A 72089-nucleotide genomic window follows, 5' to 3' on the forward strand; every position below is an offset into this window, starting at 1 on the left:
TTATAAATAGATGTGTAAACACACTATATGTCAACATGGATGTAATCATAGGAAGAAAGTATTAAAAATGGTCTCTCCTGTGGATCCATTCTAGATGGATCATTTCATTATATCCTTTAGAAAGTGATTTAAAATTTTTTTGTTTATGTAATTCTAACAAGTATTTTTGAAAAAGCTATAAAAAATACAAAACTCTCAGTCACTGATTATGCAACCATTGGACACTTATTTGCTTCTGTATGTAGATTTGAAGGTATTTCAAATTGGGCACTCAATCCAGCACCATGTCTTTCATGGAAAAGCTTGTTGTAGGTCTAGATACGCATGAATTCTCCTTCCTTTCTTTTTTCAGTTTCAAGAGGTCATTGAAATAATTAAAAAATTATTCATTAATAAATAATGTATTTATATGACTCAAATTCAAGAGGCATTAAAAGGAAATATAATAAAGTTCACATGCTATTCATGTTTCCCATGTACTCAGTGTTAAACCTGTTATTCTTCTAGAGCCTTTCAGAGTTATTTTACTTGTATCAAATGAACATACAGGCATGCATATACATATATTTCTGAAAACCTACTGGACTGCAAATTTTTGGCTAGCTTGAGCTGATAATCCACTGTTTTAAAAGGAAAAAATTATATATTCCCAGGCAATCAGAAACCTCAATTTATTTCTCCAATTGTTATATATTATTGAGCAAGGATGTCTGTTGCATAAAACACCAAGAACAGAAATATTTAAAACTTAATGAAGTCATTACTGACTGTGTTTACATGCAGTACACAATGGTAACAAAGTTTGCCACTCAAGATAGGAGGACCAGCAGCACTGACATAACCTGAAGGCTTGTGAGACATGTTGCCCCGCAGACCCAAACCCAAATCCAGTAAATCAGAACCTACATTTCGCTGAGATCTCCTCTCTCCCTTGATTTTATCATTTCAAACTTTTCTTCTTATGTGTGGACACTTCTAAATCTCCTAGGCTTAGCTGTTTTCTCCTTCTCTACTTCTAGGAGATGTTTTTGCTTCAGAGGAGGGAAGATGAGTGATGTAGAACTTGCCTAGATAGCATCAGCCTAGACTCATTCTATGTAGAGAACACCTGAGAAGTAATCGCCCGTCTCTCTGATCTTCCTGGAACCATGCATAATGCTTGGGAATGCTTGTGTTTGCATCATTATGGTAGTTTTTCAATTTAGATAGGGAATATTGAATAGAACAATTTAGAACAGTTGTTACACTGACTCTTCTGAGACCGAAAGATTAGATAGCAAGGAAAATCAGTGCTCCACTCCCTCAGCATTAAAAAAAAAAAAATCAAATAGTACAGCCGTACAGGGACTATGATACACTGTTATTTATTTCTTTAGACGTCATTATGTGTCAGTACATGAAGAAACTTCATTGATCTTTTATGGAAGCCAGGTTACTCCACTGTGTGGATAAACTATAATTTAATAAAACAACCCCTCTTTTTTCCTGGCCATTTGGGTTGATTTCTATATTTTAGTATTAGAAGCAGTATTGCATGAACAGTTTCATACATGTGTCAATATCTTGTCATATGCCTGAAAATGTGCTATTAAAGAGTGTGGCTAGGCCAAATGACATCACCTGCTGTTGCTAACTTGTTCTCCATAGATATTTTATGTCCCCTCCATTTGAGAGAACAAAGTGTTTCCCCATGCTTTGTTGAATAATAATGTCATCAAACTCTGGATCGTTTTTTGTATCCTAAGCTCCCTTAGAAGAGCAGAATGGGATACAAGAAAGCATGAATGTGAGGAAGATGAGGAAAAAGATCTGGTTGTTGGAAACCAAAGGAGTTCTAGAGACTTGGGGTTCCAAGAGATGGTAGAAGAACGCTAAACAGGACAGGAAAAGGATGCTGAATATAAACCTCAGATTTAAGTCCTCTACCCCTCTATCAGAAGGACAGGTAGAACACACTACATTGTATGTGATGAAGACAACTGCTCCTTCCCTGGGGGACAAGGTACAGAACATATTTCAGAGGAATTGCTGGTATTTTCTTTTTTTTCTTGTATTTATTTGGCTGTGCTGGGTCTTCCCTGATCAAGGATCGAACCCAGGCCCCCAGCATTGGGAACACAGAGTCTTAACCACTGGACCACCAGGGAAGTCCCTTTCCTTTAAATGTGCGCTTCCTCACAGTCTGGACCTTTCTCCACATAACAGCCCTTTAAATACCGGGAGACTTATTACTATCAGAGTTCCCAGGACTCGTGTAGGGTTTGTGTAGGACCCAATACCTCTCATTTTCTTAGAGGAAGATAATGAAATCTTGCCGATTCATCATTCACAAGCTAGAATATTTGCTGAGATTTTGAATGCTATAAACACGAGCTTATCTTGGCTTTCCAGCCTCTGTTTATAAGGAAGTCCTTAAAGCATTTTGCAAATAGTACTCAGGCCTAGGAAACAGTTGAAACTGTGTCATTCAAGGTAGGCCATAGCCTTGTCCTGAGGATAAACCTGCCGTGTGTTAAGTACATCACACGATTTGTAAGCATTTAAAGAGACGGGAGTGCTTTCTGATATTAAAAATTGACTACTCGTTAGACCAGCATTTCATTACAGACTCGCTCTGAGAAGGACGATGAGAGTTGAGGTTGATGCAGAGCCGATGGACTGAGTTCTTAGCCCCGTGTAGTGCAGAGCTGGGGAAGCTGTCTTGAGATCTCGGGCAGGTTCCTTAGACTACGCCTTGGTCATGGAGCGACTGACTGAACTGGGAAGTGGCTGTCCAGATCTCTCTCCTTTACTCTGAAACACCTGAGCCAGTCCCCAGTTCTTCCCCTCCTATCTCTGTTCCCTCAGGTGGCAGAGGCTGTACTGTGGGGCCTTGGCAGCAGTGCCCGTCTTCCACAGCCAGCGTATGGGGGGATTTTTTTTCTTGTTGCCCTATTGTCAATACCAGTTCCATACCATTAGTCAATCATAACAATTGAGGGACCCCACCGGCCTTTTGAAATGCTGGAAATGGTGGGCTTCCACCATCAGGGTCGCATCAAAACTACATGGATCTGGCATGGTCCACTTTGCTCCAGGGCTAATGCCATTTATGGAGCTGGCAAAATGCAGCCACTTACAGAATCCTGTTTAAATAACAGGATAACAAGCATGAAAGGAAATCCATTTAAAAGAGAAAACAGAATCACATGTGATGTAATGTGAACCCTTTCTGCAGTTAGTATATAGTTTCCCCCATTTGCTTGTGAAATATGAGGGCAAGAATTTTTTTTTTTTTAACTTTTGTGTCTCCATCCCCTGGTGGCTCCGACGGTAAAGAATTTGCCTGCAGTGCAGGAGACCTGGGTTCAATCCCTGGGTGGTGAAGATGCCCTGGAGAAGGAAATAGCAACCACTCCAGTATTCTTACCTGGGAAATCCCCCAGATAGAGGAGCCTGGTGGGCCATAGTCCATGGGGTTGAAAAGAATCAGACATGACTGAGCACGCATGAATGCTTTTACTTTATCTTATCATAATAAATACTGTTGATAGTCTAAAATTTTTGAATCAGTTTTTCTTTATGGATTTAAATATTGAGGTAACTTTAAAAGTTTGGTCCCTGAGGAGACAAGAGTTCGATTTAAAACAAAATATGAAGACTTTGAATCGGTAATATTTTTTAATGATGTGTTTTTCCCAACACTCGAGTGTTAGAAATATTTTTGAAAATGTTTTTGTATTAAAGGTCTATTTCTTTAAAAAAGAATATACTGATGGGAAAGATATGACTTTATGTAGAAAGAACTTAAAAATAAATATGCAAAACTTTCCACTGAGGGTGTACAAAATAACAGACTGAGAATTGGTCATTTTCAGTAATATTACACTGATAATTCTTACAATCTCCATGTACACTTTAAATTTTTTATTAACATGAATTCATTATAGAACAAATGGCTGCACTTAAAATAAACATTAAAAGCTATTTATTTATTTATTGTTACTTCTCCTTCCATGGGAAATACGCTTCTGAATGCGATGAATAAAACCAGAGGTGATTACACTCATTTTGATGGAGTCTGTGGCATATTCAGTGTTGCGATACTCCCTCTTATGGGGCAAGAAAGAGAAGAAAAAGGGAAGAAAACCAGCTCTGCAGGTCTGCTGTGTCCCTGGGTCTCGTACTTTGCCTGTTATGTGGTTCCCAACATTCCTCCAAGCCATTCCTTTTTCTTTCATTTATTTTTTATTGGAAGATAATTGCTTCATTATGTTGTGTTAGTTTCTGCTGTACAACGAAGTGAATCAGCTGTAAGCACACACATATCCCCTCCTTCCTGAACCTTTGTCCCACCTCATTCCTCTAGGTCATCAGAGCCCCGAGCTGAGCCTCCTTGGCTCTGCAGCAGCGTCTCGCTGGCCGTGTCACACATGGGAGTGCCTGTGTGTCAGCGCCGCTCTCTCAGTTCACCCCACCCTCTCTTTCCCCGGGTCCATTCTCTATGCCAGCATCTCTATTCGTGCCCTGCAAATAGGTTCATCAGGAAGAGAAAAATAAATATTGTATATTAAACGCGTATACATGGAATCTAGAAAAGTGGTACTGATGAACCCTTGAGCCATTCTTTTGGGAAGGTTTCTCACGTCCCCTCTGAGGGGAAGCTGGAATTCAGACTCTTGTCTGTTTGATGCCAAAGTCCTTGTTTTTCCTAATGTCCCTCCATGTCTTCATGGGATGTTTTTTTCTAAAGCCATTTGAAGTGGAAAAGGGAGCAATGGAGTTCTAAATGAAAGTAACAATTTCAACATAGTATAAATAACCTTGCTTTTTAAGATGGCGTGTGATTATAGTTTGCATATCTGTGTTTTAGCTGTGAGTTAAAGAAAACAAGTTGCATAAATATAATAATTGCCTTGTAACATAAAATGGTGGCAGGCTCATAAAGATCAACGGTAAGTACCTGGATTAGGTTCTATTTGAATTCTAACGTTGCCTTGAATCCAAAAAATGAGTGGTATTTTGATTTACATGCGTGGGCTTTTTTATCATCTTTTGAGTCTTTTCTCACATCTGTTGAAAGCTGTGGAAATTTCCTGTAAACAATGTTCATAGAGGTGCAGTCATTTTTACATAAATTTTTTCTGACAGAGTCACGATTCCCTAAGTTCATCACTGACCCCCCACTTTTCACCTTTTTCCTGGGTCAATATGGAAAACTTTGTTATTACAGATGCCATTCTCTGAAATATTGGCTGAACTTTGTTCTTGGAATTTCACAAGGGTTGGCAACATAAACAAATCTTTCATTAATAATTTAACTATGTAGCAGGGTACATGTTTAGGGATATGTATAATTGGAAGAATAGAAAGCTCTGGAAATGCTGTTTGAATCTGGGCTATAGCAATAGCTCACACATACATATTCCTGAAGAATGTTTCCGTGTGTTACAAATCTTTACTTAATCATCACAGCCTCCCCTGCAGGGAAGTTCTGAGGTTAGTAATCCGTCTGTGGCTTTACAGCTGGAGAATAGAGGAAGCTAGCACTTGACCCCAAGGATTTTCATCCCAGAGTCCACGCTCATTATGATACCACAGATCTCTCTAGGCTGGTCCAAAACACATGTTTTGATTCACTGTTAATGTGTTTGCTAATTCATCTGCTCTGGATGATTGGAATTTGGCTGTTAGCTGTAATTCCATGAAAATGTTATAAGTAAAGAAAATTGAAAATCAGTTATTTAAAATTTCAAAATATTTAGGTGTTTGGTGCACCTCTGACTAACCAACCAGGTTTATTAGGTTCCTATGAGGGGTATTTTTGTGTGTGTGTGTATCAGTTGCTTCAATGATGTCCAACTCTATGCGACCAGGTGGACCATAGCCTTCCAGGCTCCTCTGTCCATGGGATTCTTCAGGCAAGAATACTAGAGTGGGTTGCTGTGCCCTCCTCCAGGAGATCTTCCTGACCCAGGGCTAGAACCCAGGTTTCTTATGTCTCTTGCATTGGCAGGTAGGTTCTTTACCACTGGCACCATCTAAAAGCCCCCCGCCCCCTGCAACCCCCTCCCCTGCATCGTAGGTGGCATTATATGAAAAGGGTATTAGAATTTCCAGATCAACCAACTTGTGCACTGGGTAATGTTCTCTTTAACAGTCTCCATGTGGTTTTCTGTTCTTTAAAATAAACACTAGGTTTGCATTATTAAATTTTAAAATGACAGGTAAATTTAACAGGACATTAACAAGTGTTTGAAGTTAAGTTCAGAATTATATCCCTTAGTAAAAGAAATGATTCTTTTGCAACTATTTCGAGAGCCTTGTCTAGAACCTGAAAGCAAAGTCTTCTCTTCAGCACTGGGAAGTATATAAAGCAGTTTTCTGACCACACAGTTCTGTGAGCTCATCACAGAAAATTGGTTTGCAAGGACTTTAGAAGGGCAGGCTATTTGTAAACTCCTTTTGACTTAGCTGGCAATGCATAAAAAGTCCTCTTCCCATGCAGAGAGATACTCGAGAAAAGAAAAAAGATGTGGTGAACTGGGTATATTTAGTTGAAATAAAAATGACTTCTTTATTTCTGCATAAGCAAAATATACACGTATAGGGAAAATAACAATTTATGAAATAGAATCAGGCCACAGTGCATTTCTTTATTTCCCACTGGAAGTTATTATAAAGCACTGTGTTTTCACCTCTCTTATAACACCTGCCATTCTTCCTTGTGCTTTAGGCAGCGGATCATCCACCCCTGCTATAGTCTTCACTTCCTGAGTGTGTGTATCATGTCTTTATTAATCTTGGGACATGCCTCCTGGGCTGTACCCACTTTCCTGCACCAATTTCTGCTCCACTTGGGACTTTTGTACTCACAGACATGCCGTGAATTTTTATGAGATTACACTGAATGGTCCAATATCAATCCAGGACATTTCAACCTGGAACATAACCTGGAACACTGTACCCTTTCCCAGTGAGGAAGTGGAGCCTTTAGATTACTGCTCACTCTTTCTCTCTGAGTCAGTACCCCCATGTGATGTTAATTTCTTCTCAAAACTATTTCCTCCTCATAATTTAGTGTCTGTGCTTCATGATCTCTATCATTGTGGTTTCTCTCATCTCATTCCTGTTAACACCCCCATTTTGGTTGCCGTTATAACACCTCTTCTCTTGATCTTCAAATTTTGCTGAAATAGGCATTAGTCTAAATATGATTAAGAAAAAAAAAGATCTTAATGACCCAGATAACCACGCTGGTGTGGTCACTCACCTAGAACCAGACATCTTGGAGTGCAAAGTCAAGTGGGCCTTGGGAAGCATCGATTCCAAGCTGAGAGATTTCAAATCCTAAAAGATATGCTGTGAAAGTGCTGCATTCATTATGTCAGCAAATCTGGAAAACTCAGCAGTGGCCACAGGACTGGAAAAGATCGGTTTTCATTCCAACTCCAAAGAAAGGCAATGCCAAAGAACGTTCAAACTACCACACAATTGCACTCATCTCACAGGCAAGTAAAGTAATGCTCAAAATTCTTCAAGCTAGGCTTCAATAGTATGTGAACCGAGAACTTCCAGATGTTCAAGTTGGATTTAGAAAAGACAGAGGAACCAGTGATCAAATTGCCAACATCTGTTGAATCATAGAAAAAGCCAGAGAATTCCAGAAAAAATATCTATTTCTGCTTCACTGACTATGCTAAAGCCTTTGATTGTGTGGATCACAACAAACTGTGGAAAATTCTTCAAGAGATGGGAACACCAGACCACCTTACCTGCTTCCTGAGAAACCTGTACACAGGTCAAGAAGCAACAGTTAGAACCAAACATGGAACAACAGACTGGTTCCAAATTGGAAAAGGAGTACCTCAAGGCTATATATTGTCACCCTGCTTATTTATCTTATATGCAGAGGATCTCATGTGGAATGCCAGGCTGGATGAAGCACAAGCTGGAATCAGTATTGCCAGGAGAAATATCAGTAACCTCAGATATGTAGATGACACCATCCTTATGGCAGAAAGCGAAGAGGAACTAAAGAGCCTCTTGATAAAAGTGAAAGAGAAGAGTGAAAAAGTTGGCTTAAAACTCAACATTCAGAAAACTAAGATCAAGGCATCCAGTCCCATCACTTGATGGCAAATAGATAGGTAAACAATGGAAACAGTGAGATACTTTATTTTCTTGAGCTCCGAAATCACTGCAGATGGTGACTGCAGCTATGAAATTAAAAGATACCTGCTCCTTGGAAGAAAAGCTATGACAAACCTGGACAGCATATTAAAAAGCAGAGACATTACTTTGCTGACAAAGGTCTGTCTAGTCAAAACTATGTTTTTCCAGTAGTTATGTATGGATGTGAGAATTGGACCATAAAGAAGGCTGAGCACCGAAGAATTGATGCTTTTGAACTGTGGTGTTGGAGAAGACTCTTGAGAGTCCCTTGGACTGCAAGGAGATCCAACCAGTCAATTCTAAAGGAAATAAGGCCTGAATATTCATTGGAAGGACTAATGCTGAAGCTGAAACTCCAGCACTTTGGTCACCTGATGCGAAGAACTGACTCATTAGAAAAGACCCTGATGCTGGGAAAGATTGAAGCCAAGAGAAGAAGGGGATAACAGAGGATGAGATAGTTGGATGGCATCACCGACTCAATGGATATGAGTTCGAGCAAGCTCTGGAAGATGGTGAAGGACAGGGAAGCCTGGCGTGCTGCAGTCCATGGGGTGGCAAAAAGTTGGACACAACTGAGCTACTGGACAACAGCAACAACAAGCTTAAAGAAGAAAGTATTCATTTCTCTAGTGAGCTGAAAAACACAGGAGTTTGGAATATTTTTTTGTCATGGAGAATGACGGTGAACTGAGTCATAAGAAGAAGTTCACATCTGTGATATCTCCTTCCAAGTCTTCTTCCATGCCTCAGTGTTTTTTTTTTTTTTTCTTACAGAGTCTGTAGTTTGTTTGTCTGCCTACTTCCCTTTCTTTCTCTTGCCTTTTCTCTTTTTCCCTCTCTCTTCTTTACTTCATTTAGAAAACCATTCTGAATGCTTCAAGTTGTGGTTTGAATTTAGTCTTTTATTGGCTTACCTTTACATACATTGGGCTTCCCTGGTGGCTCAGACGGTAAAGCGTCTGCCTGCAATGTGGGAGACCCGGGTTCGAGAAGGAAATGGCAACCCACTCCAGCACTCTTGCCTGGAAAATCCCATGGATGGAGGAGCCTGATAGGCTACAGTCCATGGGGTTGCAAAGATGGCTTACCTTTACGTACATTAAGAGGGCTTCCCTGGTGACTCAGATGGTAAAGAATCTGTCTGCAAAGCAGGAAACACAGATGTTGTGGGTTTTCGAATCAGGATTCGATTCCTGAATCACGAAGATCCCCTGGAGAAGGGAATGACTACTTACTACAGTATTCTTGCCTGGAGAATTCCATGGAGAGAGGAGCCTGGCAGGCTATAATCCATGGAGTCGAGAAGAGTCAGACACATCTAAGTGGCTGACACTTTCACTTTTGCTTTTAAATAGGGACCAACACATCGTCTACAGCTGATACTTGGTCTAGGTGTCTTTCACGTGTTGTATGTTACTGCCGCAGCCTCACCGGCCACTATGCATTAGTCCCTGGGGATAGAAGAAACAATCAACCTTTGCCCTCATTCTCACAAATGGCTTGGTTATTAATCAAGTGGTCATTGGCTAGGCTTCCTTTGTTCAGTTCCCTGCTTGTAAGTATGGAAGTGTTAGCTCTAGACAGAACCACAGATAAAGCAGCTAAAGCCCAGAGTGATTAATGACTTACAAGGTCATGATTCTAGGTGGAAGCAAAGCTGGGCCAAGAATCCAGGTTTTCTGTGTCCCGGGCAGGTTTTGTTGCTGTTCTTGAACTCTGCCTCCCATAACATAAAAAAAATCTTAATTCATAAATGTTCCATTGTAATGAGCTTCAAAAAACATTGCAGGCAAAGATAGTAGGTCCAGTAATATTAATTAATTAATATTAATTGTTTAGTAACAATATTACTGGTGTTATTAATATTAAATCTGAAGAATAAACTACATCAGTGAAAATAGGAATTATGAAAATATTGGTTAAAAAAAAAAAAACCCAAAGCTTTAAGTAAATTAGTAAGTGTTAAGAGACACATTTGTTGTTGTCATTGTTTAGTCACTAAGTCATGTCCAACTCTTTGCAACCCCATGGAGCCCTGCCAGGCTCCCCTGTCCATGGGATTTTTCCAGGCAAGAATACTAGAGTGGGTAGACATTTCCTCCTACAGGGACTCTTCCCAACTCAGGCATGGAATCGCGTCTCCTGCATTGGCAGGCAGATCCTTTACCGCTGAGCCACCAGGGAAGCCTAAGAGACACACACTTAAAAACAATTTGCCATCTTCGTCCAACAGCATTTAAGGGAATGTCTAGATGGAGCTCTCATGACTTTAAATCACATGACACCATTTCCCCCCTATTCTTAACGTTTTCTTCCAAATCACTTACTAAAAAGAAACTGCAACATCTTTAGCAAGAAAAGGGAAGATAGAGGGCAGCACAGGACCAGAGTGCTGGGCGCCTTGCAACAGAGCAGGTCTGCCTAACTCGCGCGGAAGAGGCTGCCGAGAAGACCGAGGAGTCCAGGCTCTGCCCGCATCCTCTCCCCTACCCCTCCAGAGCGAAACGCAGCGTCTCTCGCTCATTGTTTAACAAGAAAAGGGGGTCTTGGAGACACAGCCAACGAAGAATAAATGATCGCTCTGCCTGTTCAAAATCAGTGTGCAGACTGGACCGAGGAAGCGTGCAGAGTCAGAAAGTCTTGTTTTTAGAGGGTACAAACCAGATAACAGGCAAGGCAGAGGGTGTTCCCTTCCCCGCCCGCCCCCCCAGGTCCCTTCCAGCCTCAGTAATTGGGTAGGTTTGGCAGTCTGGGAGAGGGCTGCGTGGTCCCTTGATGAACGCTCCCCTCGCACACGGGCGCGAATAAACATATAAGCGGGGGAGGGGAAAGTGATACCACCAGTCTCAGCAGAAAGACAGAGCCTATAAATATGCCAGGGGGTCAATAGAAATGATTTCATTCCGCCTGTACAAGACTGCTGATGAGAGCTGACAGGGCAGCTGACTTCAGGGCTGCGTCACAATGGTACCCAGAGCCTGAAGGGCAGGACCAACAGCATCCGCGGACTGTGTCCTGAGCTGCGGTTCTCAGCAAGGCCAACCGCGGAGAAAGGCGACAATAGACCTAGGAGGACCTGGGAGCCTGGGGCTTCCCGCTTCCTGCCTCTGCCTCCCTTATTCTCCCCTCCCTTCTCTCTACCCCTGTCTGTCTCCCTCCCTCGACTCTTCTCCCCGCCCCCCTCCCCTGATATTCATCCCTTTGCTATTCTGCTATTTCTAGAAAGAATCTTTTCTCTCGCTGGCAGAGCATCTGTAACAAAAGAAAGAAGACTTGGATGCTGAAGCGGGGTGTCAGGGCTTTTACCTGCAGGAATGTGAGGATCTACTGCTGTCTGGATGGGAATGAGAAAATTCTGGGAGAGCGTGCATGCTCAACTGCTCAGAGGAAGAAACAGATCTTTTAGGGAAATCGCCCATAAAACAGTTTAGGAGCTGAAATAAAGCTATTTTCCTCATTTGCTTCTTACTTTGGGATATAACAAATACATTTCCCCAGGTATCTCCTAGTTACCCCATTGTTTGTGGCTCTTTCCCCTGACTTGGCCTGCTTTTTTCTTGTGGCTCCGAGACAATCATGTTCCCCTTGAAAATACAGCTCCTCTTTCAAGGTCAGAGAACAGAACCCTTGTTTTCTTGCCTTCTCGGGCTCTTTCCTTGGTTGAGTCTGACAAATGGACCGGCAGCCACCCACCCTGCCTGCACAGCCATCTTTGCCCAGGTTCTCTTGGCTGCGTTATCTGCCTGCCTGGGGCCTGTGCAGAATAACTGAAAAGATGAATGACTGTGAAATTTAGTAGCCTGCCTTGGCACCTTCCTCGTTTTCTTTACTCAGTTAGTGCACCCTCCAGCTAGTTATTTAGTCTTTGCAGTTTTCAAGGAAGTGAAACAGTCAAGAAGGAGTTTTAAGGCAAATTGTCCTGTCTTCCCTGGATGGTCTGCCTCCATAACTACATCTTTCTCAATACCACACATCATATTAATGTTTTTATGAACAAGTATTATTGTATTTGCTAGGGACCACCGTTCTTTCAAATTCTTCTATAAATAGAAAAAAATTAGCAGATACACAGGTATAACTTGCATTGGTTAAAGCCCAGCTTATTTGCAGAATTAGAATGTTCTGGGCTGTCATTAGTTCGTTTTTCATGGCCTGCTGATTACTACCAGTTTTCTAAGTTTTCTAGGTTTAATGTAATCCTAATAAGGGGCTTTTTGGTTTCTTTGCTTGTTGGGGTATATCATGCTTTTGCTGTATGCCTGCAGATGATGATGATGAAAGTTGTTCAGTCGTGTCCGACCTTTGCGACCCTATGAACTGTAGCCCACTAGACTCCTCTGTCCATGGAATTTTCCAGGTAAGAATACTGGAGTGTGTGCCCTTTCCTTCTCCAGGGGATCTTCCTGACCCAGGGATTGAACCTGGGTCTCCTGCATTACAGGCAAAATCTTCATCAGAGAAGCCCATGGTTAGAGTTACATGAGCCACCAGAGAAGCCCATGGTTAGAGTTACATGCAAAACAATGAAAAGGCTATAATTTCAAAAACACTGTTGGAAACACACACACATATATGTGCATTTCATGAGGCCGGGTCTGAATACGACTGCAACCAAGACTGAGTTGATTTAGAACAGGGATTTTGTAACTTGCAGTGTTTTTATATCTGAACAAACTACTCAGAAGAATACCCACTGATAATGACTTCCCTGGTAGCTCAGCTGGTAAAGAATCTACCTGCAATGCAGGAAACCCCGGTTCAATTCCTAGGTTGGGAAGATCCACTGGAGAAGCCCTAGGCTACCCACTCCAGTATTCTTGGGCTTACCTGGTGGCTCAGACGGTAAAGAATCAATGTGGGAGACCTGGGTTCAATCCCTGGGTTGGGAAAAATACCCTGGAGAAGGAAACAGCTACCCACTCCAGTATTCTGGCCTGGAGAATCCCATGGACAGAGAAGCTACTGATGGGCTACAGCCTGTGGGATTGCAAAGAGCTGGACTTGTTTGAGTGGCTTTCACTTTCACTCACTTTGGATTTTGTTTAGTTTTGGCTCACTGCCTCTAGGTTATGGACTTCCTAGGGGGAGGGTCAGAGCTATTCATCTTCATACCTTCTGTAGGTCTGGCTTAGTGTTTGTGTATAACAGGGTAAAATAATTGTTAGCTGAATAAAATCTAAAGCATATATTAAGTGCTTCGATTCATAAAAACAACATTTGGGAATTGTGGAGTGGGGAGAGAAGACCAGGAGGCAAACTTCTAAAAGTGTGCTTAGCCCAATAATACATTTAATTCCAAAATTTTACCACTCATTCTCTTAATTTATTATTATTTAGAAAAGAAAATAGATGAAATTAAAAAATAGGCAAAAGGTCAAGGTGGGAAACTAAAAGACACCTTAAGAAACACAAATGAAGAAGGATTCTTATCAGGCAAATACTGAATCGGCATCTTCAAGTGTATGAGGGAGTAGGGGGATTTCTACTTTACAAGTACAAAAAGAGAAAAGGAAAAGATCATTGATAAACCTCTTTATTTTATAAACTTTGGAAATGCAACACAGCCCACTTAACCTAGCATTTACTTTTCACAACTGAAATTCCAGTGTCCCTGTCCCACCTCGGCCCCCCCAAAAAAAGAAAGGAGGAAAACCCCACACTGAACAAGACGATAATCCCAAGAAGCTGAAAATTAAGGCCTGAGAAGAAGGCAGGCTGAAGAAATGGGGTGATGACACAGTGAAATGGACCCACACGCTGTGGCCCTTGGTACTGGCTCCACACCCAGTGTGGTCGGCAGAACTCATTGCCTGCAGAGGTGGGGCCTCCTCAACCTTGACCAAGCGCTTGAAGTGTTGACTTTTTTATAAAGGATTCTATGGTAGCATCTCTGCTTTCATTCCTAAGTGGTGTTTTCCTTCCTGCTTTCGCCTCTGATCTAGTCCTTGCCAGTTCATGTCTGTGACCTCTTTAAGATATGAATAGTCTGCTCATTGTGAATGGACCCAGTGCGAACTTGTATATTGAAAAGGGCTTTAAGTTAATACTCTGAGCTTTAGTTGCCTTATTATTAGCAATTTAATTATGATGTGCCTTGATGTCATTTTCTTTATGTTTCTTACAAATGGTTTCTGGCAACTGTGGGTTTATGATTTTCCCCAAGTTTGGAAAAATTTGACTGTTATTGCTTCAAATATTTTTTATGTCTCTTCTGCTGTCTTTCCTCTCTTTTGAGAACTTCGATTACACATATGTTAGGCCATTCAAAGGTGTTCCACAGTTTTTTCTCCATGTGTTTCATTTTGGGTTGTTTCCATTGTTTATGTTTTCAAATTCTTGAAAATATTTTTTCCCTCCATTTTCAAATCTACTGTTAATCCCATCCATTTTATTCTTCACCTTAGTCATCATAGTTTCCATTTCTAGAAATTTGACTTGGATTTTTTTCTCTTTATCATCCCTCTCTATTCCTTCAGCTGTTTGAACATATAAAATACAGTTGTTGTAACTGATTTCATGTCCTTGTCTTCTGACATGTGTTAGCTCTGGGTCACTTTATCCTCATCATGAATTGCATTTTGTAACTTTTTTACATGCCTGTTCACTTTCGATGGGATGTGAATGTTGTCCTTCCGGGGCTCCAAGTAGTCTTTTAGTCGTGCCCATCTCCTTGAGCTTTGTTCTGGGACACTTTTAAGTTATTTAGACACAGTTTGATCCTTTCAAGTCTTGCTTTTAAGCTTTGTTGGGTGAGTCCACAGCTGTATTTTGTGTAGAGTTAATTTTAATCTGTCCCTGAGGCAAGACCCTTCTGAGTGTTCTACCTGATGTCCTGTGAATCTGGAGGGTTTCCAGTTGGATAGGGAAGAGGGTAGGGGAGGGAGATCAGCACTGTTCTTGACCCCATGTGAGTTCTGGGTACTTTTCCTTTAATTCCCTTGATTGGTTCTTGCCCTAGTCTGGAATAATTTCCTTCCACGCATGAGCTGGGCAGTGCTCTGCTGAACACTCAAGGGGAACCTTCCTCTGAAGATCATTGGAGTTTTCTCGTGCAGCTTTATTCTTTCCTGTGCTTTGTTCTTCTAATTCTAGCCATTTTGTTCTCTAGACTTTCATATCCATCTCAACTCAGGGAGTCTACTGAGTTATGCCTGATTCCCTTTTCCTTCTCCATGGCCCAGAAATGTCTCTCAAGGAAGTGACCTCAAGCAGTGTCAGAAGTCACCTTGTTAATTTCTAGTCTTCCAAGACCATCACCCTTCAATGCCTAATGTCCAGTGCTTTAAAGAATGCTGTTTCATTTATTTTCCCCAGTATTTTTGGTGATAGGGCAGGAGGCCTTTTGAGTGAATCCAGTCCTTATCATACCTTGTTGGCAGAATCACCAAGTTCTTAATTTTCTAATCTTTAAAATTATGCTTTAATTTTGGACTCACCTATGAAGTTAGATAATAAAGTAATTTGTGTTTTTAAATGTCATTATCTGTCTTCTTTATAGCTCATCTCCTTTTAAAGGTTTATAGAGATAAAGATGCAAACTTCAGACAAGAAAATCATGTTGGAAGGTAAGATGAAACAAGTCTAATATCCCGAAAGTTTATCTTAATATTCAACTAAAATTGCTGAGCCCCTGCTTTGTGCCAAGTCCTGGACAAGGTACTGAATGGAGCATGCCAATAACGTTCTGTCCTGTTGGCAGAGAGTGTGCAGGCCTTGTTGTGTTCCCAAGATGATGTCATCCAGTACCTCAGGAGAGGCATAAAGGCCTGATATTAAGCCTGAAATTCTTCCTGAGAATATGCATAAAGGGCAACCATGTGATGCAGTGGGCTTCCCTGGTATCTCAGTAGTAAAGAACTTGCCTACCAATATGGGAGATGCAGGTTCATTCCCTGGGTTGCAAAGATCCCCTGGAGAAGGAAATGGCAACCTACTGCAGCATTCTTGCCTTGAGGAACCTGGTGGGCTATAGTCCATGCGGTCACAAAGAGTCAAACATGACTTAGCAACTAAACAACAACGTGTGATGCAGTGACTTTGTGGCTAAACAACAACGTGTGATGCAGTGACCGGTTCTCCCATCCTTGACCCCTCTCTTCCCCATTTACACCCACATTAGTAATTTGGTATAACTGCTTTATACTTTTCTAGGGTTCTGTGCTTTTACTCTTCTTGCTCCTTCTGTCTGACTTTCCTTCTGTGCTGCTCTGACTTCCTCCCAGAAGCCTGCCTTTATCCCCTCATCAAGGCTGATGTCTTAAGAGATTCCAGAGTCAGAACCCAGGCATAGCTCTTGTGACATTGGGTTATAATAGTTTGCTTGTCTGACTTTATGCCAAACTATAAGCTCCTTAAAGGGACAGATGATACTTTAATTCTCTATTCCCAGGGCCTTGGATACAATGTTTGGCATATAATCAATGTCAACAGTGTTCAATGAATGCACAGAATGAACAAATTAATCCTAAGCTAAACAGAAGAGCCAGATTCAAAGTCCTGGTTCTCATAAGTTCTCTCAATATTTGTTTATGGAATGATGCCAAAGTACAGTCAGGTGAGGCAGATAGCAGTTCAGGTACTCACTTAACTGATGGTCTGGCCAAAGATGATCTATTTGAAATTTAAGCCGTTATTATTCCACTACTTTTAAGTTTTGTTTAGGCCTAACTCTCATAATTTAGATGGTGCTTTTATAATTCCTCATGCTTATTTTATGTTACTAATAATATTTGCTGTGAACTGAAGGTTTGTGTCCTCCCCAAATTCATATGTTGAGGCCTAAATCCCCAGTGTGATGGGTGTTTGGAGGGGGAGACTTAGGTAATTAGGTCATGAGGGTGCATCCCTAATGAATGGGATTAGTGCCTTTATAAGAAAAGATGAGCAAAGTGATTACTCTCTCTCTCCACCCAGTGAAGATACAATGAAGAGATGACCATCTGCAAACCAGGAGGAACATCCTCACCAGATACTGGATCTGCCGTGGCCTTGCTCTTGGACTTCCTGTCTCCGGATTCATTAGAAAGAAATTTCTACTATCTATGCCGCACAATCTATGGCATTCTTTTATGGCTACCCAAACTAACCAAGATAACACTAATATATCTTATTTTAGTTATAAATTATCTCATTAAAAATATATTCAGTGAAAGTAGCACCTCCTTCAGTAACACCCATTCTTTCTCATATGATACTGGTTATAAGGAGCCCTCTTAGGTTGAGTAAATAAGTTTAAAGAGTTATGATCTTGGCTTCCTCTTTCATTCTGCCACAGTTATGTGCTTATATTATCTGATATAATGATAACAATTCCTGTGACAGGAAAATTTAGGGATTATTTTATTTGAATGACTAATAGCATAATGTTTAAAGAAAATGCTTGCAGATGATAGAAAATGATCAATTTTACCTTAAATTATAGATTAAAGAATGTGGGTTTGCTATGAAAGGAGGCAGATTTTTTCCCCCCATATAATTAAAAGTAATGGGATGAAAGAGTAAACACTAAGAACTCTCCTGGGATGTATAACTGTTTCCTCTGTTTTAGAGAACAGAAGGAGGGACCTTCCCCACACTGAGGAATTCTGTGCCATATTCTGACATAGAATTTGGTGGGCTGAGTCTGGCCAACACCTGTTCTCTCTGAATAAATTTCTGGTGATGAGGCAGACATTTAGTAAGGCCTGAACACAAGCCATGTGCCCAGGGCACTCAGGTAATAAGACATGACTTCCAACCTCAAAGAGACGGAGTATCCCTGGATCCTTGAGATGGAGGCCTAAGTTGTTTCATTTACTGTTTTAACTCCAGTGCTTTCAATAGTGCCAGATCGAGGGTACAGATTTTAATAAATATTTATCACATGAGTCAATGGGTTTTGTTACAGCATAGCTGGGCTATAATTGGGAGGGTGACCAAATTAAGAAATTATGGAGCATGTATGACTAGTCCTGCCTGTGTTGGAATGTGAGGTGAGGGCGTTTTTGAACAAGACCTCATGGGAGAGTTAACATGTGAGTTGGAACTTGAAGGCCGAGTTGAATTTTTTCAAGGGCGAAAAGGGCATTTCAGTGGTTGTGGAGACAGGTGATGGGAAGCTCTGCTAAGGGGCTGCTCTTGTAACCAAGACTAGAGAGGACACAGACTTGACTGAGGAAAGTGTCATTGGAACTGCAGACGAGGGGGCGTTTAAGGATTTACATGAAAGAAACAGGTCAGTGGCAGGTAGATGCGGACTGACAGGCACAGTGGAGACGTAGAAAACTCGGGTAAAGCTCCCAGGAGGAGGCTGATTGGAGGATGGAGGCGCTGAGTCACCTTTGCTCTCCTTTTGACTCCACCCATTTCTTTCTCCCAGCTAGAACATCCGCTCATGGACATGTGTTTTGTTTACTGTGGACTCTTCAGTACCTAGAACACTTGCTGACACATGTCATTTTTGCTGAATGAATGATTCAGATTTTGCAATCGTTGTCCTCAAGGATTGTGGTATTGTCTGGACTCTCCCTGCTTTGTGTGTGGCCTGTACTCTGGTGGGGAAGTCTCTTATGTCCAAACTTTACTCAATTCTTTATACTTGTCCATTCTGTTCATGTTGTTTTTTAGCAAGTCTGGAGGTCAGAAGGATATTGTTCTGGTAATATCGTTGAGGAGGTAATAAGTCTTGTTAGACTTTCCCAGTAAGTCTTCCATATTGTGTTTGAATGGTCATAGAATGTCCAAACTGGGAAGGTCCTTTAATAACAATGACTCTAATAACATATTTGACAGCCTATTGCCTGCCAGGAACTCTGCTTACAACTTTTTTGGAGGTTTTCCATTTAATCTTCATAATAATTCTGTTTTATTTAATCTTTACAACAACCAGCTACTTAATTTTAATTTATAGATGGAAAAACTGATCCTCAGTGGTATTTTACAACTGAAAATCACACCCCCCCTTGCTTTTAAGGGATCCACTTGCTAGTTTCTAATTACCATGAAAGAGCCAGAATAGAGCTGAACATGAGTGTAAAAATGTGATGGTTGAGAAGCCAGTCCAGGAGATGAAGACCTGGACTAGAAATCCCTTCTGTGATACTGTCCTCATCTTCAGGCTCCTGCTTGTACCATCAGAGTTGCTTGCTGGACGCAAAGATAACAGCTGATCTTAATGCAGAGTCATGCGGTGAGGTTCCTTTGCTTGAGGTTCTGAATTCAGCGATCAGAAGGGCAGTGTTTCAGTAATGACTCTGAGTTAAAGAAAGATGATCCGTCAGGCAACTCATGTCCCTTGGCATGAGAAAGTCAACTTCCTTTGACATTCTGGGTTATCAGTCAGGATCCCAAAATTTTGATGTCGGATGCGTGGATTCCTAGTTGAGATCAAACTCACGGTTCCAGAGAGCGAAGGTCAGCACCTGAAATGGATGCATTAGAATTAAGGGGGCTTCTGTCATAAAGCTTCATATAAATATTACACCCAGCTCTATAAGAACTCAGTGTTTGGTTTCTGAACCTATTAATATATAATGAGGCTATGGTGTAATTAATATCATTTGTTTTGATTTTCCATTAAATCCGCTTTAGTAATAAGAATGCAAGGTAATTATTCAGAAAGCCTTTTCAACAAATGTCAGTTTTCATTGATTAAAAATCAAGTCAGTGCTTCATTTGAAATGATATTTACAAGCATGCTTTAAGCCGAAATGAATAATTATCAGGTTATTGAACTGTGAGTTATCTGCAAAGAATTGTCTACTTTTTTCTTTTTGAGTTTTGCATTAAGGCTTGATCTCAAATAATAACAGAAGGCAAAACAGGGGGTGTTGAGAAGAAACATTATGCTTTTGTTTTGAGGAATTTCATTTTCTTTATTTCATGTTGAAGCCACAGTTTCTTTCCTCTGTTGGTTGTGGAATATCCAAAGCTGAAGTCTGGGGACGTGAGAGCCAAATATTGTTCCCTGGGAGGAACTTGAAGCCACCGGTCACCAGCCATCGAGCATGCCTCAGTTTTCCTGCTGCACTGAGCGGTGGTTGTGCCAAGCTGACTCAGGCATTTCTTTTCACTCTAGAATGGCTTTTTCTCCTACGTATTTCTCGTTCTTTCTTTCACAGAAAACAATGGGAAAATAGTCTGTCATCTGTTATTGAGTCATGCTGAAGGTAATGTTAATTCACAGCCTTTTTTTTTTTTCAGGGCCTGAAGAATGTATACCAGAACAACCCCAACAATGTAGACTGTAGTGTATTCATGTTTACAAATAGACATGTATATATAAGTCAAGTCAGCAAAATTATTTACTGCATGGATTTAAAAATAAAGTCACTTGTGTGACTAACTCTTATTTGAGGTACTCCAACAAAATGACTGTAGCCTGCCAGGCTCCTCTGTCCATGGCATTTTCCAGGCAGACTTACTGGATGGGGTGCCATTTCCTACTCCAGGGGTTCTTCCTTACCCAGGGAATGAACCCAGGTCTTGCATCTCCTTCATTGGCAGGTGGTCTTTATCACTAGCACCACCTGGGAAACCCATGACAAAATGACAGAAAACCATGACTGCATGCTTTCTCCATTCACTTACCCAGTATCCTTTGTCCCAAACCCACTTGTAGGTGTTTGAGACAGCCACAGAAAAACTGCCCAAAGTTCCTCCCTAGTGAACCTCACCTTTGAACTCGGGAGATTGACAATAATGAACAGCATGTGACATGTGGAGGATATCAGATGGTGATAGATGCTATCTGGGAAGATTGAGCAGGTAAATGGATTGGGGTGGGGGCCAGGTTTGGGCAGAGAAGGAATTTCATTTGGAACTGAAAAGTGAAAGTGAAGTTGCTCAGTCGTGTCTAACTCTTTCTGATCTCATGGACTGTAGCCTACCATACTCCTCCGTCCATGGGATTTATCAGGCAAAAGTACTGGAGTGGGTTGCCATTTCATTTGCAACTAGTTCATCAGAAAAGCCTTACTGAAAGGAGATAGTTGGGTAGGCCCTTGTAGAGTATGAGAGTGAGCAATGTGGCAATCTAGGGGAAGAGCATTCTGCCTTCAGGCAACAGGGTGTGCAGCCCTACTGTGGTGGGAGGCTGGCCGTGGAAGCAGGAGGAGGCCAGGGTAGCTGAGACAGGGTGCTGGAAGAGGAGACTAGTAGGAGAGCCAGTAGATGGAATTGGAGAGTAAAGGGAAGTATCCACCTCCTGACAGCTCATGTCTGTCATAAAAGATGTTTTGTAATAACTTGAGGCTGCTGCTGCTGCTGCTAAGTCGCTTCAGTCGTGTCCAACTCTGTGCGACCCCATAGACGGCAGCCCACCAGGCTGCCCCGTCCCTGGGATTCTCCAGGCAAGAACACTGGAGTGGGTTGCCATTTCCTTCTCCAATGCATGAAATTGAAAAGTGAAAGTGAAGTTGCTCAGTCATGTCTGACTCTTCGCAATCTCATGGACTGTAGCCTACCAGGCTCCTCCATCCATGGGATTTTCCAGGCAAGAGTACTGGAGTGGGGTACCATTGAGGCTAAAAGACTGTTAATCTGATGGACAACTGTTTTCTGAGTCTTTCTGTGTGAGCACCAGAAGTGAAGCCACTCTATCAGTGGCTATCACAGTGGGACTACTCTGGGTTCTGGGATCTAGTCAGAATTCATCCCTGCTCATGGCAATTAGGCAACTTGGAAATTTTTTTTTTTTTTTTAAGTGAGAAGGTAACAAGGAGAAACAATATTAGAGATGAAAAGAATGACCATTTTGTTATCATTGACAGCAGTGTTGGACATAGGTATAGGTGTATGGATTTAAGGTGACAAAGTTTTCAGATGAAATTCTGAGTGTTCTACATCATGATATTTTGGTAATTGTCCTTATATGAAAAATGGACTGAATTTTTGAATATCATATTCTTGATTTTTGACAATCAGGATGTTCTGTCTCCCCTTTTGGTTTTTCTTGGGTTCTCCTTAAGTGGTGGGAGAATGGGCTTCCCAGGTGGCACAGTGGTAAAGAATCCTCCTACCAATGCAAGAGATGCAAGAGATGCAGGTTCAATCCCTGGGTCGGGAGGATTCCCTAAGAAGGAAATGGCAACCCACTCCAGTATTCCTGCCTGGAGAATCCCATGGACAAAGGAGCCTGGTAGGTTACAGTCCATGAAGTTGCAAAGAGTCAGACACAACTGAGCATGCATGCAGGCACACACACACATGAAAACCAAGTAGCGTGTTTGGTTGAATGATTAGATTAAGGTGATATGAGGGTGGGTGGGTAGAGGAAGATAAATAGGATGAATTTAGAATTTACTTTGTTTCCAGGCACTGTGCTAGGAATTTGTCACCCTCTTTGGTCCTCATAACTCTCTGAGGTGGATGGAGGAACTACTCAGCCCCATGAACAATCCTTTGTTTGCTTCTAACTCCATCATGCATCCTTGGAGGGGTGATTCCAACAAGAGATAAGTTGGAGAGTGTGAAGGTTAGGATCCCCATTTGTTAATGGTGGCTGCTGGAAATGAAATGCCAGTTCAAGGTATTTTTTTATCTCATTAGAGAGAACACCCTCTCCAAGCTCCTTCTGTGATTGGAACATCACATCCCTCCAGGGTCAGGGAGCACTGCTTTCTTTGGTTACACACTGTAGTCTATCAGAAGTACAAGCCTTGAGACTACCCACAAGGACCCAACCAGTAAATGATCAAAAAGTTTGCAGTTAGGGTGGATGAAAATCTGGGAAATGTGAAGACCCTTAGTAATTCTATGGCATCAGAAAATTAAATTTCTGTAATAACAAATTACGATATAATGAGGTCACATTAGTGAAATAAGAGGCCCAGATGCCTCAATGATTTAATCTCGCTCTTCGCATAAGCTTGTGCTGAATTTTAATGAGTATTTTGATTGATAACATATTTAGTTCAAAATAGGTCTTTGAAGACAGCTGTAAGAGTATTAACATTTAAAAGATGCTATGATAGAAATTCGTTTCATTAAGTAGCTGATAAGAAAAAAATTACTGTATAAACCTGCCAGTGTCAGACATCCTGTTATGACCCATCTACTACTGAGAAAAGAGAGTAATATGTCTTTATTGGGCTATTTTTGAACACTATAGGAGCTCATTTTCCTGATTTAAGAAAAAACCAAGTGACACCAATGAAACAGATACAGTAAATGCTCTAAATTCATGAAAAGAGAATTTCAAGTAAAAGTGGCCTAAATATGAAATGGCTTTGGTGTTTCAGCTCTTGGTAAAATTGCAGTAGCTTTGAGGGCTTAGGGATTATCTCAGTGGGGCTGAACCCTTAGACCAGCTATGTAATAGTAGCATAACGTGGGCCATAAATGTGAGTCACATATATGTATATACTGTTAGAATTTCTAGTAGCCAAATGAGAGCAGTAAAACCCTAACTGTTTAAAATATTACCATTTCAATGTATAATCAACATAAACATTATTCATGAGATATTTTATGTATTTTTTTTGCATTAAGTCTTCAAACCACACCCTAGCCCTTCTTCTGCTCCAAACAATGTAGAGCAAGTTTAATTTCTCATCTGTAGTGACAAGCCCATTCACATTTTGTAAATGGTGTTTCCTCTCTGTGTCATCTCTGACATGCTAAACAAACACCCAAGTTCTAATAACTCTTCCTCTTTTGAGTCTTTTCTGCTGTCCTCTGGATGTCTTTAGGTTAAACAACTAGCCTTCAAAAATTTGATTCTCAGAGTTGGTATTATGAGTGTAATGGGACTGTAACCCCCCTTGAGCTGAATTTATGCTCCTATTAGTGCAACAAGCTATTAGACAAAGCTGATAGTTTACTAGAGTGGACAGTAGACTCCAAGAATTCAGGGTGAAACTGCCAATTTCTTCTGCCTTGAGATGTCCTAAGCCAGGGATGTGTGTATTGTGAAGTTAATAAAGCTTTAATTTCAAGTCTCTCTCTTGCCTGGGCCCCTTCAAGGCCTTGGGAGCGGCTTAGCAGTTTATTCATATGGTCATATGATTTTGTAAATTTTACAAATGTGAGATAATTTTACTGTCTTTTTCCACTTTGACTTAACCTTTTTTCCACTTTGACTTAACCTTTGCTGTTTCTCCTCATGTTTGGAATGGCTGTGGATCTGAGTTAAAGAGAAACTGAGTTAGGAATGTTTTTAGTTTGGATTCAGTGAGACAATTATGTGGTATACAGTCACTTCATGTATAGTTGTTACAACTGGACACATTTATGTATAGTTCTTTCAAGCTGACCAATGTAGAATTGAGTTCCAGAAGTCTTTCTCCTTCCCCTAGTCTTCCGTTCAGTTCAGTCGCTCAGTCGTGTCCAACTCTTTGCGACCCCATGAATTGCAGCACGCCAGGCCTCCCTGTTCATCACCAACTCCTGGAGTTCACTCAGACTCACGTTCATCGAGTCACTGATTCCATCCAGCCATCTCATCCTCTGTCGTCCCCTTCTCCTCCTGCCCCCAATCCCTCCCAGCATCAGAGTCTTTTCCAATGAGTCAACTCTTCGCATGAGGTGGCCAAAGTACTGGAGTTTCAGCTTCAGCATCATTCCCTCCAAATGGAGGGAATCCATTAGAATGGACTGGTCGGCTCTCCTTGCAGTCCAAGGGACTCTCAAGAGTCTTCTGCAACACCACAGTACTCACCTGCATTAAAACACAATTCCAGCATCAGAGATTGTATATCAATATGACATACACTATAGATCCTAGGCCTAGAAGCTACACTGTGGAAATTTTTTTCAATCACCCATGTATAATTGCAATAAATGACTTTGTTCTTATAGACACAGTTAAAACAGAAACTGTTATCTAATATATACTTGATAATAGAATATATAAAATTATGACAACATGTAAATTTTGTCTTTTTTGATGGAATTACACAAAATAGAATTTATCAGGCTTCCAGCGTTTTAAGTTTTAGCTACAAACTTGTAGCTGTACTATAGGGAATTGTTGTTCAGTCACTAAGTCATGCCATACGTGATCATGTGGTTTTGTCCATTATTCTGTTAATATGGTGTATTACATTGCTTGACATTCATATGTTTCAACAGCTTTGCATTCCTGGGATAAATCCCACTTGGTCATGGCATATAATCCTATTTATAGTTTGGTGGACTTAGATTTTGTTGAAGATTTTTACATTTGTATTCATAAAGGATATTGTTCTGTAGTTCTCTTTTCTTTTAATGTCTTTGTGTGGTTTGAGTGTCAGGGTCACACTGGCCTCATAAAATGAGTTAGGAAGTGTTTCTTCCTCATCTGTGTTTTGTATGTTTATTAAAAATAGTATTAATCCTTCTGTAAATGTTTGGTAGGATTCACTGGTGAAGACTTGGACTTTTCTTTGTAGGAAGGTTTTTATCATTTGTTTTCTGTTACTTTTTGTTTGTTTTGGTTTTCACTGAATTAATCCCTTTAGTTTTTATAAGTTAATTCAGATTTTCTAGTTCTGTTCCCAATTTCAGTAGTTTGAATCTTTTTGGTATTATTGATATTTCATCTAGATAATTTGTTGGCATAGAGTTGTTTATAATAGTCCCAGGTAGTCTTTTTTACTTCTGTGGTTGGTAGCAATGTTTCTTCTTTCATTCTTGATTTTAGTTTTTTTCATCCTCTTTATTTTTTGCTGATCAATCTTTTCAATATTTTATCAAATTTATTGATTATTTTTAAGAATCAACTTTTGGATTCATTAATTATCTCAATTATTTTCACATTACATTTTATATTAGTTTTCACTATTATTTTTCTTTTGCCTAATTTGAATTTAATTTGCTCTTCCTTTACTAGTTCCTTTTGGTAAAAATAAGGTTATTGGATTGACATTTTACTTAAAAAAATATAGACATTTAAAGCTATAGATTTTCCTCTAACCACTGTTTCAGCTGCATACCATGAGTTTTGGAATGCTGTGTTTTTATTTTTATCCATATCAAAGAATTTTTAAATTTTCCTTGTAATTTTTCCTTTGGTCCATTAATTATTTAGGAATATGCTGTTTAGTTTTTATATATTTGTGAATTTCCCAAGTTTTCTACTGTTTTTAATATTTAATTTCATTCTATTGTGGTCAGAGATATGCTTTGTATGATTTCAATTGTTTTAAATCTATTTAAGCTTGTTTATCGCCTAAAGTACAATCTACTCTGGAAGACGTACACTTGAGAAGAACATGTATTCTGATGTCATTGAGTGTAATATTCTATAAAAGCTTATTAGCTCAAACTGGTTTAAAGTGTTGTTGCTGCTGCTGCTGAGGCTGCTGCTGCTGCTGCTAAGTTGCTTCAGTCGTGTCCGACTCTGTGTGACCCCATAGACGGCAGCCCACCAGGCTCCCCAGTCCCTGGGCTTCTCCAGGCAAGAACGCTGGAGTGGGTTGCCATTTCCTTCTCCAATGCATGAAAGTGAAAAGTGAAAGTGAAGTCGCTCAGTCGTGTCTGACTCTTAGCGACCCCATGGACTGCAGCCTACCAGGCTCCTCCGTCCATGGGATTTTCCAGGCAAGAGTACTGGAGTGGGGTGCCATTGCCTTCTCCAAAAGTGCTGTTAAGGTCTTTTATTTCATTATTGATCTTCTGTCTTGCTATTCTATTCATCACTGAAAGTGTGATATTAAATTATTCTTCTATTATTGTTGAAATGTCTGTTTCTCCCTTCAGTACTATTAGTTCTTGCTGCATGTGATTTGGGGGTATCTTGTTAAGCGCATATTCATTTATCATTGTATCTTCTTAATGGGTTAATCTTTCATCATTATATAATGTTTTTCTTTGTCTCATATAATTTTTTCATAAAATCTATTTTGTCTGATATTAATACAGCCTTTGCAACTCTCTTTTGGTTTACTCATTAGATGCAATATCTTTATCTTTTCATTGTCAACCATTCTGGCAATCTCTACCTTTTGGAGAGTTTAATCCATTTACGTTTAAAGTAGTTAATGAAAAAGAGGACTTCCCTGGTGGCTCAGTCAGTAAAGACCTACCTGCAATGCAGGAGACTGACTGCAATGCAGGAGATCTGGGTTTGATCCCTTGGTTGGGAAGATCCCTTGGAGAAGGAATGGCAACCCACTCCAGTATTCTTGCTTGGGAAATCCCATGGACAGAGGAGACTGATGGGCTACTGTCCATGGAGTTGGAAGAGTCAGACACGACTTAACGACTAAACCACCACCAGTGAAAAAGAACTTATTTTTGCTGCTTCGCTATTTGAATTCATGTCTCATACCTACTTTTGTTGTCCTTTATTTACCCTTTACTACTTTCTTTTATGTTAAATATTTTCTAGGTTATTTTAGTATACCACTTTAATTACCTAGTCATTCATTTACTATACATTTTTGAGTTATTTTCTTAGTGGCTTCCCAGGAGAATATTGAATATTGCAGTAGTACAGCATGACAGCTGGCATATAGGAGCTGGCATTGAGTAAACAGACAAAAAGAGTTACTGATTAGAGGAGGGAGAGGACAGGGGAGATGGTAGAGCTGAAGGGTCATCAGCAACAGGAGGCAGAGGGCAAGCTGCAGTTTCACTCACACCTGACAGTGATGGCACAGGTCTGGTTCTTTGTTGGCATCAATTCTGTTCACCTCTTGAAAAAACAATCCTGTGATGTCTAGGTAGTAGCTCTTTTTTCCTCATCATAGATGACATGGTAGCTGCAAACTTCTTGTATGGTTCTATGTTCAAATCCTGTGCTTCAAAAACTAACAGTGCCTCCTCAAATAAAGAAAATCCCCTTTCCTGCATAGTGAATCTCTTCAGTTCTTCAGTTACTTCTTTTTGTCTTCTTCATTCTTTCTCTAGGCCTCCAATTTCTGGTGCTTCTTAGCAGTACCCGCCACATCACCACTGCTTTTATGCTTGCTTCCATACATCCTGGACCTGAAAAAAAGACCCTGTGCTATTGCACTCCATGCAGTATTGTATAACAGAGTACACAGGAGCACAACCACCTGTATAGAATGCACACATGTTACAATGTTCATCAAATATGCGGACAAACTTACAGGATCGAACACGCGAACACACGTTCCCACATACAGTACTGATTTCTCATGTACTTTTCTTCTATTAGAGGAAACATAGTCTATTTAACTTCAGTTCTTTCAACTGATGCTTCTTGAATTTATTTCTCAGGCCTTTTACTTCCCTTGAGCCTTAGATTTTATCACGCACGACACTACACAACACACACACTCACACCTTTAGATAAGATTATAGGACAGTGCACTGAGTGAGAAACTCACTTCTCTGTGGTTGCGATCTTATAAGCACTAATATTCAGGAGAAGGAAGAAGGTCTAACTAGGGACACAGTGAAAGAGTGGAAGAAAAGACTTTTCATTTTCTGAAAGCTGAGGCATTAGGACTTCAAAAAACAGCGCAGGCCTTTGCCTAAATAGATACTTATTATCTGGTTATAATATCACACTTTCCCAAAATAATAGCATGTAAAAATTTGGCTGAGATAGCAATTCTTACACTAATAGAAGACTTTTCAAAATCATATCTTATATCCTAGTATCCCAAACCATTACATTCTTAAATGATGGAGTGTTAAAGGGCAGAGAAAAGTGACTACGGAGATTTATTCTGTCTTTTTCAAAAGATAGAGGTAAAAAATGCATTGCAGGAAAGCTTATATAAGGGTTGGCTTATAGGACAAAATGAGACCAAACTGTAGGGAGAATTCCTGAAGCATATAAGAACAGGACATGGGAAAGGATAAGGGAGAGTCTAGTTTATGTGAGAGCCAGAATGAACTTTTTTCTTAGGCTAGAGGCTTAATGAGCTCTTCCTAAAGTCTGGAAATTCACACACTTTCCAGTTTGAAGTCATTAGCTTATGATAGCAAGCCCTTTTTCTATTTGTTAAATTGTGATAACATTTCCATAAGAAGAAGTGGGAACCTGACCTGCTGTTTTTCACTTCTTGCCTCATTTACATACCTGAGGGCTCAGGAGATAAATGTAAGATGCACATGACCTTTTAATTTCCCTTTCCAGATTTTCAATGTTTTCTAGTTGGCTAGATATGCTTTCTTGGAGGCATTGTCTTTGAATGCTTATATAAGACACACATGGAATACGTCTAATGCTTTTTATAGACTAACCTCTTTTTGCTAGATTTTCACCCTGGGGGTCTGTTACATTTTCGGAGGCAGAGCATGCTGCAGGGGGTGGGCGGGTTGGGAGCTGGCGGTGGGGAGGTCCAGGGTGTGCTCCAGAGGGGGAGGAAGAAGACAGAGGAGGGAGGGAGATGAGGCAGGAGGCTGATGTGACCCATCCCAACAACCTCATGTATCTCGAATACTTTTTTTTAAAAACTGATGAAGGACTTGGAATAGTGGAAACTGGTGGGAGGGCAGAGTTGCATGGCCAGAGTAATGTGCGGAAGGAAACAGGACAGACTGTAAGAATGATGCAAGTGGACCTTCTGGTGTAATCTCTGAAGACTGGCAGGAATTGTGGGGCAATCATCAGACTTCTAGCAGCTGAAGAGTGGGTTGGGGTCCAGGCCAAGTGAGCCTCATCCTCCAGGGGGCTTCTTCTGATGTCATTATTACATTGATGTGGCATCTCCTATTTCTCTTATCTCTTCATCTTCCTCATAAGTCTTCAAAACGTAGAAAAAAAAGTTCCAAGAGCATTTAATTTGTAGAGAGGAAGTTATTTGGAGGAAAACTCAAAGATCACAGAGAAATTAAACTTGAACTTTTTAGAAAATTTAGAAAGTGAATAGAATATAAACGGAGCAACAGAAATGGCTGCAATGTCCTATATGTATGACATTGGACCTGATACAATAATCTATGTAGTCAATAAAAGCAGTTAACTGATCCTAAGCCACTTCATTTTCCCTTGTATGCATTGTGCATTGATCAACATATAGTACAAAAATCACTTTTTTAGAGGTCATATGTTGACATCTTACTAAATCATCCTAGTAACGTGAAACAAGTAGCTAAGGAAATAGCAGCTCTATTGACTTGAAAATGATACATTTCCCAAGTATTTTTCTTCTTTTACGTATGCTTATCTAGTTATTTCCCACAGTTATAGGTTTATGTTTGGTACCTATGTATATGCCTTGTACCTGTCTCAGACATATGTGTGTATGTGTATATTTTTAAGCTGACCATTTTAAAACTGTTTACTCTGACATTATGAAGTCCTTTAAATTATTACTAGTTCTTTTCAACATAGAGTCATCCATAAATACAACGAACACATTCTAAACTAATTTACTCAAATAACACACACTTCAGGAGCCTTGTGGAGGACATCATTTTGTAACTTTGTACATCACCTTCTACATTATCAAATTCAGTAAGTTCTTTTTCAGTCTATCACATTTGGCATTGGTGATTAACTTCTTAAAACACTCTTTTTCCTTGAATTTCCAGATTTTACTCTTTTCTGGTTCTCTTAAAACCAGAGTTTTAAGATTCTGTTTCTCCTTGCCTTTTTGTTATTACAGTCTGCTCTGGGTTTTTTTTTTTTTTTTCTGCTGTTCCTCAGCTGATACAGTGGAATAGAAATCAGATTGATTATATTCTTTGCAGCCAAAGATGGAGAAGCTCTATACTGTCAACAAAAACAAGACCAGGAGCTGACTGTGGCTCAGATCATGAACTCCTTATTACCAAATTCAGACTCAAATTGAAGAAAGTAAGGAAAATCGCTAGACCATTCAAGTATGACTAGATAAGAAAGCCTTCTTCAGTGATCAATGCAAAGAAATAGAGGAAAACAACAGAATGGGAAAGACTAGAGATCTCTTCAAGAAAATTAGAGATACCAAGGGAACATTTCATGCAAAGATGGGCTCAATAAAGGACAGAAATGGTATGGACCTAACAGAAGCAGAAGATATTAAGAAGAGGTGGCAAGAATACACAGAAGAACTGTACAAAAAAGATCTTCATGACCCAGATAATCATGATGGTGTGATCACTAATCTAGAGCCAGACATCCTGGAATGTGAAGTCAAGTGGGCCTTAGAAAGCATCACTACGAACAAAGCCAGTGGAGGTGACGGAATTCCAGTTGAGCTGTTTCAAATCCTGAAAGATGATGCTGTGAAAGTGCTGCACTCAATATGCCAGCAAATTAGGAAAACTCAGCAGTGGCCACAGGACTGGAAAAGGTCAGTTTTCATTCCAATCCCAAAGAAAGGCAATGCCAAAGAATGCTCAAACTACCTCACAATTGCACTCATCTCACATGCTAGTAAAGTAATGCTCAAAATTCTCCAAGCCAGGCTTCAGCAATACGTGAACCGTGAACTTCCTGATGTTCAAGCTGGTTTTAGAAAAGGCAGAGGAACCAAAGATCAAATTGCCAACATCCGCTGGATCATGGAAAAAGCAAGAGAGTTCCAGAAAAACATCTATTTCTGCTTTATTGACTATGCCCAAGCCTTTGACTGTGTGGATCACAAGAAACTGTGGAAAATTCTGAAAGAGATGGGAATACCAGACCACCTGACCTGCCTCTTGAGAAATCTGTATGCAGGTCAGGAAGCAACAGTTAGAACTGGACATGGAACAACAGACTGGTTCCAAATAGGAAAAGGAGTACGTCAAGGCTGTATATTGTCACCCTGCTTATTTAACTTCTATGCAGAGTATATCATGAGAAACGCTGGACTGGAAGAAACACAAGCTGGAATCAAGATTGCCAGGAGAAATATCAATCACCTCAGATATGCAGATGACACCACCCTTATGGCAGAAAGTGAAGAGGAGCTAAAAAGCCTCTTGATGAAAGTGAAAGAGGAGAGTGAAAAAGTTGGCTTAAAGCTCAACATTCAGAAAACGAAGATCATGGCATCCAGTCCCATCACTTCATGGGAAATAGATGGGGAAACAGTGGAAACAGTGTCAGACTTTATTTTTTGGGGCTCCAAAATCACTGCAGATGGTGACTGCAGCCATGAAATGAAAGACGCTTACTCCTTGGAAGAAAAGTTATGAGCAACCTAGATAGCATATTCAAAAGCAGAGACATTACTTTGCCAACAAATGTCCGTCTAGTCAAGGCTATGGTTTTTCCAGTGATCATGTATGGATGTGAGAGTTGGACTGTGAAGAAGGCTGAGTGCTGAAGAATTGATGCTTTTGAACTGTGGTGTTGGAGAAGACTCTTGAGGGTCCCTTGGACTGCAAGGAGATCCAACCAGTCCATTCTGAAGGAGATCAGTCCTGGGTGTTCTTTGGAAGGAATGATGCTAAAGCTGAAACTCCAGTACTTTGGCCACCTCATGCGAAGAGTTGACTTATTGGAAAAGACTCTGATGCTGGGAGGGATTGGGGCAGGAGGAGAAGGGGACGACAGAGGATGAGATGGCTGGATGGCATCACTGACTCGATGGATGTGAGTCTGAGTGAACTCTGGGAATTGGAGATGGTCAGGGAGGCCTGGGTGCTGTGATTCATGGGGTCGCAAAGGGTTGGGCACGACTGAGCGACTGAACTGAACTGAACTGAGAAGTCTCTCATGATTAAAATTAAGAAGGGTCCTCTGGCTCCTATAGCCTGTGTTGCCTTCAATGAAAATTCACAGCTCCTGCCCCAACTTGTATCCTAGCTGAGGCTCCCCACTCCCAATAAGAGAATCATGAACCTTTAACCAAGAAGGGATCCTAGAATTTGAAGCTGACTCTCTGCAAACTCTACTCAGCTGCCATCACCTTTCTTTCTTTTCACTCACTCACTCATTTATTTATTCTTTATAAATCCCACAGCATCAGAAACTAGTTCTGCCTTATTATATTTCTGCAGCCTAACAAAGCTATGGCTTTAACACTGTAGGCAGCTGAGAACTGTTTATTAAAGAGATGAGTGAAGAAGTGGATGAATGAATGAAACTTCCCCAGGTGGTTTTTCACTGCTGTTTATTTCCTAGGCCTGTGTTAGTGTAGCATTTGGTGTTGTTTGTGTCTGATTCTTTTGTGACCCCATGGACTGTAGCCCACCAGGATCCTCTCTCCATGGGATTTCCCAGGCAAAAATACTGGAGTGGGTTGCCATTTCCTCCTCCAGGGGATTTTCCTGACCCAGGTATTGAACCTGCATCTCCCGCATTGGCAGGCAGATTCTTAACCGCTGAACCACCAGGGAAGGCCTAATTACACTCTGATTCATTGCTGTTTAGTTGCTCAGTTGTGTCACACTGTTTGCAACCCCATGGACTGTAGCCTTGCCATGCTCCTCTGTCCATGAGGGGATTTCCCAGGTATGAATACTGGAGTCAGTTGCGGTTTCCTTCTCTAGGGTGTTGGTGTGGTAACTTATTTATAAAGATGGCTGCAAAGCCTCCTCTCATCCTGCATGTTGCCCTCCACGGGCTAAACCGGCAGCCCTCCCACCACAAGGTGGCATCTGTTTCCCCTGTTTGTACCTGGACTGGCCCTCTGGCTTTCGTTGATAAAAATTGGTGGAAGTGATGCTGCATGACCCGTAAGATACTTTGCAGCCTTGGTCTGGGGTAGTGTATAAGGAAGCCTGTCTGACCACCTGAAGGATGAGAGGTTATGTGCAAGAGGATCGACAAAGCCCACCTGACAGCTAGCACCTACTGTCAGACCTGTGAGTGAAGCCAGAAGCGTTCAGTGCAGCCAGCTGTTGAAGATAAATGGAGCCACATGAACAAACCCAAGTGAAGACATAAGAGGAATCACCCCGACAACCTGCAGAGTCACAAGAGATGACACATCGCTGCTTTTTTTAGGCATACGACTTAAAAGATGGCATGACTTTAAAGAGGAACAACTCAATGTCATTCCCTTTAAGGAGCTTATAATCTACCAGGAAAGGCATGTCACATATCCTAAATAATTTCTGGTTCTCGTGTGAGTAGATTATGGGTCCAATTGTACAATCTTTCTCCTGCAGTTGTGAATAATTCTTGGCAGCTAGGAAAAGGACATCTAACAAAAATAAAATGAAGACAGAGACCTTGAAAAAAATCACATTTAGCCTAATAAACATGAAATATTGAAAACAGGGGGAGATATACATGCATAAAGCTAGGAAATTGGAGCCATTTATTTTATGCATTAGTTGGAAAGGAAGTATGAATTTAGTACTGTCCTCACCATCTCAGCTTTTCTCCATGGGAGCATGCAGGAAGAATATATTTACATTGGGTTCTCTACAGATATTATATATATTTTACATACAGGCTCTGACAGACTCAATTCAGAGTGAAGAGTAATCTTTCAGATACTTTTCATTGCATTTATATTATAAACTCCATTTGGTGGATGAATATCACTGTAAGCCTCAGCATTCATATGCTAATGTTATAAGTTGGAGTTGTCAAGAGAATTATGCACAGGCTTGAGTACATGTGTGTGTGAGTGAGTGATATTTGTGTTTGCCAAAGTGGCATGTGCTCCTGAAGGGAGAGTGTGTCTTATCTTACTAGCTGTCTGGTCTCAGTTTCTCTCTCTAATGTGCCAGGAAGAAAATGTCTTTATCACTGAATATTTTGTTGATGCACAGATTCCAGAATGTCCTCCAGTGGTATGAGGCGTGTGTGTGTGTGTGTGTGTGTGTGTGCATATATGTATGTGTACATATTAGGAGTAGAGATTAGCATACTTTTTGTTTCTGTGTTCATCATTATTATCTCATTGTGTGGGATGTCTCATCATTTCATGTGATATTTTCTAACAGTTTCTCAGAATTTTAAACTCTTGGTTTACCTGTATTTATGAGACCATTTAGCATGGCAGCTTCATGGACTGTAGCCCACCAGGCTCCTCTGTTCATGGGATTTCCCAGACTGGAATACTGGAGTGTGTTGCCACTTCCTTCTCCAGGGAATCTTCTGGACCCATGGATTGAACCTGTATTTCCTGCATTGGCAAGCAGATACTTTACCGTTGAGCCACCAAGGCTTCCCATAAGCACAATAGTCTTACTTAATTGAATATCTTCAGTAAATAGTGTTTTCTATATGTTTTAAATTTTAGCAATTTTGTAACAATTATAAGAAGCAGCGAAAGGTGTGGAGTTTAATATAATTGGTAGAGTTTGAGCAGTGAGACCAGAGACAAGGCCAGGAAGGAAGGTCAGTTCAGCCAAGGATGCTCCACTAAAGTCACTGGGTATCCTCTCTGGCTGTCACTTCAGGATTATAACCTGCGAGGTAACATGATCAGATTCTTATTTTGGACTGATCCCTTAGGTAGGGGTGTGGAGGGAAGACCTGTCCACGCAAGATTCTTGTCCTCTCTCACCAAGTCAAATAAGGCATTTTACCCACTATCAAATATTTCTGAGCAAGTTCTTCAAGAACTGGAATGCAAAATGATATTTCTCAAAGTATGGTTCTGTATCAGCCTGCATCAGAATTACTCAGGTGATGCCTGTTAAGTAAGCTAATTCCCAGGACTATTAATACTTACTAATTTAGTATCTTTGTGGATTATTAACATTTCATCCTGACTTTGCTCAAGTTGCTCCCTTTGTTCAGAACATGCTCCCCTTTTCTTCCTCCTTCTTACTCGTTTTTCCCCCCAAAACCCAGCTAAGTCATCACTTTCTTGAGGAAGTCAGTCTTGAACCAGGAACCACCAACCAATCAGAGAATTATGCACAAGTTGATCCCACACACACAGCTCCCCCTCTCACTTTGCCTTAAATACCTCTCCCTGAAATCCACGGGAAATTCAGGTCTTTTGAGCGTGCAGTTCAGTTTAGTTCAGTCGCTCAGTTGTGTCCAACTCTTTGCGACCCTATGGACTGCAGCATGCCAGGCTTCCTTGTCCATCACCAACTCCTGGAGCTTGCTCAAACTCATGTCCGTCGAGTAGGTGATGTCATTCAACCATCTCATCCTCTGTTGTCCCCTTCTCCTCCTGCCGTCAATCTTTCCCAGCATCAGGGTATTTTCCAATGAGTCAGTTCTTTGCATCAGGTGACCAAAGTATTAGAGGTTCAGTTTCAGCATCAGCCCTTCCAATGAATATTCAGGACTCATTTCCTTTAGGAATGATTTCCTTTTGAGTATTAGCTACCCATACTCCTTGCTTGACTTTGCAATAATAAACACTGCAATTTCCTGTGTCACAAACTGGTGTCAATAGATTGGCTTTCCTGCACATAGGTGGGAAGACCCAAGTTTCATTGGGTAACAAATGGACAAGATCATGGTACCCATTTTAGCGATTGTCGTAGTTCACAGTGACTTCTTAGAACATGTGGGACCTGTTCTTCAGTCTGTACCAGAGCTTCCAATCTCAGGGGTTTCTCCAGCAGTACAACTCTGTGGGGAGTCACATCTTAGTGATGGGGAGCTGGTGGAGTCTATTTTGTCATATGAAGGGGCTCATGGTGATATCAGGAGCTTACTAAAAAGGTGGAGAATGATGCCTAACCTAGGTCATGACCCCAAGATCATTAGGTATGGCAGAACTCCCATGTCTATGAGTTTCCTGACAAATATACTACTTTTATTATTTGTATGTACATTTCTGTATCTATGAGCAGCGTTTGGTGATGGCCTTCTGTCTGTCCTTTGCCAGTGAGAATGTTGACTCCAAGAATGAGGTGCATTATTTCTTCCCTGTCTGCAGCTTTGATCTCTCCACGCTTTGTAATGATAGAGCCATCCTCTATGTGAAGCAGTCCAGGAATGTCTGCTTTATTTCTTGCACAGAGAGAACATGATGTCAATAGAGAGCAAAGGGCCAGAAGGACTGTGCAGGAAAGAAAACACTGAGGCCAGTGTGCTGGGAAGTCAAGGCCTAAAATCTGAAGGTGAGTTGACATGTGTGTGTGACTAAGATATCACCGCAAAAACGACACATACAAACTTTGGGAAAGAAACGTTGAACAAACAAGGTTTGTGACTTGTGAATTATGGGCCCAGATAAATGAGAACTAAATCGTCAGGACAACTTGGGAGAGTTCTGCCTCGTGAAAATTCCCAAAGATTCATTTATATTTCATTTCTCTGTGATGGATGGCTCCATAAATTTTGGGCAAAGGCAGGAGGAGAAAGACTTACACCTACAGCCTAAGAGTTCCTGCCCAACTTGAAGGGTGCTGATTCTGCCGGTTATAACATGGAAGCTGTCAAGCATTTTTGGATTAGGGAGGTGATTCTTGCAAAGTGGTCACATATTGATTTGGGAGGGTAGGGGTTCAGACTGACACAGTACCATTTGCAGCAGGAACTTCCTTAGATGACCTTAGTTAATATTCATTCTTCTCCAAAACTGGGATTTGTCTGACAAACTGCATGAGTTACTGCGTCTTTTTATTTGTGTGCAGCAGAGACTAGAAATTTATGAAATAGGAAGTGATAAATCAAAGAGATGGGAATGAATAAGAAATGGATCCCTCAAACTTTTGTATTTGTTGATGCACCGGCAAAAATAAACAGCCTAGAAAAGCGAAGATAGTAAAATTCTTTGGAGTTTGTCCTAGAACGGGCAATATAAACACGATGCATTATATTCATTTATGCTCCTAGAAGGCACAAATTTGTTTTCTTGAGTGCTCAAAAGAAAGGATGATTTGATACATGGCAAAAAAGTGCTGAAAGAAACTTTGAAAACATTTGCCACTGGAGCATCATTTCAAACCTGTCAGAAATGTGGGTAGGAAATGGGAAAACTTCTGCCTTGACAATGTTTTGGGGGAAAATGGGCTAACTAAACAAATATCATTTGAAGGCAGTAAGGAGTAAACTGCTCAGAAACACAATTTTATTTCCTTTTAGAGATTCTTCTTCCAGAGTTTTTAGTCACTCACAAAACAGATGTCATTTTTGAAAATGCCGAATTGCAAAATACACAAAAAAATCAGCATCCTTCAAGAATACTGTTGTGCTTTCTTCTCATTTGCTGGTAGGAAACATGTGTGTCTTGAATACCAATTATCTTTTCTGTTCAGTGTTTCCTTCAGAGAACAAAAACTTTCTGGTACAGCTGGAGAGGACAAATAAAATGGTATCACAGAAGAGCAGCTAGCACCTTGGAACCAGCTGTTTCTGCTATTTTGTCATCTTCTCTTTAACCCCTTGAGTTCTGGGTGAGCACGTGGAACATTCTGGAATGTGATCAGGTCTCTTTGTGTGTACACTTAGGACTTTCTCAGCTTGCACTGGAGGGCAATGTGCAGACAGACAGACCTGTATTCTAGTCCAGCACTGCCACTTATGTGACTTTGGGAAATCTACTTAACTTCTCTAAACTTTCTTTTCTTATTCTGTGAAACATTATAATCATGTTTGCCTCATAGAGTTGTCATGAGAATTAAGTAAGACAATGTATGTTAAAATACAGCATGTGGGAACTTCCCTGGTGGTCTGGTGGTTAAGACTTTGCCTTCCAGTGCAGTGGGTGGAGGTTCCATCCCTGGTCAGGGAGCTGAGATCCCACATGCCTCTCGGCCAAAAACCCAAAACATAAAACAGGAACAAATTGTAACAAATTCAATAAAGACTTTAAAGTGGTCCACAAGAAAATCTTAAAAATAATACTTAGCATGTGGCACGTAATAGGTGCTCAACAGATGGCAGTTATTTCTATTTGAGGCTGACGTCTTGTTTTTGAGCCCTGTTCTACCAACCTATTATGGTGATAAGGCACAAAAATTATTTGATGTTCAGGTGATTGTTCCTCTGAGGCACTGAATAAATATTGAAGCACCTACTGTGTGTCAGTACCTTCACCTGTCCTGTGGTGATTCTCCCATAAACCTAGTAATTGTATCATTATTGCCATTTTCTGGATAGGAAGCTGGCATGCAGAGAGGCTCAGGAAATTGCTCAAGTTCAAGGAAATGAGTGCCAGTATTCATGTTTTGAGTTCAGTATTCTTTCCAGAGAGACTTCCTAAAATAAACTCGTATCTGATGCTCTGTGATAACCTAGAGGTGTGGGATGGGGAGGGAGGTTCAAGAGGGAGGGGACGCATGTGTGATGATGGCTGATTCATGTGGATATATGGCAAAACCAACACAATATTGTAGAGCAATTATCCTCCAATTAAAAATTTGTTGTTGCTCAGTTGCTCAGTCATATCCTGCTCTTTGCAACCCTATGGACTGCAACATGCCAGGCTTCCCCATCCTTCACTGTCTCCTGCAGTTTGCCCACACTCATGTCTGTTGAGTCTATGAAGCCATCAAACCATATCATCTTCTGTCACCCGCTTCTCCTGCCCTGAATCTTTCCCAGCATCAGTGTCTTTTCCAATTTAATTGATAGTTGTCCAATTAAAAATAATTAAAGTAGAAAATCAAAAGCAAAAAAAATAAAGTAAACAACCCAACAACAACACAAAATTGAACCCTTGGGGGGAGGTACATTGATGAATCTCATCAGGTGCTCTGTGGAAAAATCAGTCTGCAAAGGCAGGGGAAGGCAGGCTCCCTCTGTGGCTCTGAGTCAACCAGGAAGCTTCAGAGATGAGAGAGTACTCTAAGGGGAGACTGACAGTGATTTGGGAGGAATGGAGCCAGAGGTTTCCAATTGTGATTATAATATCTTTCTTATTCACAGAAAGTGCATTAGCTATAATTCACATTATTTCGAGCGAGGCTCATCCACACCTTTGCCGTTTGGCAGGCTCCCACTGACTTTCGAAAAAGGAAATTTATAGGAGGCTATATAATGTGCTGCACCTTTACTGAATCATTGTTAGGAGTCACAGGCTTTTCTATGAGAAGCCACCTTTGTGTAGAAGGCTTGATTCCATACCCTTTAGCTTCATGTTCCCAGGTGGCGCTAGTGGTAAAGAACCCACCTGCCAGTGCAGGAGACATAAGAGACTCAAGTTCAATCCCTGAGTCAGGAAGATCCCCTGCAGAAGGCAATGGCAACCCATTCCAGCTAGAGAATCCCATGGAGAGGGGAGCCTGGTAGGCTACAGACCATGGGGTCACAAAGAGCTGGACATGACTGAAGCAACTTAACACATATGCAGACTAAGTAAAAGAGGTTTTCTAAAAAAGTAGAAAGTAAGATATTGTGGTTTCTTGAGTGTGAATAGAGTTGATTCAAGAAGTTATTATTATTTTCACAATCTCCTTCAAAACAAAGGGGAAGAAAGGGCAAAGAAAACATGACCTCTTAGTTTCCCAAAAGGAAGGTTTTCGTGTCAGATGGTGAATCCAGAGTCAAGCGTGATGTGCTGTTCTCCTCACTGTCTTTGTTCTCGGGAGGCCTTTTTCACAGACTCAGGGCAGCTTGGTCTGAAATGAAAATTCCTGGTACCTTCCACACGGGGGTTGGAAGTGGATGCTTGGATCCTCGGAGTTATTTGGGATGAGGCCGTCAGGCTGCGTCTCTGATGGAAGCAGTCATTCTGAGGAAGAGGCTTGCTACTGGCGACAGTGCTGGCTGGTGGGACCCCAGGGAAGGGCAGGGCCAGACCAGCACCGAGCAGCCTGAATGGCCTTCTGCATGGAAGTTACCATCCTCTGCTTGAGTCTCTTGTTGCTGACTGATGGACACCCTCTGTGCCTTTTCTCCGGCTCCAGCTGTAGTGTTCAAGAAGGCTTCCTGCTTCTGGTGACTTTGGAGGGAAGCAGAAAGTTTAATTTCTTTGAAGTCTGTGTATCTGTTTGCCTGTTCCTCCTTAGGCCACTCCACTGGAATAATGGGGGAGAGCAAAATTGGCTTGTATCATGTCCCTTTCTGTCTTTACCATTTGATATATTTTTCTAGGTGCATGATAGTTGGCATTGGGAAAAGCAGACCCTCTGTAAATTCTACCAGTGATCTGATAGCCCCGATATGATAGGGGCTGGGGGTATTGTCAATAGTATGACCTGGGACTAACAACAGGTATGCCAGTCACACACGCCTGTGTGCTAAGTCCCATCAGACATGTCCGACTCTTTGCGACTCTATGGACTGTGTCCTGCCAGGCTCCTCTGTCCATGGAATTCTCCAGGCAAGAATACTGGAGTGGATTGTCATGCCCTCCTCCAGAGGATCTTCCCAACCCAGGGATCGAACCTGGATTGACAGGCGGGTTAATACTAGTAGTTATTACTACTAGCGCCACCTGGGAAACCCATTCCTGTCATAAATGAGATAAAAAATGAAGAGGTTCTTTCTTCTCATTTCTACCATGATGGCATAAAGTCACCTGTCTTTATTCTGGAACTGTTTGGACAAACTTTTGCGTGGAAAATTTTTGCTATGGCCAGCACTGAAAACTACTCTCTTGAAGGTTATAGGAATATGAATAATAATTCGTATCTTCACTAAGGTGACTGACCACGCTGGTTTGCCTGGGACTGATGGATTTCCTGGGATGTGAGGCTTTCAATTTTAAAACAGGAGAGTCTCAGACAAATAAGGATGTTTGGTATCCTATCAAAGAGGACAGCAGGGTGTAAAACACTGAACTGAGAATTAGAAATCCTGATATTAAATGTTGCCTGTTTAGCTGACCAGCTGTGTGGCCTTGGGTAACCTTCCCAAACTGCAGTCTCCTCAGCTGCACAACAAAATTTCTGGCTGTATGGTCCATGGAGTTTCTTCCTGATTCAATAGCCCATGATTTTAGGACTATTTACAGTGACTGAAATGGGAGCAAATTATAAAGATTTATATAATGTCCTAAAAAGGTTGCATTTCCAGCTTGGATAGAGACTCCCCCACCCCCCCCTCCAAAATCTGGAATGACTCCATCTCGGTTCCAACCATCCTGTACTAGTGCATCTTTCTGCTATTGCCTCATGCAGAGCAAGGCCATTCAGCCTCCTGCACCCAGGAACCCTGCTCTGTTTGCTGAAACACTCCTTGCACTCAGCCCTCCTACCGCGTGAATTTCCTCCAGCCTGTCATCATCTCCCACCTGGACTTGCTTCTGCTTTCATGATTTTTAAAGTATTGTGACTACATTATTCATATATTCTATGGTTTAAACTTACCGTTCACCACATGAGCCTTTCTCCACAGCTCCCAATTAATTTGACCCAGGTGGTACTAGTGGTAAAGAACCCACCTGCCAATGCAGGAGACTCAAGAGATATAGGTTGGATCCCTGGGTGGGGAAAATCCCCTGGAGGAGGAAATGGCAACCCACTCCAGTATTCTTGCCAGGAAAATCCCATAGACAGAGGAGACTGGCAGTCTGCAGTCCATGGGGTTGCAAAGAGTCAGACATGACTGAGTGACTGTACACACACACACCAGCAGGCGACCGACTCTCCTTGAACCTACTCCAGTGGCGGCAGAGACACCTGCAGTAAAGGTAGTGGTTTCCCTAAGAAGAGCTGTAAATCTTTCCAAGCTTTTGCACAACCAGTTGGCTAGCATCTTAGAGTACAGTACTACAGAGCATGAAGGAATTCATTTTAACATGAAGTGATTTTAAAGACGTTTGTTACCAACAGACCATCTTATATGAGAAGGAACTACATCCTGATAAGATAGACAGAGTAAAATTAACTTTAAAAGGCATTTTGTTAGACCTGGAAGAATTAATAAATTATGTGGAGTCACTTAAAATTGATGGGATTAATTGAAATGTAATTAATGTTAGGAAATGCCTTTCACTTCAGTGAGTTTGCTTTTATGTTTGATGTTTGATACTGGATTTGCATTTCCTGAAAGTAACTAGGAAGTAAATTGATTTTATAAGATAAAACATAGCCTCAGAATTTTTTTAAAAAGAAGTTGTAGGGGAGGAAAACTTTTCCATTCTTCCGTTGTAGGTTCTTTGGCTGGTCTAATAATCAAGTTAACATAGGTTAACAGCAGAAAAAACATTTGATTATGTGCATGCAGGGACCCTCTAGAATATGAGACCCAAAGGCAGTCAGACAATTAAGGCTTATATGCCATCTTGAGCAAAGGAAGAGGGGCTAGAGGTTTGGGACTTCAAAAGGGAGGAGGGCGATTTACTGGAAAGTTAAGAAAGCATGTGCTTTATAAACAAATGTTTGCCAGTTCAGACATAGACAGTGGGACCGAGAGAGGACTTTGACTTCCAGACTCTGCCAAGCTTCCCTCCAGCTCACTACTCCCAGTCCATGTTTTTTGGAGATATCTATGGTCATAGTTCTCTACCTGTACCAGTCCTTCTATCTAAATTCTTTTAGGCACTTATGGGGGAGGTAAAAGCTCCTCCTGAGATTTTTTGGGGTAGTCTTGATTGTCTTCAGCTCAAAGTAATTCACATGGTAAAGTGGCAGGTTCTGGGTTGGGGGAGCTTATGAGGGAGACCCAGGTTCTGAGCAAAAAAAAAAAAAAACCCTGAACCCCATCAATGTGTAATCTCTTGTAGAGTGTGTGTGGGCAGGGGCAATTGGGGGGTGTTAAGTAACGTATTCTCAGTGTCTGTTAGCTATAGCAAGTTGGAAGTGTTAGCTGCTCCGTCGTGTCTGACTCTTTGTGACCCCATGGACTGTAGCCCAACAGGCTTCTCTGTCCATGGATTTTCCGGGCAAGAATACTAGAGTGGGTAGCCATTCCCTTCTCCAGGGGATCTTCCCAACCCAGGGATCAAACCTGGGTCTTCTGCATTGCAGGCAGATTCTTTACTGTCCTAGAAAGTTGCTGGATGTAAATTAATAAGACAGGGAGGGAAGCAGGATGTAACCATGTTTAGCATCATTACATTAACATTTACATGTGCATGAAGACAGTCTATTGTTTCTGATTTTAGCTTTAATATCAAGATACAGATGCTAGGCACTATGTTAAGGAATTTATACATATAAATTCACTGATCTTATGTACCCTAAACCTGGAAGATACATTTTTAAAAAGTTATTATTTTCATCTTAGAGAGGGGAATCTGAAGAACTGAGACTTTTAACACAGCTTGTAACTACAGAATTCTGGATTCAAACCAGGGTGGTCAGGCTTCCCTAGTCTCTGCCCATAACCACAAGCTGATATTGCTGCTGTACTGGATTGGTGAAATTTATAAATTGTTTTAAATTGCTTTGATCTGATATTTTATGGAGATAAAACACTCTATGAAACTGATCACAGTGAAAGAATTATGTCCAAACTCTATGTCACACTTTTCCTAAGGGGATTATGTGACTGAACCTAATTACAATACATAATTTTAAAAAATTGGGTTTACTTAAGTTCTTAAGAGATTCCTTGATAAGAGGCCTTCTCCTGGGGTCATCTTTTCTAATAGTTAATGATTGATCAGATATTTTCAAGTGGACGGAGTTCCAGGCTCCCAGATGGGCCAGTTCCTGGAACCTGCAAAATGCAGAGACCACGAAGGCCAAATGGAGTGACTTGTCCAGTCATCAGTAGAGACAGGCACTTCCACATTCCTTTCACAAGAGTCACGCAATGTCTCAGAACCTGCACTTAATTGCTCCTTACAGCTGAGCCCAAAAACTCCCATGGGGGTCTATTGTAATTATTGCAGTCTAGAATTTTTTTTCTTTCTACTGAAAGAAATTGTTGGTTTAAGGATCTTTTGGTGATGTAAAATAAAATGTGTATTTTCTGGGTCTTAGACAGTCATATTCATTAAACCAGAATTGGTAAATTCTCTTTTCCCTCTTCTAAGTAATAGTATAATAGAGCTGATTTAAGCCTATCTACAATCAAGATTATATTCAAAGAAGAAACTTCTCCCAAAAGACAGGATGAGTTAAGTACCGTCAACTCAAGAAGAGTAGATTAATTAAAAACTGGAAAATTCTCACTTAATCTTCCTATTTTTGTAATAAATAGTAAGATAATTTAAAATGAAAATTATTAGAAATGTATTGTGCCATCAATAATTTCATTACCAAAAGCACTTTCTCTCCTGTTCCCTCAATTCTCAGATGATTAAACATGTTTGCAAGGTGTTAGAGGCAGGTAAAGGCACTCTGATAGTCCAAGGAGGTGAGAGTGGTATTTTTGAAACAGAAAGAAAGGTTGTCTAAAGTGTTGGGACCCAGATTGTTTATGGTACAGTACCTAAGGAAGCTAAGTACTTGCTTCCATTATTTTTGGGAATGCTATTCACTAATGTCTTACTTCAACAACGCATCTTGAGTCCCTACTCTGTGTGGTAGGAACTTCATATTAGACTGTCTGTTTTGAAAGTGCCATAGGTAGAAATAATTAGATAAATAATAATAAGATTATTATAGATAATAATAGATATCAGTCAGTTCAGTTGCTCAGTCATGTCCGACTCTTTGCGACCCCACAGACTGTAGCACGCCAGACTTCCCTGTCCATCACCAACTCCCAGAGCCTGCTCAAACTCACGTCCATCGAGTTGGTGATGCCATCCAACCATCTCATCCTCTGTTGTCTCCTGGTCCTCCTGCCTTCAGTCTTTCCCAACATGAGAGTCTTTTCCAATCAGTCAGTTCTTTGCATCAGGTGGCCAAAGTATTGAAGTTTCAGCTTCAGCATCAGTCCTTCCAATGAATATTCAGGATTGATTTCCTTTAGGATGGACTGGTTGGATTTTCTTGCAGTCCAAGGGACTCTCAAGAGTCTTCTCCAACGCCACGGTTCAAAAGCATCAGTTCTTCGGTGCTCAGCTTTCTTTATAGTCCAACTCTCACATCCATACATGACTACTGGAAAAACCATAGCTTTGACTAGAACGACCTTTGTCAGCAAAGTAATGTCTCTGCTGTTTAATATGCTGTCTATGTTGGTTATAGCTTTTCTTCCAAGGAGCAAGTGTCTTTTAATTTCATGGCTGCAGTCACCATCCAGAGTGACTTTGGAGCCCCCCAAAATAAATTATCTCACTGTTTCCATTGTTTCCCCATCTATTTGCCATGAAGTGATGGGATAGATAAGATGGATATAATAAATATAATTTATATATATAATATAATGGATAATATTATTAGAAATGTAAATTATTAGATAGTCCTTCTGATGTCAATAATTCATTTACATAATGTAGTTTCTTTCCTGTGTTCAATTGAGAGAAGAATGAAACACATTTGGCTACTTAAATTTCATTTTCCCCATCATTGTCAGCATGTTTACTTACTAGAAAAATCCGACATTAAAACTTTGTGACTTGGTTTTTAAATTTTGTAACGGAAGACAATAAAGTAGCATAACTGAAAAATACACAGATGTCATTATATTATAGTGTCTATAGTGAATAGATCCAGATAGTATGCAGATCTGGCTTTTTATCCTACTTTAGTTTCTCATGTCAAGGTGATGTTTTGACATGTCTCTAAAGGTCTCTTCAGTTCAATCCAGTTCAGTTGCTCAGTTGTGTCTGACTCTTTGCGACCCCATGAATCGCAGCTCGCCAGGCCTCCCTGTCCATCACCAACTCTGGGAGTTCACTCAAACTGACATCCGAGTCAGTGATCCCATTCAGCCACCTCATCTTCTGTCGTCCTATTTTCCTCCTGCCCCCAATCCCTCCCAGCATCAGAGTCTTTTCCAGTGAGTCAACTCTTCACATGAGGTGGCCAAAGTACTGGAGTTTCAGCTTTAGTGTCATTCCTTCCAAAGAAATCCCAGGGCTCATCTCCATTAGAATGGACTGGTTGGATCTCCTTGCAGTCCAAGGGATTCTCAAGAGTCTTCTCCAACACCACAGTTCAAAAGCATCAATTCTTTGGAGCTCAGCTTTCTTCACAGTTCAACTCTCACATCCATACATGACCACTGGAATAACCATAGCCTTGACTAGACCTTTAAAAATAGGTAGTATTTTCTAAATACCTCACTGAAAGATTAGGGTATATTAAATGACTTACCATTCTTACCTTTATTTGATCAAATATATTGTGTATTTGTTTAATATCAGCATAACCTTAGGTAGGCACAGAGCCTAAAATGATGAAAAGAGATGTTTTGGCTTTCAAGGGACTCACAATTCATCCAGGTAAGATCAGGCTGTGAGTCAGACATGAAAATAAGGAACCATGGTCTATGGTGATGAAGTGCTGTTGTAATAGAAGCAGCAGTGACATGTCACAGAACCTCAGAGGCAGAGAGCATCAACACTGGAAATTATTGATATGACACAGAAAAAAAATCCTTATGTTTCCAATTAAGCAGCCCAAATATTTAGGGTAAATTACTCATGCCCTAGCACAAGACAGTTCACTCTTTGAGACCCCATGGACTATAGATTCCATAGAATTTTCCAGGCCAGAATACTGGCATGGGTAGCCTTTCCCTTCTCCGGGGGATCTTCCCAACCCAGGGATCAAACCCAGATCTCCTGCATTGCAGGTGTTTTCTTTACCAGCTGAGCCACCAGGGAAGACCAAGAATATTGGAGTGGGTAGCCTGTCCCTTCTCCAGGGGATCTTCCTGATCCAGGAATCAAACCAAGGTCTCCTGCATTGCAGGTGGATTCTTTACCAACCAAGCTATCAGGGAAGCCCACAAGACACTTCAGTTTTTATTAATTCTGGACTTCAGAATTTATAATCACAAAGCTTCACTTAGAGTAAGGGAAAAAAGAAAAGCAATGCAGTAATCTGCTCTCGGCTTGTCTATTTTGGTCTCTGACTTCAAGGACTTTGTGGAGAGGGTGTGCGATTGTGTAATGCAATGTCCATGTATTATGCTTTTCAATTTTTGAAATCAAAGTACTCAATCAGCATTAATTAGGAGATATTGTGCTGTAATTTCCAAGTACATGTACAATGGGTAGTCTTCTAAATTGTGTGCAATTTTCCTTTTCTTTCAAATTTCCACATGGAGCTTTCCCTATTATACATTAAATTGAGAGGCAGTTAGTTTCACATTCTGGGCATCCAAACATTAGGTTTTTGGTTTTTTTTTTTAGATATTTTCATGTGTAGTGGGCAAAATATGCCTACCTCTGGGAAACTTGATCCTTGCTATTTTCCTCACTGTACAGTCTTCATAGGCCTCTGGTAACAAACTTGGAACTGTTCCTTTTGGTTTTATAAATCATGTCTAAGGGATTCTAAACCACATTTAATTACACATGACAGAAAATCTTCATGTGCTAATGTTCTTCTAGTTGACCTACCATGAGTTTCTGCTAAAATTTTCATGAGCCTTGGAGACACTTCTACAGAGTAGTCCCCAGAGCATTTCGTGGACACTGATGATGCAAGAGTCTACCATCCCATTGATGGTTGTCCCAGAGCTCCCCAGGCTAAGCACGCCCATTCCCTGAAAGCCGCTCACAGACCACGTTGCTGCTATAAATGGCTGAAATGTGATGCGGCTTCCCCTGCAACTTCCTCCAATTCAGCCTAATGGAGATTAGGATCCATTAAGAGCTCTTTGCTCCATGTGCAGTTTCAATTGATCAGATTGACTCATTTCATTTTAGCCAATGATCCTATTACAGAAGCTGACTCTTCCAGTCTTTTACTGGCACAAGGAAACCTGCAAACGTCTCTGTTCTGTAACCAGCAATTCAGAGAAGGCCATGGACTCAAGTTGCATTTTCCAGCCCCTGCTTGACATCATTTGCAGCATATGATAAGTTTTGGGGGAGTTGTTCTCATTTATGTTCTTACTTAGGATTGGCTTACAGGTTAGAAGTCTATGTGATTCATTTAAGAAATAAACGTTTGACTGGGAAACTATGTTAACCACAATATAGCTGTAGACGGAGATCAGTATGAGCAACACCATGGCTTGGAGAGGAGGTTTCTCTGAATTGGAAACCTGTGAGGGCAGCAGCTAGAGAAAAGAAAGGTTTGTCTATAATGACAGACTGTGTATTAAATGAATAGTCTATCTTTGTTTGTAAAAGGAGGTGTTAAGCTCATAGCAGGCATTATGGTTCTAGTGGTCAACACTAAGTGGATTTTGGCAAGATGTAAGAATGGACCTTCTAGAAAGAGTTTATGGGAAAGGAGAGGAGAAGACGTACATGTAACTATGTGGCTATCCTGACTGAAGTCCTTCTTTGACTAATTAAAATTGTAAGGATTTTCATATTTGAGTGCCTTCATGTTCCTTAAACACTTTCATGTAGATGAGTAATAAATTTCAACTGCCATTATTGAGCACTTATCATGTACTGTATCTTTAACTTTTATTGTGACATTTAATCCCTTTAAGAGCCCCTGTAAACTTTAAATTATTACCAGCTCCAGTTTTTAGACGGGAAGATAAAAACATGGAGAGGTCAAATGATTTGCCTAATGTCTTGACCTGGAAGAGACACAGCCTGGTTTCAAACTCAAGTCTGACTGGTTTCCAAGGAAGATTTTGTTTTGTTTTTAAAGGATCCCACACATTCTTAGGGCTTCCCAGTTGATTCAGTGGTAAAGAATTCGCCTGTCAATGCAGGAGATGCAGGAGACGTGGGTTTGATCGCTGGGTTGGGAACATCCCTTGGAATAGGAAATGACAACCCACTCCAGTATTCTTGCCTGGGAAATCCCATGGACAGAGAAGCCTGGCAAGCTACAGTCCATGGGGTTGCAGAGTCAGACAAGACTGAGCATGCACACACACACACACACACTCAAATGTGTTACACACATTCAGTAACACATGAAAGCATTACTGAAACATGAAATAGAGTCACGTATGGAAAGAACAGTTGAGATCACTTTCCTTGAATCCACAAACACCTTAACACGAACTGTAGGGGCCTGCATGACCTGATCACTGGTGGAGTCCAACCTTCTCCTAAATCCCAAGGCCCAATATATGCTTCAAAAACACTAGTGACATTTAACAGTGTGTTGTGCAGGGATGTTGTTGTTCTGTCTCTAAGACTTGTTTGACTCTTTGAGATGCCATGGACTGCAGAGCACCAAGCTTCCTGTCCTTCACTATCTCCAGGAGTTTGCTCAGACTCCATTGAAACAGTGATACCATCCAACCATCTCAACCTCTGTTGCCCCCGTCTCCTCTTGTGCAGGGGGTCTGCACTATTCTCTAGGGATACAGAGATGAAGAGATATGGCTCCTGGCCTGGAGGCAGTCACATTTCATTAGGGGGCCAGAAACATAAACTACCAGTTCTGGTTAAAGCCAGTGGTTACACTGTTAGGAAATGGGAAAGAACATAGCTTTTAGTTTTGCTTGGATAGAAGGTGGGTGGAAATAAGTACAGTTCATCTGGACAACTCACTTTCAGAAGGTCATTAATACAGTTTCTAAAGTCTTTGCAAAGTGAGATATTTTTCTACAGAAAAGGGTACATGGAGATTGAGGAGAACCAGCATCACAACCAAGCTGGGGGACTCAATGAAGAGTTGCTCCTTCAGCATATGAGCTTCGCTAAAGGAAACCAACCCTGAATATTCACTGGAAGGACTGATGCTGAAACTGAAACTCCAGTAGTTTGGCCATCTGATGGAAAAAGCCAACTCACTGGAAAAGACCCTGAAGCTGGGAAAGATTGAAGGCAGGAGGAGAAGGGATCGGCAGAAGGCGAGATGGTTCGATGACATCACCGACTCAATGGACAGGAGTTTGTGCAAACTCCAGGAGATGGTGAGGGACAGGGAAGCCTGGTGTGTTGCAGTCCATGGGGTTTCAGAGTCGGACACAGCTTAGTGACTAAACAACAACAACAAGAGTGTTTCAAGGAGGGGATTTCCAGAGCAGATGGAGGGACTTCCCACATCCCAGCTGTGCAATCCCACTTGTGTTTTATTAAATAACCCATATTGTTGATGATGTTGGGTAATTCTGAGCACTAGATCATCATGACTCAATTCTGAGCAAGGGCGCTGGGTTCTTTTTAGGTAAGATTTTCTTGGCATTGTGTTGCTGTGTGCCAGCACTTGTGGCAGAGCTAGATGTTCTCAGATGGAAGCAGCGTTTCTCTGTCACGAGTAGGTGATGTTGGGCTTCACAGATGCACTGTTTACTGTGATGGCCCACCTTTCCTGCCTTAACACATTAGCTCACTTTGTACCCTTCCCCTGGAATTCCCTTTCCACTTTCCTTCTCTTAAAGGTCCAGTTCAAAAAATGTTTGCGTTCCCGGAGGCCCTATAATGACCTAGAGGGGCGGGAAGGGGTGGGAGGTGGGAGGGAGGCACAAGAGGAAGGCAACATATGTAATACCTATGGCTGATTCATGTTGATGTATGGCAGAAATCAAGGCAAGATTGTAAAACAATTATTCCTCAATTAAAAATAAATAAATTGAAAAAAGTTTGAGTTCATACCACCTTTCCCTGGAGTCTGTATTAAGAGCCTGAGCAATTGCCATGTCTTATGATCTTTGTGTCCCTAAGATCGCTGACACTCATTGGAGACTCCACACGTGTTTGCAGAATGAATGATCTAGAGCCCAGATGTGAGGGCTCTGAGACCCTGGAGAGACCCAAGTGGGAGGCTGTCAGAATTCTCTAGCATGGCATGCTATAGGTTTGGACCAGAGTGGTTGTGGTAAGAAGGAAGAAATAATTTGTCACTTTTACTTCCTGAAAGTTTCATATATTTGGTTACCAGATCAAATCTGAATTTTGGTTCTGATTTGATTCCTGAACATACGAAGGAAAACCTGTTCGTCCACAAAGCCAGACTGCCAATTCCTAGTTAATCACAGGCAATGCTGTTGCTCAAGAGGCAGATACAGATCAGATTAAGTTTCCAGGCAATCTGGGGAGAATTAAGTAAATGGTGTTGAATTAGTTGGGCTACATATATCTGAACAAGCATATATTTGGAGTCAATCCCAAAGAAAATATAATACAATATTTTAATCTCAGTTTAAAAGTAAAAATGACACCACCACTACAAGATCTCAGTCTTAAAAAAAAAAAAAAGTGTGTTCTTTCAACCTGGCAGAGTTGACACAAAAAATTCCTGCCAGGGGTGCCGTGGGATGCTTCATAAACCTCAACACCTTATCTAAGATTCCAAATTTTTAATCTGTTGCTAACCATATTGTCTTTTTTGGATATTCATTAAAAAATCCTGATTGTTCCAATGCACTGGAAATAATAAAATAATATTGTTACTAATTTGGTGAATCCTGAGCTTCTAAACAATTAGGTGGTGACACAGAAAGAAGAGATTTGAGGCTCATCTTTCTTTCCTGTAAATTGTAACATGAAGCGACAGAGTACAGAGAAAACAAAAATTGTTAGGAGCTGTAAAAATGCACTGAGTAAACCATGTACTTATCAAAATTGTTTCGTGAAGTCTCCACAATGAGGATAGGTAATTTTTTTCTTCTTTTTTCTGTACCTTACAGTTTCAGTCTTAAAATAAGAGGCAAAATATCATAAAAACAAGTTGATAAAAGGGATGTAGTCTCTAAAGAAAATATCGTGTACATTCTGGGATCAAAACAAAATCAACTCAAATTCTTATTTATTGTGTTGCACAATAAAAGCCAATATTCATGTTGACAATATTCAGGCACTGTAAGATTTTCAAACACAAAAGACTTCATTATATTTATAGCATAATTTCCTTAAAGAGATGGAAAAACAAATTCAAATTCAAATCAGGATGATCTCAATAAAGCTTGAAATGAACAATTCTTCCTGTTTAGTAATTGCTAAACAAAACCTTCCAGTTATTGTGACATTTTATGCCACGAACATTTTAGTTAGTAAAAGTGTTTTATTTCTAAGTACCACTAAGCACCAAATTGTATCTATGAGAATATATAAAAATATATTTGACTATATATAAAACATATATAAATATTATGTGTAACATTTATCAAACAGATTGGTCATTGTGCTGTTGTTTTGGGAACCCTGAATTTTAGCAGGCTTGAGATGCTACATATACAACACCTCTGAGAAGAGCCATAGAATGATGCTTTTAAAAAATATTTGATCCTTAGAGATGGTTGCACCAATGGCAGTAGTTAAAAGAGGATTATTTAATTTATTTGGAAAAGTTTTATTGGATTCTCTGTGCCAGACACTATTGTAGGTGCTGGACGCAGCAGTGTACGAAAGACAAGGAACTTGTGGTCTAGTGGTTATACATTTGTTTGTTTGATATCCAACATAAATACTGTTACATCAGAGGAAGTTTGGGTACTATTCCATCTCCCAAGCCTATGCTTTGTTGCCCATTTACAGCTCTAAGTTTATCTTGCAGAGCATGTGAAGAAACATTGAGTCATGTTCTTACAGAGTGTGAAGAATGGGGATGTGGATAAATGATCACAGCTACAGTTTTGCAGACAAAAATCACTTCCTAATGTGCCTTTTAAGAAACAACAGTAACAATGGCAACAGGCATGAAAACACCCCATACCATGATCTTCAATTAATAATAATACATTGTAGGGATTTCCCTGGCAGTCCAGTCGTTGGGACTCCAAAATTCCACTGCAGAGGGCACAGGATCAATCTTTGGCCAGGGACATAAGTTCCCACATGCAACATGGTGCAGTTAATAAATAAATAAGCTTTTAAAAAATGGCATCATCACTGTGATGTTAAAAAATAATACTATGGTACATTGTAATTGTGAATATATGGGGATTTACTGTTTAAAAGAGTGTTCAAATGCATTCCTCTGTGAAGCAGTCAAGAAAGATGTTATCTCTATATTACAAATCTGGATTTCTAGGTTTCAGTGAGTTTTCATAGGTCACATGGTAAGTAAGTTGTGTAACTAAGACTAGGACTCAAATCTTAGGGCAATTAATCCATCTTGGCTTCTTGAACACCTTGATCTCACTTCTTCCATAAAGTTTGTTGGTTTAACACAGGACTGTGATCCCTGGAGATTTTACTTTCTAAAATTATTATGGTTAAACTGATGTGTGATGCTTTAATAGATATTCTCATGTCCCCATGCTGAGAATTCTAGAAGCAGAGCCCTGAGCAATCCTATAAAGAATATGTTGAGTTACCGGAAGTTCTTGCATTTGAATTTGAGCTAATGCTTAGGTTCTGACCTATTTTATTCATTAACAAAATAGGTGTCAGATTGCAAAAGAGTTGGATGGTGAATCATGAGAACTATTATCATGGCTAAATTCCAAAGCAAGCTTTCCTATCATGACAATTTCCAAATGGACAAAGTCAATTCCTTAGAAAAGGAAATCAATACCTGGGTGGTACTTTCTTTGGGCCTCAAAACATTTAGATGGGTGACTCTATTTGCTTGGTGTGGCTCTATACAGAGGGAGCATGGGTCAATGCAACATACAATTTTACCTTAAAGTTTTGCAGAAAGAATTCATGCTCAACTAGTTTTTGTTCTTTGGAAAGTGACATGTTTTTAGTGCTATGTTTGCAGTGGCTTTTTTTTTTTTATCACATTAAGAGTGTTCCCTCTGGACCCCTGCCCTCACCCAGCCGCACCCCTTCAGTTCATGTCAGGGTGTGGGGGAAGTCTTTGTAGGGCCCCCTCAGCTGTCTCCAGATTTCAAGTGACACAGAGGTGGGTTAAATAAAGCTGCTACTTGAAGGACTTGAGATGCAGAAAGTGCATCAGCCTTAAGCTTGAAGGTGGAAGCCACACTCAGGATCCCTTCCTGGGCAGGTGTCCACCTCAGATCCCTGGAGCATTGGCATCTAGCCCAGAGGGCAGGGTGTGGACCAGCCTGAGCATGCCAGGTGGGCAGCCCATGTTCAACTATTCATGGTGGTCAACAGCATCTGCTCTGGAGACCATCTGACACACCAACACACACATACACACACACACACACTCACATGGCTTTTGAATTTTTTTCTCTTTCTTTTTTATTTTTCAAATTATGAAAGTATGATAACACATTTATAGGAGACTTGAAAAACACAGAACAAAGTTACATACAGTTCCACTATATATTGCAATTTTTTTTAAAGTATGTAAGTTTTTAGTTGGAGTTTCAACATCAAACTCTTAGAAATTAATAGAATGAATAGATAGAAAAGTAGGATATGGTAGACCTGAAAAGCACCATGAACCAATTCAACAATTTACACAATTTCCACACAACAGTAGGATACAAATTCTATTCAAGTTCCTGTAGACTATAAACTGAATTTTTAAGAACACTCCAAGACAACAATCTTGACTGAATTTTCTCAACAATGACTTTTTCTGTTATGAACATCTGGAGTTATGTGTATGTGTGTGAATTTAACACGTTTATAAGAGCGCATATGCAATACTTGTGCAGATAGGTTATTTGTGAAGTTCTATCCTATCACATGTTTTTACAGGGTAAAAATTATTTATTTGTTTTTTAATTGGCAGATAATTAGTTTACAATATTATGATGGTTTTCACAATTTTTTTCTAAAGTCCCCAGGAAATAAGATTGAACTACCTTTGATGGTTCTCCTTTTAAAGTGAGGAGATCCATTTAAATCAAATGCCAATAGTCAGTCTATTGCTAGTCTGAAGTCAGAAAGAGCACAAACAGGCAGCATTGCTTTTGGAGAACTGTTTCATATGCCATTCTTGCTTTTACAAATGCTTCATTATTTTCAAGATGCTTTCACAACTTTTAAGTTGTTCATTTTTCACAAAAGTCCTGTATGTTTGTTGGACAAGGATACTATAAATCTCACTTATTAGAGGAAACTTAAATTCAGAAAAGATAAATATCAGTTTCCCAGGGTTGAAATGGGTGGAAATTCAGGGTTTTGTATTGCAAATTCAGCCCTTATCCCTGGAGGCCAGTTTTCTTTAGATATAGACATATCCCCTCCAGATTAGGTGTGACCACTTAGAGCTGGTGTCTAGTGGTTGAGAATGCCACTGGGAAAGCCAATAACTGCAAAGCAGGAAGTATGGAATGTGACAACTCTGACCTCAACATTAATTATGCATCAAAGAGTAACATGTGTGTCAGTGGAAGAGCCAGAAGTATTTATATGGAATGCACCACTAGCTGTAATAGTTGGATTTGGGTCCTGGTAAAGAGATCCTCTTATAGAAATTATTTCCATGGGAATTTGGTTCTCAGTTTGACCCTTGGTCCCGAAAATGGAAGTTTGTATGGTTTCCAGGAGGCTGACCCTAGGACATTATTGCCTTCCATAGTATCCGGTCCCATCACTTCATGGTAAATAGATGGGGAAACAGTGGAAACAGTGGCTGACTTTATTTTTCTGGGCTCCAAAATCACTGCAGATGGTGACTGCAGCCATGAAATTAAAAGACGCTTGCTCCTTGGAAGGAAAGTTATGACCAACCTAGACAGCATATTGAAAAGAAGAGACATTAGTTTGTCAAGAAAGGTCCATCTAGTCAAGGCTATGGTTTTTCCAGTAGTCATGTATGGATGTGAGAGTTGGACTATAAAGAAAGCTGAGTGCCGAAGAATTGATGCTTTTGAACTGTGGTGTTGGAGAAGAGTCTTGAGAGTCCCTTGGACTGTGAGGAGATCCAACCAGCCCATCCTAAAGGAGATCAGTCCTGGGTGTTCATTGGAAGGACTAACGTTGAAGTTGAAACTCCAATACTTTGGCCACCTGATGTGAAGAACTGACTCATTTGAAAAGACCCTGATGTTGGGAAAGATTGAGGGCAGAAGGAGAAGGGGACGACAGAGGATGAGATGATTGGATGGCATCACCGACTCAAGGGACATGGGTTTGAGTGGACTCCAGGAGTCGGTGATGGACAGGGAGGCCTCGCATGCTGCGGTTCATGGGGTTGTGAAGAGTCGGACACAACTGAGCGACTGAACTTAACTGAACTGATGCTTACTTAATTTTGTTGGAAGAAACTCAGTGATCCCAAGGACTCAGGTGCTATCTAGTAATAAAAATAAAAACTGGGGACATTTACTGATGATCCCTAAGCAATGGCATTGAAACAGCTACCATCCAAGTGGATTCATCAGATATCTGGTGCACAGTTTAGCAAGCAGTCCTAGTTTTAATTCAGTATGCATTTCCCTTTGAGTGTAAATCAAGGCAAAGATATTCAAGTTAGGCTTCATAAGCACTTGTTTATATAATGTACTGAATTGTATTAGCCCTAAATGTGTAACTGGCTGTGGTGTTTGCTAACACAGGACCAAAGAAAATATTAAGAAGAAGCAAAATCCAATGACTTGGGAAAATTTGTTTCAGTTTAGATGATGCTTCTCAATACATATAGCAGAAACAAACATTTTGAACAGAGATGAAGAGCAAGGTAAAGGGGAAAAAAAATGATTACCTGCTACCTGTCATGAAAACACATGCTTAGTGTTAAGACTAAATTTAAGAAGAGATATTTTATATATTTTTCAGCATGCCAAGATATGCTAAACACCTTAAACAAACCCAGTCTTCCTGTTCAAAATGTATGAAATTTCTATTCCATTTTTAGGGTATCTGCACCCAGCTGACATATCTGTTTAACCTAAAAAATTGTTTCCTGTAATTTCTTTTTTCTTGATGTATTTTTTTCCTGAGCCAACATGTCAGTTTTGCATTTTAAGTGTATTGTGTGATATCTGCTACAAATGGGAAAAAATCAATAGATTTAATTATGTTTATCTAAATATTTGATAAAATGGAACAAAACAAAAAACCGAATTTTCAAAATTGATTGGAACTAAACTTCATTATTTTCCTAATATGAAATTTGTGCAATTTATACAATTTTGCCTTTTTGAAATGTATATCTCAGTGTCTGGTATTTTAGGACAGTGCTACTAATAGGTTAATTATGGAATCCTGATATCCTACATTAAATCATTATACCATATTCTATCAATTTTTTTCTCAGTAATGACGTTTTCATTTGTTTCCCCACTTCTTACTGCTATGGTTCAAGCTTTCCTTTCTCTTCTTTGGAGTGTTTCTAACAGCTTTCTTCTCTGGGGCCTCTGCATCTCTAAGATCACTTCACTCCAGTCCCCTTCACATAGCTGTTGGGATTATCTTTTTAAGAAACAAGTATGACTGTGGTGGGCTGTAATCCATAGGATCACCAACAGTCAGATATGACTGAGGGACTGAACACAAAAAATAGTGGGTATATAAAATATTTTGCGTTAATTTGTATTTTCTTGATGATTTGTGAAATCTTTTCATGTGCTTATTTGCCATTCATATATCTTTTTTGGTGAAATATTTGTTCAAGTCTTCTGACCGTTAAAAAAATTTGGTTGACAGACATTATTTTTGATGGTACCATAATAAGAGCATTTCCTTTAAAATCAGGAATAAGGCAGAGATACTCACTGTCATTGATTCTGTTCAACATTGTATCAGAAGAGCTAGTCAGTACTAGATACATACATAGATCCTGGACATGTGACAGAAACAGAAATAGGAAAAATTCAGACCATTGAATAAATGGTGTGAGATAATCAATTATCCATTTGAGGGAAAAAATAAACTTGAATTGCTGCCTCACATCTTACCTTAACCCCTGGAGGAGAGCATGGCAACCCACTTCAGTATTCTTGCCTGGAGAATTCCGTGGACAGAGGAGCCTGGTGGGCTACAGTCCACAGGGTCCCGAAGAGTCGGACATGACTGAAGTGACAGCATGCATGCACGCACCATACCTTAAAATCAATACTAAATGAATTAAAAATTTAATCTAAAAGGCTAAACTTTAAAACTTTTCAGAGAAATTGTTGGAGACGATGGTTTAGGAGCAAAGAAATATTTTTAAAGCAGACACAAATATTACTAATCTCAAAAGAAAAAAATTGATAGGTTAATTGTGTTAAAACATGACTCTTCGTTAAAAGACACCATGAAGAAAGTGATCTACTTTGGCAAAGAAAATGTGGCAGAAATTGAGAAATAAAGAAAAATACACCCGTTTCCCTTAAAAATATAAATATAAAAGTCTAATATAAAATATTAGCAAATATAATCTAGCAATATAGTAGAGGTGAGTGCCCTCTCTTACAGCTCTCATTTAAAAATTTTCATGAACTGTCAACCACTTTGAAGAGATGAAAAAATCTGAGGTACAAGAATTGCAATTAAACAAGAGAAATTATCTTTATATTCCAATGATGCTATTGTATTTCTAGATAGTCTGAGTTAATCATCTAAAATTCAGCTAGGAAAAAAATGAGGAAAATCATTAATATGACTAACTGCCTCTTTTGTAAATTAATTAATTTTTATTGAAGGATAATTGCTTTACAGAATTTTGCTGTTTTCTGTCAAATCTCAACATGAATCAGCCATAGGTATACATATATCCCCTCCCTTTTGAAACTCCCTCCCATCTCCCTCCCCATCCCACACCTCTAGGTTGATAGAGTCCCTGTTTGAGTTTCCTGTGCCATACAGCAAATTCCTGTTGGCTGTCTAATTTACATCTGGTAATATAAGTTTCCATGTTACTGTTTCCTTACAGCTCACCCTCCCCTCCCTTCTCCCCATGTCCATAAGTCTATTCTCTATATCTGTTTCTCAATTGTTGCCCTGTAAATAAATTCTTCAGTACTATTTTTCTAGATTCTGTATATATGTGTTAGAATATGGTATTTATCTTTCTCCTTCTGACTCACTTCACTCTGTATAATAGGTTCTGGGTTCATCCACCTCGTTAGAACTGGCTCAAATATGTTACTTTTTATGGCTGAGTAATATTCCAACCTAGACAGCATAAAAAAGCAGAGACATTACTTTGTCAACAAAGGTCCGTCTAGTCAAGGTTATGGTTTTTCCAGTAGTCATGTATGGATGTGAGAGTTGGACTATAAAGAAAGCTGAGCACTGAAGAATTGATGCTTTTGAACTGTGGTGTTGGAGAAGACTCTTGAGAGTCCCTTGGACTGTGAGGAGATCCAACCAGTCCATCCTAAAGGAGATCAGTCCTGAGTGTTCATTGGAAGGACTGATGTTGAAGCTGAAACTCCAATACTTTGGCCACCTGATGCAAAGAGTTGATTCATTGGAAAAGACCCTGATGCTGGGAAAGATTGAGGGCAGGAGGAGAAGGGGATGACAGAGGATGAGATGGTTGGATGGCATCATCGACTCGATGGACATGGGTTTGGGTGGACTCTGGGAGTTGGCGATGGACAGGAAGCCCTTGTGTGCTGCGGTTCATGGGGTCTCAAAGAGTCAGACACGACTGAGCGACTCAACTGAACTGAATGGAATATTCTATTGTGTATATATACCACAACTTCTTTATCCATTCATCTGTTGATGGGCATCTAGGTTGCTTCCATGTTCTAGCTATTGTAAATAGTGGTGCAATGAACAATGGGATACATGTGTCTCTTTCAGTTTTGGTTTCCTCAGGTTATATGCCTAGGAGTGGGGTTTCTGGGTCACATGATGGTTTTATTTGTAGGTTTTTAAGGAATCCCCATACCGTCTTCCATAGTGACTGTATCAAGTTACATTCCCACCAACAGTGCAAGAGCGTTCCTGTTTCTCTACATCCTCTCCAGCATTTATTGTTTGTAGATTTCTTGATGAGGGCCATTTTGACTGGTGCAAGGTGATATCTCATTGTAGTTTTGATTCGCATTTCTCTAATAATGAGTGATGTTGAGCCTCTTTTCATGTGTGTTAGCCATCTGTATGTCTACTTTGGAGAAATGTCTCTTTAGGTCTTTCTCTCACTTTTTGATTGGGTTTGTTTTCCTGGTACTGAATTGTATGAGCTGTTTGTATATTTTGGAAATTAATCCTTTGTCAGTTGTTTCATTTGCTATTATTTTCTCCCATTCTGAGGGTTCTCTTTTCCACTTGCTTATAGTTTCCTTTGCTGCAAAAGCTTTTGTTTAATCAGGTCCCACTTGTTTACTTTTGTTTTTATTTCCACTATTCTAGGAGGTGTGTCATAGAGGATCTTGCTTTGATTTATGTCATCGAGTGTTCTGCCTATGTTTTCCTCTAAGAGTTTTATAATTTCTGGTCTCACATTTAGGTCTTTAATCCATTTTGAGTTTATCTTTGTGTGTGGTGTTAGGAAGTGTTCTAAATTCATTCTTTTACATGTAGCTGTCTAGTTTTCCCAGCACCATTTATTGAAGAGGCTGTCTTTGTCTCATTGTATATTCTTGCCTCTTTTGTAAAAAATAAGGTACCCATAGGTGCATGGGTTTATTTCTGGGCTATCTATCTTGTTCCATTGGTCTATATTTCTGTTTTTGTGCCAGTACCATACTGTCTTGATGACTGTAGCTTTGTAGTATAACCTGAAATCAGGAAGGCTGATCCCTCCAGCTCCATTCTCTTTCTCAAGACTGATTTGGCTATTCAGGGTCTTTTCTGTTTCCATGTGAAGGGTGAAATTTTTTGTTCTAGTTCTGTGAAAAATGCCATTGGTAATTTGATAGGGACTGCATTAAATCTGTAGATTGCATTTGGTAGAATAGTCATTTTCACAATATTGATTCTTCCTACCCAGGAACATGGAATATCTCTCCATCTGTTTATGTCATCTTTGATTTTTCATTAGCATCTTATAATTTTCTGTGTACAGTTCTTTCATTTCCTTAGGTAAGTTTATTCCTAGACATTTAATTCTTTTTGTTGTAATGGTAAATAGGATTGATTCCTTAATTTCTCTTTCTGATTTTTTGTTGTTAGTATATAGAAATGCAAGTAATTTCCATGTATTGATTTTGTATCCTGCAACTTTGCTAAATTCACTGATTAGCTCTAGTAATTTTCTGATAATACCTTTAGGGTTTTCTATGTAGAATATCGAAGTTATGACCAACCTAGATAACATATTGAAAAGCAGAGACATTACTTTGCCAACAAAGGTCTGTCTAGTCAAGGCTATGGCTTTTCCAGTGGTCATGTATGGATGTGAGAGTTGGACTGTGAAGAAAGCTGAGTGATGAAGAAGAATTGATGCTTTTGAACTGTGGTGTTGGAGAAGACCCTTTAGAGTCCCTTGGACTGCAAGGAGATCCAACCAGTCCATTCTGAAGATCAGCCCTGGGATTTCTTTAGAGGGAATGATGCTGAAGCTGAAACTTCAGTACTTTGGCCACCTCAAGCGAAGAGTTGACTCATTGGAAAAGACTCTGATGCTGGGAGGGATTGGAGGCAGGAGGAGAAGGGGACAACAGAGGATGAGATGGCTGGATGGCATCACTGACTCGATGGATGCAAGTCTGAGTGAACTCTGGGAGTTGGTGATGGACAGGGAGGCCTGGCGTGCTGCGATTCATGGGGTCGCAAGGAGTCGGATACGACTGAGTGACTCTACTGAACTGAACTGAACTGATGTAGAATATCATGTCATCTGCAGTGAGAGCGTTCTTCTTCTTTTCCCATCTGGATTCCTTTTATTTCTTTTTCTTCTCTGATTGCTGTAGCTAAGACTTCCAAAACTATGTTGAATAATAGTGGCAAAAGTGGACATCTGTATCTTGTTCCTGATATTAGGGGGAATGTTTTCAATTTTTCACCATTGAGAACAATGTTGGCTATAGTTTTATCATAGGCTTCCCTGGTGGCTCAGAGGTTAAAGCGTCTGCCTCCAATGCGGGAGACCTGGGTTTGATTCCTGGGTCGGGAAGATATATGGCCTTTAATATGTTGAGGTTGGTTCCTTCTATGCCCATTTTTTGAAGAGTTTTAATCATAAATAGGTGCTGGATTTTGTCAGAGGCTTTTTCTGCATCTATTGAGATTATCATATAGTTTGATCTTTGATTTTGTTAATATGGTGTATCACATTGATTGATTTCCATATATTGAAGAATCCTTGCATCCCTGGAATAAACCCAACTTGATCATGGTGGGTGAGCTTTTTGACGTACTCCTGAATTCTGTTTGCTAAAATTTTGTTGAGGATTTTTGCACCTATTTTCATCAGTGATATTGGCCTGTATTTTCTTTTTTGTGTGTGTTGTCTTTGTCTGGTTTTGGTATCAAGGTGATGGTGGCCTCATAGAATGAGTTTGGAAGGGTTCCTTCCTCTGCAATTTTTTGAAAGAGTTTTAGTAGGCCTTTGATCTTCTGCAAATGTTTGATAGAATTCTCCTGTGAAGCCATCTGGTCCTGGGCTTTTGTTTTTTGGGAGATTATTGATCACAGCTTCAATTTCAGTGATTGTAATTGGGTTGTTCATAATTTCTACCTGGTTCAGTCTTGGAAGATTGAACTTTTCTAAGAATCTGTCCGTTTCTTCCAGGTTATCTATTTTCTTGCCACATAGTTGTTCATAATAGTCTCTCATAATCCTTTGTATTTCTGCATTGTCTGTTGTAATCTCTCCTTTTTCATTTCTAATTTTGTTGATTTGATTCTTCTCTCTTTTTTTTCTTGATGAGTCTGGCTAAAGGCTTGTTGATTTTGTTTATCTTCTCAAAGAACCAGCTTTCAGTTTTATTAATCTTTACTATTGTTTCTTTCATTTCTTTTTCATTTATTTCTGCTCAGATCTTTATGATTTCTTTCCTTCTACCAATTTTTTTTTCCTTCTTTTTGTAGTTGCTTTAGGTGTAAAGTTGGGCTGTCGAGTCAATGTTTTTCTTCTTTCTTGAGGTAGGATGGTATTGCTATAAACTTCCTTCTTAGAACTGCATTTGCTGCATCCCATAGGTTTTGAGTTGTTGTGTTTTCATTGTCATTTGTTTCTAGAAATTTTTTGATTTCGCTTTTAATTTCTTCAGTAACCTGTTGGTTATTTATTAACATGTTGTATAATCTCCATGTGTTTGTGTTTCTTACAGTTTTTTTCTTGTAATTGGTGTCTAGTCTCATAGCATTGTGGTTCATAGAAGATGCTTGATACAATTTCAATTTTCTTAAATTTACTGAGGTTTGATTTGTGACCAAAGATGTGGTCTATCCTGGAGAATGTTTCATGTTTACTTGAGAAGAAGGTGTATTCTGCATTTGGATGGAACATCCTGAAGATATCAATGAGATCCATCTCATCAGATGTATCATTAAAGACTTGTGTTTCCTTATTAATTTTATATTTTGATGATCTGTCCATTGATGTGAGTGGGGTGTTAAAGTCTGCTATTTCTGTGTTATTGTCAATTTCTCCTTTTATATCTGTTAGTGTTTGTCTTATGTGTTGAGGTGCTCCTATGTTGGGTGCATAGATATTTACAATTGTTATGTCTTCCTCTTGGATTGATCCTTTGATCATTATGTAGTGTCCTTCCTTATCTCTTGTAATCTTCTTTATTTTAACATCGATTTTGTCGGATATGAGGATTGTTACTCCAGCTTTCTTTTGCTTCCATCCTCTCACTCAGTCTATATGTGTCTTGAGGTCTAAAGTGGGTTTCTTGTAGACAGCATATATATGTTTCTTGTTTTTGTATCCATTCAGCCAGTCTGTGTCTTTTGGTTGGAGCATTTAATCCATTTATATTTAAAGTAATTATTGATATATTTGTTCCTATTGCCATCTTCTTAATTGTTTGGGGTTGACTTTGTAGATCTTTTTTTCTTCTGTTGTATTTCTTAACTATATAAGTCTGTTTAACATTTGTTATAAAGCTCGTTTGGTGGTACTGAATTCTCTTAACTTTTGCTTGTCTGAAAAGCTTTTGATTTCTCCATCAGTTTTGAATGAGATCCTTGCTGGGTACAGTAATCTTGGTTGTAGATTTTTCCCTTTCATTACTTTAAATATATCTTGCCAGTCCCTTCTGGCCTGCAGAGATTCTGTTGACAGATCAGCTGATAAGCGTATGGGGTTTCCCTTGTATGTTACTTGTTGCTTCACCCTTGCTGCTTTTAATATTCTCTTTGTGTTTAGTCTTTGTTAGTTTGATTGGTATGTGTCTTGGGGTGTTTCTCCTTAGGTTTTTCCTGTATCGGACTCTTTGTGCTTCTTGGAGTTGATTGGCTATTTCCTTTTCCATGTTGGGGACATTTTCAACTTAATCTCTTTAAAAAATTTCTCATACCCTTTCTTTTTCTCTTCTCCTTCTGGGACCCCTATAATTCAAATATTGGTATATTTGCTATGGTCCCAGAGGTCTCTGAGATGGTCCTCAGCTCTTTTCATCCTTTTTACTTTATTGTGCTCTTCAGAAGTTATTTCCACCATTTTATCTTCTAGCTCACTGAGTCATTCTTCTGCTTCAGATATTCTGCTATTTATTCTTTCCTTTCTGTTAGTGTTTGTCTTATGTACTGAGGTGCTCCTATGTGGGTGCATAGATATTTACAATTGTTATGTCTTCCTTTTTGTCTCTGTGTGCTTATTCTTTAATTCTTCTAGGTGTTTGTTAATTGATTCTTGCATTTTCTCCATTTTGTTTTCAAGGTTTTTGATCATCTTTACTGTCATTATTCTGAATTCTTTCTCAGGTAATTTTCCTATTTCCTCTTCATTTATTTGGATTTCTGTGTTTCTAGTTTGTTCCTTCAATTGTGCATATTTCTCTGCCTTTTCTTTTCTTTCTTTCTTTTCTTTTTAAAGTTATTGTGTTTGAGGTCTCCTTTTCCCAGGCTTCAAGAAAGTTGAATTCTTTCCTTAAAGAAGGTTGAATTCTTTCATCCTTCTGGTTTCTGCCCTTCTAAGGTTGATCCAGTGCTTTGTGTGAGCTTCTTATAGGGTCAGATTTGTGCTGAGTTTTTGTTTGTTTTTTCTCTGATGAGCATGGCTGAGTGAGGTGGTACTCCTGTCTGCTGATGACTGGTTTGTATTTTTATTTTGTTTGCTGTTTAGATGAGGTGTCGTGCACAGGTACTACTGGTGGTTGGGTGATGCCGGGTCTTGTATTACAGTGGTTTCCTTTATGTAAGTTCTCACTATTTGATACTCCCTAGGGTTAGTTCTTTGGTAGTTTAGGGTCTTGTAGTCAGTTCTCCCACTCCAAAGGCTCACGGTTTCATCTCAAGGTTTGCATGGTTCTATATATTCTTTTCTGCTGGTCAAGTACTCCCGTCTGCTCTCAGCTGGTGTTCTGCATGCACTTCTGCGTCTGAAGGTGTATTCCTGATGTATCCGTGGAGATCTACTTCACATCGACCCACTCCTCCACCATTTTGTTCTCCCTGTACTGATTCAGCAGTCCTAATCTTCTGGAATCTTGACTGCAATGTTCAGGGCAACACTGGGGTTGAAATAATCAGCTCAGGCCACCACCAGGATGGTTTTTGCAACCTCCATGCAGGTTCCAGGACAGTCTTTTCCAAGTCTTTGAGGTTTCTTCCAGGTCTGTGGTGAAGTTAGTGGTTGAGGGGCAGAAAGCTTCTGCATCTTACTGGGGATTTTCTTCACCCCCTGGGTATGGACACTGCCCCGCAGGAGACCTTGGCAGACCTGCCAGTGTGCAGAATCCACCAAATGCCTTGGTGTCTCACTCCTCTCCTGGGCCACGTGGCGAAGGCTACGTGCTCCAAGCAGGGCAACCAAGGGCAGTGGATCCCATGGGTGGCAAGTTGGCAGAGGGTACGCTGTCTAGCTGGAGGTGCATCACTCCCATGGCTGGTGCTGGCTCAGGCGAGGGAGAAGGGCTCCCGGGGAAGTTGGTGGCACTGGGGGCTGACTTTGGACTTTGCACTTGCTTCACCTCCAGTGGCCGGGCACATCCTCCGGGGTAAACAGGGAGTCACCAGTGAAATGGGGGGCCGGCTGCGGGAAACCTCTGCTGGCCGCCACATAGAAAAAGTGCAGCAGCAGCACGCCGCTTTGAACCCCCAGCAGCAACTGGAGCAGAGAGCGAGCGACAGCACCCAGCTGCCTCCTTCCGGCTACGGGCACCCCTTGCTCCCTAACTACCTCTTTAACATAAAAATCTGTAGCTTTCCAAAATCTAGACACTAAGTGAGATGGTATAAGGAAAGTATTGAACTTACAATATCATGCACAAAGATAAATTTACTTAGTCATAAGCTTAGTAAGAGATAAGCAGGACCTCCATTCTAAAGGAGATGAGCCCTGGGTGTTCTTTGGAAGGAATGATGCTAAAACTGAAACTCCAGTACTTTGGCCACCTCATGCAAAGAGCTGACTCATTGGAAAAGACTCTGATACTGGGAGGGATTGGGGGCAGGAGGAAAAGGGGACGACAGAGGATGAGATGGCTGGATGGCATCACCATCTCGATGGACGTGAGTTTGAGTGAACTCCGGGAGTTGGTGATGGACAGGGAGGCCTGGCGTGCTGCGATTCATGGGGTCGCAAAGAGTTGGACACGACTGAGCGACTGAACTGAACTGAACATAATTTTTTAAAAACCCCATTTAGGATGTAAGTAAAAACTTGAATAAATGAAAAACTGTGATTTTCCTTGAATAAGAAAATTCAGTAAAGATGCAAATTTTTCCTAAAGTAGAATCATATTAATAAAATTTACTAGTTTTGACTTATTTTTGGAACTAGTAAAGCTAGTTCTAAAACCCGTTAAAGAAATAAGAAGGAGATAGGAGTTCATAATGTAAAATGAAAAGTTATGGGGATACACTAAATCTGCCAAATACAAGAATGCCAAATACAAAATACAGAATATTTTGTACTGGTGCAGATAATTGCCAGACCCACTGAGGTCCATAAGGTAATTTAGAATCTGATACAACTGGGCTTTAAATCAGTTGCCACTGAAAGGAAAAAAATCTGGATGTTTACTTCATTCTTAGCCTTAAAATGAATTCCAGATTTGTCAACAATTCAAATGTTAAAATTAACTTGTTTTCTACCTTGCATCCTAGAAAATAATTCCACAAAAATACAAGAAGTAAATGGAAATTAAAAAAAATAATAATGGAAAGGGAAAGTTTTTCTTTCTAAAAGCAATAAAAAGTTAAATGCTATTAGTTTTAAACAAAATAGTCACATAAAGTTAAAAATAAATGTATTAAATACCTTAAACAAAGTCAAGCTAGGAAATATTTGTGATATGTAAGATGTAGGGCTTTTAAGTTTAACTTCATTAACATGTAATAACCCTTCAAATCAACAATAAAAAAATCTAATTTTAAAATGGGGGACTTCCCTGGTGGTCCAGTGCCCAAGACTCTGCACTCCCAATGTAGCAGGCTTGGGTCTGATTCCTGGTCAGGGAACTCGATTGCATAGGCTGCAACTAAAAATATCCTGCAAGTCTGAGCTGAGACCAAATGCAGCCAAATAAATGAATATAAAAAAATAAAATGGGCAGAAAATAGTTAATAGAGAAATATGATTATCTTATAAATTTGAAAGAAGTGATAATGAAATAAATCACAATAAAATAAATCTAGGAGATGCTTTTTACATAAACTTTGCAAGGATCAAACGCTTTGATACCACACTATAGACAAAGGATGGAACAACAATTTCTCATGCACTTTTAGGGAAACACAAATTGATATAAAAATTTTCAAGGAGGATTTGGTATCATCCAAATTTAAAATCTACTTGCTTTTTACAAGAAAATTCCATTTCTAAGAATTTATTGTACAGACACACTTTACATATTGATGTCATATTATACAGACATATGTGTTCCTAAGAATATATGTATAAGTTTGAGAGGTTTTGTAATAAAAGAATGGGTACAATATAATTGTTTATCAATAAGGAACTGGCTAAACAAATATGAGAGACTCACTGGTGCACTGTGGAGCTGTTAAAACAATGAGGGAGATTCAAATACAGTGATGAAGAAAAATTCTCTGAGAAATATGATTAAAGGAACAAAATAAGATGTGAAAATAACACATATACTGCATTCTTTTATAAATGGTGATACATGTATTCACATTTTTCTGAAAGGAATCTATTACTAGTGATTGAGTCTACAGAAGGGGAAATGGATCGGAGAGGGGAAAATTTTTTACCTTTTAGAGTATCTTTAGTACTTCCTAACCTGATTTGGTTTTCTAAATGAGATTTTATCCTAGTCCATTCTAAACTAGCTACTTCTTTGTTTTGACTCTATGAAATTATGAATTATGAGTAAGAACAGGTGTTCTTGCTAGCAAAAATTAACACTTTTAAGTATAACCAGTATATCTTACAAGTGCTCTGATTTTAAATTCACAGTGTTTTTAAACTCTTTCCTTTTGATTTTTAAATTGCAATTGTGTGTCAGGATTCCACACAGGGAAATTATGAGAAATCAGTAACCATGACAATTAACTGAGCCAAAGAGCTTACCAAGACATCACCACCAATCGAGCTGAAGAGGCTATTAACATAGCAACAGACTTTCAAGGTCAAATCTAAATATTTTCTTTTCTTGATGTCAAGATTGGCCCATTTTGGATTTTTCCTTTCTCTTGGCTTTTCCCAAACATCTTTTTACTTTTAACTGGTAATGTTTTGAGAAAGATGCTTTGCTATCATGAAGTTTGGTGTCTAGAAAGACAGACGGTTCGTGTTTTAACGGTCTCTGTATTTCCTATACTAACACTTCCATATGTTCATTTACTGAGCCTGGTGTGGCAGAGATAGAGTATGAGATGGTCTGCAGAGAAATACTCTCCACCCTAGCACTGCACTGACTTCTTTTTGTCTCCACTCCAGCCCTGTCTCAGCCAAAGGGCACCGGCTCTACAACCATCCACTTCCATTGCCCATGGATTTCCCTAACTTGGTCTTTTGATGAGCTTTCTGGAGACTTTATGCTTTTATGTGAGATACACATGGATTGAAGAAGTGTGGGATGATTCTTATTCTTTTCATTTTCTTGTGTTCCTCAGCCCAAATCACCTAAACTCATCCATGTACTGAGTTGATTAAACTCAGAAAGACCTGCTGGTCCATTCTGGGAAATCAGCAAAAACCTTTTTTTCTGCTGTGGACTTGGAAGTGTTTGACCAGAATAGAATTAGTGACCTTTGACTGTATCACATCTAATCTCCTCACTCTAAAGCTGGGGAAATTTAGCCAAGAGAAATACACCAATTTCCTGGTATCTCCTGCTAGTTGAGAGACAGAGAAAGACCCCAGACCCCTTGGTCACCAGTCACAGGACCACCTGAGGGCCTTGTCTCCGGTTTGAGCCAGATGAAAATCAAATCTTTACATAAAAATTAAATCATCCATCTTTCTATTTTGCATATGTGACAGAAAGGAGAGGTTGAATTTTAGACCCATATAACTGGATATTTGAAGTTTCTTGACTGTCACAGTTTGGTGTCATTTAGACAGGAGGTACCTAAAACTATGGGGCTTCCCTTATGGCTCAGTGGTAAAGAATCCTTCTGCCAGTGCAGGAGACACAGGTTCAGGGAAGATCCCCTGGAGAAGGAAATGGCAACCCATTCCAGTACTCTTGCATGGAAAATTCCTTGGACAGAGGAGCCTGGTAGACCGCAGTCCAGTAAGTCACAAAAAGGTTGAACATGACTGAGTGACTGAACAAAAACCTAAAACTATAAGATATTTTACCCAAACCAGATCTTTGTATTTTCTACTAAATATTTACTGCTTCGTGACTTGGACTATCTTGATTACAGTTTCTTAACTTAAAGCATCCGTATTGGCCGTCATTAGTTTAGTGGCTCTCCGGTGTCAGGCAGATGAACGCACTAAGGAGAGAAAAGCTTCGAGTGGACACCTTATGCAGAACCAGCTTCCTGAGTTATGAAACAGAACTCTCTCAAACAGTAGCCTTGCAGACTCCATGCGAGCCGGCATGCCTTTCAGAGGACTGCTAAGTCGCTTCAGTCGTGTCCAACTCTGTGTGACCCCATAGACGGCAGCCCACCAGGCTCCAGAGGACTAGCAGATTTAAATGATCAAGTGAAAAAATTTAATCTCCCTTTTGATAATGAATGCTGAATGATCAGAGAGAAAGCTGGGACGAAGCATAATTCTGGAAAGTAAAGGTCAGCATGTAGACTAGGTAGGTGGCTGTCACCTCTTTGGCATGGGGGACTTCGGGGTGGAGGACCAGGCCAGCTCATGATTTTGGTGGCCCCTTCTGTAAATTAAAACCAAAGAGCATGCCATGCTCTTAAGGGTATTTCCAACTATAAGATTCTTAAGTGTGTGTTAGTGGCTCAGTCATATCCGACTCTTTGCAATCACATGGACTATAGCCCACCAGGCTCCTCTGTTTATGGGGTTCTCCAGGCAAGAATTCTGGGGTAGGTTGCCATTCCCTTCTTCAGGAGATCTTCCTGACCAAGGGGCCTAACCTGGGTCTCCCCCATAGAGGCAGATTCTTTACTGACTGAGCTACCAGGGAAGCCAGGATTTCTAAAGTTAGATTAAAAAATCATGTTTAATTGTCAAAACTACTATCTTATTCCTCTACCATCCACCACCAATGCCAGGTTTATCTCTAGCCTGAAAATAGATCATAGTAATTTGCTATTGTTCAGTTGGTGAGCTGTGTCCGACTCTTTGCGACCCCATGGACTGCAGCACGCTTGGCTTCCCTGTCCTGCACTATCTCCCAGAGTTTGCTCAAACTCATGTCCCCTGAGTTGATGATGCGACTACCCACTGTAGTAGTTAGTCCTATTTCCAAACAAACATACTCCTTTAAATCACATAAAAGTCCAGCAGAAAATTCCAAGAGATGCCATCCTTAGATGAGAGTTACCTTAACCATCACAGGCATAGTTCAGAAGCCTTGTTTCTGGCCATCGTGGGGCGCGTGGGATCTATTTGTTTCTTTTTCTTTTCCCCCTGGGAGCCCCTTTCTGTCCTTGAGTCTAGCTCAGTGTGTTGTGATAAATAATGCAGCGCCGTCCCAACAGTTGCCTTAGCCATACGAGGAGTACATTTTAAAAAAGAGAACAAGCAGACACAGAAATGGAAATTAACCCCAGGCCTGCCAGACTCCGTCAGGAATAATGGCGTCACATAATTCCAGGGTTCAATGAGGAGTAGGTGCCTTTTTACTGACTCGGGCTCTTTGTCCTTGCCTTAGTGTGTCATTGTGGCAACTGTCATGTAAGGTTAATGACAGCCCCTCATTACCCTTGTCAAATATGTAATATTGTGGCCCAACAACGGGCTCAATGGCTTCTGCTTGTCAGACCCCTCTGTTTTGCCTAGCAGATGGTCACTGTGTTCAGAGGGGCCTGCGCTCAGATCCATCACACTGATATCCTGCGCACGCGTGTGCGCGGGAGGCACTGCCCCCATGGGACAGCGTGCGGCTGGAATGCTAATGGACCGCTGGCCGGGTGACTTCGTCCTTCTCTATGCACCCCCCGCAACCCCCTGCCAGATCCCCATCAGATTTCTCTTAGGGAGAGGGGAAGACGGGGCCTCTCTTCTATTAATTCCAGTGACACGCGACACTTTTCAGC

The sequence above is a fragment of the Capricornis sumatraensis genome, chromosome 11, assembly GCF_032405125.1.
Source record: "Capricornis sumatraensis isolate serow.1 chromosome 11, serow.2, whole genome shotgun sequence".
NCBI lineage: Eukaryota > Metazoa > Chordata > Mammalia > Artiodactyla > Bovidae > Capricornis > Capricornis sumatraensis.